Source organism: Anolis carolinensis, chromosome 2 (assembly GCF_035594765.1).
Source record: "Anolis carolinensis isolate JA03-04 chromosome 2, rAnoCar3.1.pri, whole genome shotgun sequence".
NCBI lineage: Eukaryota > Metazoa > Chordata > Lepidosauria > Squamata > Dactyloidae > Anolis > Anolis carolinensis.
The window spans coordinates 199,130,720-199,191,667 of NC_085842.1; the positions used below are offsets into that span (position 1 = coordinate 199,130,720).

General features: G+C 41.8%; 1 protein-coding gene and 2 long non-coding RNA genes across 5 annotated transcripts; 2 read left to right on the forward strand and 1 right to left on the reverse strand.

Moving 5' to 3' along the window:
• Positions 1-13,852: 13,852 nt before the first annotated feature.
• On the forward strand, positions 13,853-31,491 carry fdc-sp (follicular dendritic cell secreted peptide). The gene is given in 4 exon segments (NM_001293114.1): positions 13,853-13,897; positions 25,246-25,315; positions 28,196-28,466; positions 31,298-31,491. Coding segments are annotated over 2 exon segments (294 nt in total). The 5' UTR covers positions 13,853-13,897; positions 25,246-25,261; the 3' UTR covers positions 28,436-28,466; positions 31,298-31,491.
• Positions 31,492-37,883: 6,392 nt separating this feature from the next.
• LOC107982390 (uncharacterized) lies at positions 37,884-42,677 on the forward strand. Its single transcript, XR_010003218.1, has 3 exons — positions 37,884-38,087; positions 39,768-39,852; positions 42,537-42,677. It is a non-coding gene; the product is annotated as an uncharacterized LOC107982390 (long non-coding RNA).
• On the reverse strand, positions 42,641-58,812 carry LOC134296466 (uncharacterized). Of its 3 annotated transcripts, none has more exons than XR_010003216.1 (6): positions 58,208-58,396; positions 57,499-57,584; positions 56,821-56,889; positions 44,890-45,052; positions 43,493-43,625; positions 42,641-42,940 (listed from the first exon to the last, which is right to left on the reverse strand). It is a non-coding gene; the product is annotated as an uncharacterized LOC134296466 (long non-coding RNA). The 3 variants fall into 3 exon arrangements; XR_010003215.1 differs by lacking the exon at positions 58,208-58,396 and adding an exon at positions 58,537-58,812 and having other exon boundaries at positions 42,646-42,940; XR_010003217.1 differs by lacking the exons at positions 56,821-56,889; positions 58,208-58,396 and adding an exon at positions 58,537-58,812 and having other exon boundaries at positions 42,648-42,940.
• Between the last annotated feature and the right edge of the window lie 2,136 nt (positions 58,813-60,948).

A 60,948-nucleotide genomic window follows, 5' to 3' on the forward strand; every position in this document is an offset into this window, starting at 1 on the left:
TCAGATCTTTTTTACCCATATTAAATCTTGGTTCAGCTTTAGACCTCACAACCTTTGAGGATGCCTGCCATAGATGTGGGCAAAACGTCAGGAGAGAGTACTTCTGGAACATGGCCATACAGCCCGGAAAACATACAGCAACCCTTTAGACCAAATACTTTGCATTCTGAAATTCCTGGGTTCAATATGTGGCACTATCTCCAAGTTAGCCTGACATGGACTGTTGAGTAAAATGTGGGAGAGCTGCCTCCAGTCAGTAACAGAGAGACAATTGTTGTTGGATAGGCAAGAACAAAAAAGTTTACTTTTTTGCCAAGAATATTCACAGTTTGGGAGTTATTCTGCATGGAAGAATATATTGTTGGCACATCAGTATTTTCTGTACAGAAATGTTAGTTCCTGTCTAGAAAATGTTGTTTTCTGTACACAAAAATCCACCACATACAGTTTTGTGTGTGTGCAAAATAAGCCTCAAACTCTGAAAATTCCCATCCATCTTGTATGCTGCTGCTCACCAAATTTTCCAACACAGGAGAAAACTTTTTACCAAGATGTTCTCAATCATTCAATCAAACAACAATTCTCATTTTGGGAATTATTTATTGAAGTTTACTTCTAATTCATTTCAAGGTCAAGCTCCAGGAAGTTTCTTGACCGATTAGGGTTTTTTCCAAAGAGCTGCTTTCAAACAGGAAGGCATATTGTAAAAAAAAAAAAAAAGTTATAAGTGTGGAGGAAAAGTCTTGTTTTACACATTTATTTTACTATGAGTTTACCAAGATTTCTCTGAAGCATCCTCATCATTATACTGGAGGATCATTGACATAAGCAGTGCATTTCCATGTGGGTAAATGGTGCCAGTGGCCTCTTAATATACCTCCATTGTTTTCTGCAGGAAAACAATGTTGCCTGAGATGGAAACTCCACTTGCTGTAGCATGAAATCTTTTTGCGGCGTCTACCATGCCATGTTTTATAAAGTCTCTGATTTCTCTCCTGTTGTGCTGCTACCTTTTTAACCTGGCATTTTATTTTAATGCTTTTGCCTGATTGGAACCATGGTGTCACTGGGAGGACAATTAAGCCAAAGATGCCAGAAATGTGTGAATTGCAAAGCTACATACAAGACAGCTTAGTCTGGTAGGCAGTTAAATTAATATAATTGAGAAAAAGGTCTTTTATGGGATCACTAATTATGTTAATGCAGTTGTAAAAAAAGAAAACAATTCTGCAAATCAGAATACAGATCATAATGTCATCTGGAAAATAATTTAATTATGGAGCTTGGAAATTGCAGAAAGGTAAAGAAAAAAGGGCCAGTGCCAAGGGTTAAGGTAATGGAATTGGTACACGAAAAGGTTAAAGTTAGTTTCCAGGTTGAGGTTATATTCCAAATAAGTATTAATTTTAGAGTTAAGCTATTGCATCTGACTGTCGCTCCAACATCCAGCTTCAGTATCTGATACTACCCTCCAAACATAGCTCCAGAAGATGTCTTCAGCATCCTGATCAGGCTCTGGTATTCCAGCTCTGGTATACATAAGGTAAAAGGTAAAGGTTTCCCCTGATGTTAAGTCCAGTCGTGTCCAACTCTGGGGGTTGGTGCTCATCTCCATTTCTAAGCTGAAGAGCCGGCATTGTCCATAGACACCACCAAGGACATGTGGCCGGCATGACTGCATAGAGTGCCGTTACCTTCCCGCCGGAGGGTACCTATTGATCTCCTCACATTTGCATGTTTTTGAACTGCTAGATTGGCAGGAGCTGGGGCTAACAGTGGGCGCTCACTCCACTCCCTGGATTCAAACCTGCAAGTTCAGCAGCTCAGCGTTTTAACCAACTGCACCACCGGGGGATCTCCGGTATACATACCAAGCTCAATTGTCTGAATCAGGTTGCATATCGGGAACTAGATCGTGTATCCCAGAATTGATGCTGGCAGGTGGCTCCAGCCCTTGCATCCATGGACCTAAATACCCTTCTGTGTTCAAAAAGCCAGGCTTGGGATCTGGGCCAGGGGGTCAAGATCAGGGTTTAGGTCTAGAGGCAAGGGTTTGGATCAGTGGTACTCAACCTGGGATCCCTGGAATGTTTTTGGCTAGAAATCTCAGCCAGTTTACCAGGTTGCGAATCTGTTACAATTTCTTGGAGTTGAAGGCCAAAAACATCTGGGGACACCAGGTTGAGAACCACTGGTTTAGATTAAGATTATTGCAAGGACATTATTGTATGACATTGCTGTTGCTATATCGGGTTGCTGTGAGTTTTCCAGGCTGTATGGCCATGTTCCAGCAGCATTCTCTCCTGACGTTTCACCCATATCTATGGCAGGCATCCTCAGAAGTTGTGAAGTCTGTTGGGAACTAGGCAAGTGGGGTTTATATATCTGTGGAACGTCCAGAGTGAGAAAAAGAACTCTTTGTCTGTTTGAGGCAAGTGTGAATGTTGTAATTGGCCACCTTGGTTATCACTGTGGTAAGTGATAAAACCTGGCTGCTTCCTGCCTGGGGGAATCCTTTGTTGGGAGGTGTTAGCTGGCCCTGATTGTTTCCTGTCTGGATTGTTTCCTGTTTATAAACAGATATATAAACAACAACAGACTTCACAACCTCTGAGGATGCCTGCCATAGATGTGGGTGAAATGCCAGGAGATAATGATTCTGGAATATAGGCATACAGCCCAGAAAACGCACAGCAACCCAGTGATTCCAGCCATGAAAGTCTTCAAGCACAAATTGCAATATCATTGATAGCAAATGTATACTGGGTTTAGTACCTTTGATATCACTCCGGTGGCCTAGGGGATAAAAGCCTCATGACTTGAAGGTTGGGTTGCTGACCTGAAAGCTGCCAGGTTCGAATCCCACCCGGGGAGAGTGTGGATGAGCTCCCTCTATCAGCTCTAGCTCCATGCGAGGACATGAGAGAAGCCTCCCACAGGGATGGTAAAACATCAAAACATCCGGGCGTCCCCTGGGCAACATCCTTGCAGATGGCCAATTCTCTCACTCCAGAAGCAACTCCAGTTGCTCCTGACACGAAAAAAAAAAGAAAAGAAAAAAGTTCAGTTGTACCATTTTGGCTCATCTCCACAGTCCTATAACCATACTTCCACATACCCCTGGAACCTCACCTTCCTGGGCTACTGCTGGTCCTTAATCCAATAAAATCTAGAAAGTATGAATTATTTCCAAGCAACCAGGAAGGGAATTAAGATGGAAGTTAGTTTCAGCAATGACCAAGTGGGCAGGTGGACTAGTATATTTTGAGTGCTTGTTTTTGGAGATGTAGTACTACTCCTGAAGCAGCACTCTAGCAATGTTTCACACTGAAGAGCCATTCTTTCCAAGACAGCACTCAAGAATGAACACCTGTTCTAGTTATAATTTATTTTGGTTCTTCTAAATGTTAGCGATGAGTAGGCTAGACGAATCACTAACTGTTGTGAACGGAATGCTTTGAATGTGATTTTTCTGCTTCTTGGCAGGGGGTTGGACTGGGTGGCCGGTGAGGTCTCTTCCAACTCTACGTTTCTATGATTCTACTACTGACAACACTCAATTGTGGTGGAGGAAAATTCTGAGAGGGCCTTGGACTACAAGAAGATCCAACCAGTCCATACTCCAGGAAATAATGCCCAATTGCTCACTGTAGGGAAGGATATTAGAGGCAAAGATGAAGTACTTTGGTCATAGAATCATAGAATTATAGAGTTGGAAGAGACCTCACGGGCCATCCAGTCCAACCCCCTGCCAAGAAGCAGGAAAATCGCATTTAAAGCACACCCAACAGATGGCCATCCAGCCTCTGCTTAAAAACCTCTAAAGAAGGAGGTTCCACCATGCTCCGTGGCAGAAGAGTCGGAAGCAACTGAACGAATAAACAACAACAACTCCAGGACTTACTCATTTTTCTTGATGTTTTGACTGATGAAAGGATTGGCTGTTGTCCTTTTGCTTCTTTTCCCTGAAATTATTTCACTCATTTTAGCCTGATTGTATTTGTAGCTGGCGGACATGGTACATATCATATTAATTATATACACAAATGCCTTTATAAGCAGGGCAGAATGAGGTGGGAATCTTAGGCAATAAATTTTGAGTGTTATGAAATGACAGAATCTTGTTCCATTTTGAATATTCTTGATACAGTAGAGTCTCACTTATCCAACATAAACGGGCCGGCAGAACGTTGGATAAGCGAATATGTTGGATAATAAGGAGAGATTAAGAAAAAGCCTATTAAACATCAAAATAGGTTATGATTTTACAAATTAAGCACCAAAACATCATGTTATACAACAAATTTGACAGAACAAGTAGTTCATTACACATTAATGCTATGTAGTAATTACTGTATTTATGAATTTAGCACCAAAATATCACAAAGCATTGAAAACATTGACTACAAAAATGCGTTGGATAACCAGAAGGTTGGATAACTGAGTGTTGGATAAATGAGACTCTACTGTATATCTGTCTGATGTATCCCAGTGCCCTGTCAGTGATTAGTTAAGTTTGAAGAAATCTAGAACAAAGCAAGAAAAAAGGCCAGGGGGATAATTAAATAAATGTGGGTTGTTAAAACTGTAAGAATCCTTTTCTCTTACATTTCCAGGTGTATGTGAGTGCATGTATGAATGAAAGAATAAGAGAGAAAGATACTCCAAAATGGGATTGGAAAAGGGCCGAGGCAGTGAGTATCGCTGACAAATCCCATTGGTAGACAAGCTCCTTGCTTCCAGCATAGCAAACTCATTTTTCAGGTGCTAGTCATGCATCCTCTCCCCTATTTTTGATGTTCCATTGCTCAGGATGGCCTTCTTAGTCAGGACATTAGATGAGTTCAAGGAAAGGAGAATAAATGGGTGGTGTGATAATGAATCCATATAACAAAGATGACATAATAATAATAATAATAATAATAATAATAATAATAATAATACCTGCAAAGGTAATGGAAAATGAACACGCAAAGATACTGTGGGACTTTCGAATCCAGACTGGCAAAGTTCTTGAACACAACACACCAGACATCACAGTCATGGAAAAGAAAAAGGTTTGGATTATTGATGTCGCCATACCAGGTGACAGTCGCATTGACGAAAAACAACAGGAAAAACTCAGCCGCTATCAGGACCTCAAGATCAAACTTCAAAGACTCTGGCAGAAACCAGTACAGGTGGTCCCGGTGGTGATCGGCACACTGGGTGCTGTGCCAAAAGATCTCAGCCGGCATTTGGAAACAATAGACATTGACAAAATTACAATCTGCCAACTGCAAAAGGCCACCTTACTGGGATCTGGGCGCATCATCCGAAAATACATCACACAGCCCTAAACACTTGGGAAGTGTTCGACTTGTGATTTTGTGATATGAAATCCAGCATATCTATCTTGTTTGCTGTGTCATACAGTGTCGTTTGTGTCAATAATAATAATAATGCATTTGTATTCTGCCCTGTCTCCCTGAGGGGACTCAGGGCAGATTCCAGCATACACAAACACAAAGGCAAACACAAAGACTCCTTCTTTGGAGGCTTTCAAGGGTGCTTTGAATGCAATTTCCTTCTTCTTGGCAGGGGGTTGGACTGGATGGCCCAACTCTATGATTCTATGATTCAATGCCTAGAAACAATGAAACACAGATAAAGGTAAAGGCTTACACTTCTGGCTCTGGGGGGATGGTACTCATATCCATTTCTAAGCCGAAGAGTCTGCATTGTCCATTGACACCTCCTAGGCCATGTGACTGGTATAACTGCATGGAGTGCCGTTTACCTTCCCATTGTGGTGGTACCTATTGATCTACTCACATTTGCATGTTTTCAAACTGCTAGGTTGGCAGAAGCTGGAGCTAACATTGGGAGCTCACCTCCGTCCTATGGATTCAAACTGCCAACCTTCCGGTCAGCAAGTTCAGGAGCTCAGCAATTTAACCCGTTGTGCCACCCCATGTACTGATTTACATTATTAATATAGCTGTTGATCAACATACTTCTTTTGGGTGGCTTCCAAAATAAAGATGAACAGGACATCAGAAGGTACAGAGAAAGAATACTAAGCAGGCAAAAGTAAATTGGTTTCAATGAATTAAGAATTTACCATTGCTTATAAGAGAGCTAGCATTTTGTATGGGTTTGAGCATTGTACAACAACCCTGGCGACCAGGGTTAAAATCCCCACTTAGCTATGAAACACATTGTGTTACCTTAACCTCTCTCTGTGCCAGAGGAATGTAAGTCTCTTCTGAACAAATCTTGGCAAGAAAGCCCTGTGATAGGTTTACCTTAGGTTCGTCATAGGTCAGAATCAACTTTAAGATGCACAATCCCTACAACAACATTGCTTATATTCCTCTCATTGAACTCAACTAGGACAAAAATACTGGAGATTTTATTAACTAATACTAGAACTTAGAAAAGTTGCTTTTTCAAATCACATAGCTTGTGATGTTCCAGCTAGCATGGACAGAGATCATGATGCATGACTTTTCAAAAATCTGCTCTTTCTGCATAGGCATGCCTATCAGAAATTTAGAAAATTTGGAACATCTTGGAATTAATAAATCTTACCAGTGTGGCCACTGACCATTCTAGTTGGAGAGTTCTGGGAGTTATAGAAAAATATTTTCCAAGTTCTAGTTACTATCCTCATAGAATAATGCTGGCTCAGTATTTAGCTACACCCATCCAATCGTCTCATAATTCTAGAATGGTATGCAACACCCACAGGGGAACAGTTGTATTTCTCTTTTGTAATGTAACAGCCCTTATTTTTTTTCCCTTGAGAAATGAGAAGAGGAACACATGTCTTTGTTAAAGGCTGTCCATAAAATTTAGCTGATGGTGAAGAGGAAATCCAAGACAAAATCCTTCCTTTCTACAGAATGGGTTTTGTGGCTTTCTGGGCAGTTTCTGAGCAAATTCTTGTGGCGAGAAGCAATCTGCATTGTTTTGTTTTGCTTCTAATTTGGACCACATACGGCTCACTTTGGTGGGACAGAATGCCACAGCATTCTAGGGCTCACTGATTCAGTATTCAAGCCATTTGTGGGTATTACAACCCAAGCAGTGGGAGAACATGTTTGTCACCAACAGGATTTGGGCTGGTGGTCGTTATCCTTTAAGAGGTACCTAAGCCACATGTATTTTCTGGCTTCAAGAATATATGAAAGACTGAGTAATGCTTTATCTTCTTGATGGGATTGACCAAAATATAGGTGCTTTGCGATACTCACACACATATATATACATACATACATATATATGAGTGTGGAGCCCCCAGTGGTGCAGTGGATTAAACCGCTGAGCTGCTGAACTTGCTGACCAAAAGGTCAGGAGTTCGAATCTGAAAAGCAAGGTGAGCTCCCACTGTTAGCCCCAGCTTCTGCCAACCTAGCAGTTTGAAAACATGCAAATGTGAGTAGATCAATAAGTACCACTCCGGCGAGAAGTAGCGGTGCTCCATGCAGTCCTGTCGGCCACATGACCTTGGAGATGTTTACAGACAATGCCGGCTCTTTGGCTTAGAAATGGAGATGAGCACCAAGCCATAGAGTCAGATACAACTAGACAATGTTAAAGGGAAAGCCTTTACCTTTACCTATATATGGGTGTGGCATATGAAATATGCAAAATACATGTGAACAAGGACCTGATTTGTCCTCAAGAGCCAATTCTGTGATTTTTTAATAATAATAATAATAATAATAATAATTATTATTATTATTATTAACTGGCAGAAACCAGTGCAGGTGGTCCCGGTGGTGATGGGCACACTGGGTGCCGTGCCAAAAGATCTCAGCCGGCATTTGGAAACAATAGACATTGACAAAATCACCATCTGCCAACTGCAAAAGGCCACCCTACTGGGATCTGCACACATCATCAGAAAATACATCACACAGTCCTAGACACTTGGGAAGTGTTCGACTTGTGGTTTTGCTAAACGAAATCCAGCATATCTATCTTGTTTGCTGTGCCATACAACGTCGTTGTGTTGATAATAATAATAATAATAATAATAATAATAAGAAGAAGAAGAAGAAGAAGAAGAAGCCATTCAAATATGCAAAAATATCCATGAAATGTATTGGTCGACATGATACTTTAGACACACAGAGTTTATACATGTTCAGATGAAGAGTCTTCTATTCACTGTTCTGGGAAAAGTAGTAAATGAAATGGGTAAAGTTTAAATTGTTTTGTTACTTGCAGTAGAAAGAAAATGCATTTTTCCTTGTCCTGTGTTTTCATAAACATCCATCACGAGGTATCTTGGATATGGGACACAAATCTTAATACAAATTTCATTTGTTTCATATACACTTTATATAAATAGCCTAAAGGCAATTTCGTTCAGTATTTTTAAATTAATTTTGTGCATGAAATAAAGTCTAAGTACCTTGAACTACTAGAAAGCAAACGTGTCACTATCTCAGGATGTTATCCCACTGGGAGGGTGGCGGGAAGTGTCATATATCCATGGCATCATGTCCTATTGCATTAGAAAGCAAATTGTGTCATTTCTCAGATCGCCTCACATGCTGTTCTTGTTTGCCTTTTCTCCTGAAACCATACTACTTTCCCTTCCAGTCCCACTACTCTTGAGGAGACGTGAGGCATTGATCCTGGAAGCAGAGCCAGCCCAAGGTAATTTTAAGTGTTAAGCAAAAAAAAAAAAAGATTTACGCCCCCCCCCCCCCCCCCCCGTGCTGTGGTAGGCTTAGCCATGCACCGCGGGAGGTGGGTTGTGGCCAGACCTGGCCCCGCCTCCCGCGCCCTGACCCTGCCTCTCGTGCAGTGTGGGAGGCAGGGTGTGGCCATGTGACACGGAAGGCGGGGTCCCGCCCAGATGGGGCCCTGCCTCCCACCCCGCGCGCCCTGGCCCAGCCAGCCAGGAAGCGGAGGGAAAGTCCTTCCAGGCCATGGTGAAGGCCCAGCCAGGCTGGCTGGGCCTTCACCGCAGCCTGGAAGGACTCCCGCTGCAGCCTGGCTGGCTGGGCAAGGCCAGCCGGACCAGGGCAAGCAGCGTGGGAGGCGGGGCCAACCCTGGCCCCGCCTCCCACATAGCTTGCCCTGACCCCGCCTCTCATGCAGCATGGGAGGCGGGGCCAGGGCACATGGGGCAGGACGTGGGGCACCACCCAGACATGGCCCCACCCCCCCGCCGTACGCCCTGGCCCAGCCGACCAGGCCGCGGCAGGAAAGTCCTTCCAGGCTGCAGACTGGAAGGACTCCCACTGCAGCCTGGCTGGCTGGGCAAGGCCAGCCGGGCCAGGGCAAGCGGCGCGGGAGGTGGGGCCAACCCTGGCCCCTCCTCCCGCGCTGCTCTCCCTGACCCCGCCTCTCACGCAGCACCCAGACCTGGCCCCACCTCCCGCACCATGCGCCCTGGCCCAGCCGACCAGGACTCCCACTGCAGCCTGGCCAGCTGGGCAAGGCCAGCCGGGCCAGGGCGAGTGGTGCAAGAGGCGGGGCCAACCCTGACAACCTGTTGGGCTGGCCCTGCCTGGAAGGCAAACACTACTTTGGGGATATAGACTTTCCCTTCCAATCCTGCTACTCCAGAGAAGAGAGGCAATATTGATGTAGGAAGAGAGACACCACTTTGGGGATATAGACGTTCCCTTCCAATCCTGCTACTCCAGAGGAGACTGGAGGCATTGATCTAGGAAGGCAAACAGCACTTTGGGGATTTAGACTTTCTTTTCCAATCCTGCTACTCCCAAGGAGAGAGGAGACTTTGATCTAGGAAGATAGACATCACTTTGGGCATATAGACTTTCCCTTCCAATCCTGCTATTCCAGAGGGGAGAGGAGGCATTGATCTGCACACACACCCTTCCCTGGGCTCCTCTCCTTCCTCCCAATTTCATAAACTAGCTGTAGCGCAATTTCAAAAGTCAAGATTACTATGAAGGAGAAATGACAGGAAAAACAAAGTGGTGATATTTTGAAATTTCAGTATTTTAATAACTAAATTATTTTTTAAAAAAATTATCACGCCAGCCTCACAAAGCAGGATATTGAGAGAGAAATGTCAATACTTGATAGGAGATCGCCCATAGGAACACCCCTTAATCCACATCACTAAAGTAATTCAACATGGGCAACTTTGAGAGATACCACCCCACATGTTTCCTACCATTTCCTCCAGTTGTATAGCAATTCCTGAGCTCAGAAGACAGTCTCTGCCCACCTCCCGCATCCCCATTTCTAGGCACTTCAGAAACACTTCCCCGATGAGCAGGGGTGGCCCTAGGTAATTTCGCCTTGTGGCCGAAACTAGGATTTTGAAATAACTCAGAACACCAATGGCTTGTTTTAATGATCTTGCTTCACTAAGATAGATGGTATCTAGCATAGGTATTCCAAAAGCTTGCAAATAATTCCTCTCACTAAGGAAAGTCCTTATGAGAGTGACCTTTCAGTGCTCTCAGCCTTTCATTTCCACTCTGGGAATGCTGCCAAACCTATGCCTGTAGGGATGAAGCCAAACACTAATGCTGATATAGTCAATCCATTACCCCTTCTGCTGCCAATTATATGATCCCTTGGAGTCTGTATCTTCTCAGGATTTAGTAATAATCTCCCGGTTTTTACATTTTCTCAAATGACCTGCTACATTTTTCTTGTCTGATGATTTAGGATATACTTCAGCAAACTTGAGGTTGAACTGCTTTACTGATTATATACTGGCAAACACACATTTTGGTGCATCAATTGTTAACCCTATTTCTGAGTATATCTGACTTGCTGATTACAAAAAAGGCACATGTTCTCCCTTATCGTTTCTAGTTTTTGAAATACAGAACATATGCCATATACCGGTCTTCATTTGCTTGCCCACAGAAAATCATGACAACCACACCTTAGAAACTAGAGCTGATGCGATCTATCCAATACAATTTTCTGAATCACTGCCCTAAATAACTCCAGGAACAGGCCTAAAAACCAAGGTAACAATATGTTTTTATTGGGCTGTGTTACCTTTCTTCATTGGCCATCCTGTTTAGTGATGTTGAAAGTTGCAGTCCAACATGACCTGAAGAGCCCCATATTGATACAGATCTTGGCAAATCTGTCACACACAGAATGTTATTTGCAGTACTAGCTAGGTAAGTTGGAAAAAAGCATGGAAAATTATATTGACCATGCTAACTGCTACTTGTATACCTCCCTTGATTTCACATGGTTTTGTAGTGGCTTGATTAAGATATATTATTTAGACAATGTATGCATAAAAACAAAAAAATGCTACAGTGGGGCCTTGGTAGCCACTGAGGTCCTTGGAAATACAGATGCCAAAATCCATGGATGCAAAGTACATATATACAATAGGGTAAGAAAATGGTGTGCCTTAGCAAAATTAAGATTTGCCTTTTGGATTTTTGTTTTGTTTTGAATATTTTCAAGTCATGGAAGGTTGAATTCATGGATGCAGAATCTTTGGATAAAGGAGCTGACTATATGGGTTCTGCATCCATGAATTCAGTCATCCATATTTTAATGCCACACATTTTGCCTAATTTCTTCCTGGCAACAGGATTCAAGAATGATGGGGATCATTTTTATCTTTTTAACCCTCTATTTAAATTAAAGGCATAATACTCTCTCTCTTCTTTCTCCATAGAATCTGTATGTTTATATGTCTAATGTATGTCTAAATGTTGTTCTGTAAAAGTTCTGCTGTGCCCTCTCATACTGAAAGCTATGCTTTAAATTTATTGAAAAGTCATTCATAACAGTGGTGGTAGTTGGATTCGCCATGATGCATGATGATTTTAGGGCCTGTTAGAAGAGGTCGTAAGTGTTCAGTGAACGCTCGATAATGAAGTGTCACTGTACATATGTGTTATGTGCATGGAGCAGCTCTACTGGATCAGAGTTCCCCAGATTGATCAGAGTTCTCAACTGCACTGGAGATAGTAAAGGACACAGTGGAAGGAGTAGGACCAGCAATGTGGCCTTCTTAGATTTAGTTGCCTAGATATGGAAGATGTAATCCTCCATAGCTACATATGGAAAACTATGGATCACTCTAAAACACCTTGGTATGCCACAATGCTTGATTCTTCTGAAGTATCAGGACATAATAAGGAGAAACAGAACTGGATTGTTGTGTGAAGTCTGTTGGAATCTAGTCCAGTTCACAACCTCTGAGGATGCCTGCCACAGATGTGGGCAAAATGCCAGGAGAGAACGCTTCTGGAACATGGCCATACAGCCCGGAAAACACACAACAACCTTGTGATTCCAGCCATGAAAGCCTTTGACAACACAAGAAACAGAACTGCTTCCCATTGGCAAGGGAATCAAAGAAGGCTGCATTTTATTACTATCTATGTTTTATCAACTATCTGTTTTAATTTACTCTATTTCAGTTAATTCAAGGTGCCCTTTCTCCTCCAGATAAACATCTCAAAAGTGGGGTGTGTCTTAGAATATGAGATAGATAGATAACCAGACAGACAAACAGACAGATGATACATATGAGAGAGAGAGGGGGGGGAGAGAGAGAAAGAGCTTTTTTTTTGGTAGTACAGTAGAGTCTCACTTATCCAACACTCGCTTATCCAACGTTCTGGATTATCCAACGCATTTTTGTAGTCAGTGTTTTCAATACATCGTGATATTTTGGTGCTAAATTCGTAAATACAGTAATTACTACATAGCATTACTGTGTATTAAACTACTTTTTCTGTCAAATTTGTTGTATAACATGATGTTTTGGTGCTTAATTTGTAAAATTATAACCTAATTTGATGTCTTCCTTAATGTCTCCTTATTATCCAACATATTCGCTTATCCAACATTCTGCCAGCCCGTTTATGTTGGATAAGTGAGACTCTACTGTACTAAAATAAGTGTGCATCTCAGATTTGATGAAATACGGTAGATGCATGAAAAGTGGATGAAGGAGCATCAGCAGCTGAAGATATACAGATGACACCATACTACTAACAGAAAATAGATTTGGAATGATAATCAGAACTAACCAGCAGTCAAGGTTAGAAATTCATTCCTTATGATCACCATATCTAGTTGCCATAATTTCCAGGGCCAAAGTCTTGTTGGTAACATACCTGATATGAATATTTTTAAAAATTGTAGTGAAGGGAGGTATCTAGTAGCTCAACATTGCCCACTCAAAGGGCAGGTATCTGCTGCTTTAGGTATTGAGTGACTAGGAGAGGACATGAGGCAACTGGGCAACTGGCAGAAGAACACTCATTGTCCTCTTCAATCTCCAGATATTTTATGTGAGATCTGGAAGTCCATCAGAGAGCTGTAGTCAAATGCCACAGAGACACTTCACACCTTCCTTGGCCATTATATGGCAATGTGAGCTAGCCGCACTGCTGGGAAGCTTCATTCAGACAAGGCAGAAAAGGCAGACCGGACTATGAGGAAAAAGGGACTTATGCTATAGTTCAGCCACAATCTGAATTAAGTCTTCTAGTGGAAGAAGAAGGAAGGAGGGGTCACCAAACCCGCAAATGACACCTGTTTGCTTTACACCTTTCATCTGCACTCCTTGCAAAACAAAGGCTCTTCTGGAGAATGCATACTGAAGGAAGAGGACTTCATAAGATGAGCTTCTGGGAACACACCCACCCAAATAGGGTGGGGTGGGGGATCCTAGTTTCACAATCTGAAAAGAGACAACACAGTGCTCCCTTGTAGTCCCAAACTATTTCAAAACAGGTGATTCCAAAAGCAATTATCTGTGTATTTAGAAACGATTAGGGCAACATTTCATAATCCCAGAAGATGCTTTGTGGGTCTCTCCACCCAATTCCAGGGAGTTTCAGAGCATATTTATACCCAAAGTCTGTGAATACATCTCATGGTGCCATTTCCACTGGAGTGAAAACTATCAAGAAGGAAAAAGGTAAACAAGAACATTTATACTGATATGTTTTACCTTGTCATTGATAATGGGTAAACTGAATTGGTGTCATCTGGGGAAAGTTTCAATGCCTTTTATGCTGAATGGGAAAGATAGCCGTCTCTGAGTATGTTTATTGTTGCTCTTGTTATAAATCTTCATTTTGACTCTGCCTGAAGGAGATCCTACTCCAAGGTTTTGGTAAGATTTCTACAGAGAGGGATTTACTATTGCTTTCCTCTGAGGCTGAAGAGGGTGAGTTTATTTTCATGGTCAAATGAGGATTCAAAACATAGTCTTCCAAAAATCCTAGTCCAAAATTCAATTCATTACACCATGCTGGTTGTCTCTTACTGAAACTGAGTTCTATGTTGTTCTATGGCACTCTGATTCAGAATATTGCAAAAAATTATTCTAATATCCTATCTAAATCTGTTTTGGCAGTCAGCCCACCAGAGAACATATGTTCATGGGCAGCGATATAAATATGATAAATGACAGTGCTTTAATTAGCATTTTTATTTTAAATGTGTATTCAAATTATTGAAAATGTTACTGATAGTTCAATTATATTTTAACGATAAACCTTTTTATGTATTTATTACATTATATATCTTTTAAGATGTAAGTCCGAGTTTTTTTTGGGGGGGGGGGGGGAAGTTGAGATGAATGCAAAGTACATGAATTAATGAAATGTATATTGTTATATTTTATTAATCCTCATATTCAAGTATGGGTTTTATTGAGGGGGGGAATCTATTTGCTTTCATTTTCCTTTCTTCCGGGTCCTGGACAAACAGACTCAAACAGACTTATATGAATTGTTGTTTTTACATTGTTTTTAGGCATTGAAATTTTTGCCTATTTACTGTAAGCTGCTTTGAGTCTGCTAGGAGAGAAAGGCGGGGTAAAAGTAATGTAAATAAATAAAAATAAATATGTCAAGAGTCAGACGCCAGTTAACAAACAAACAGAGTTTATTCCGAAGATAAGCCAAAAAATAACAAACACAGAAAGTATCCTTGAAACACTTCACTTATCAGTGTAGAGTAGTTTGGACAAAAATAACTCAAAAACAAGCCACGCTATTTTCCCATGCTGGCATTCAATAAAAAAACTAAAAGACGCTTCAATTCAGCTTTGGAGAACAAATAGAGTTGACTGCTAGAAAATATGCAAAATAAACGAAGGCTAGAAACCTTCCAGAAACTGCAGAGTATAACTGAAAGTGCAAAAGCCTCTCTTGGCTTCAAACCGTTTCTGAAAACAGACAGCCGGCTCTGCGGATTTAAAGGGACAGTTCCCAAAAGAAAAACAGCAAACTGGCTAGAAAACAAACAAACTAGAAGAGCAGTAAAACTGCTTCCACGGTGCAGATAAAGCCGAGAACTTCAAAGGGATGATGAATAGCCGTCGTCAGAAGAATCCAGTCAGGTCAGGAGGCAGCAGCAAATTCCGAAAGGCAAACCAGTAGTCAGAAGCAGGGAGTAGTCATCAGTCAGAGGGCGTAGACAGAAGCCAGGTCAAATTCAATCCAAAGTCCGAAGAGGGTGCAGTCATCCAAACCAGGTCCACGATAAGACACAGCGAGAGCCAAGCCAGATGATATCAGCAGCTAGAAATAGTAATCAGAATGCAGTCCAGGGAAACCCACACAGTTCCATCCCTCTGCTGCAGAGCAGTCCCAGATAACTTACATCCGAATCACAGTCCAACTCCAGTCTTCACGGAAACACAGATCCCAATGGCGCCTCAGCAACACCTTGCCACATGCAAAGTGCAGTGGCCAAACATTCCCATTTTATTCCCCTTCCTCCTGGGTGACCAAACACTCACACCCAAACACCAGGTGTCCCAAATCTACTCAGAGTCTGAACTCCACACAGCTAGAGCTCGTGGATCTGGAGTACCTAGCAATTCGTCGGAGTCCCAATCATCCTGCCCACACTTAGCCCCATGAACACTTAAAGAACCATCCTCCCTTCTCCAAGCATCCCAAGTGGGATCAGCTCCTGTAGAAACCCCAGGTTCAGTAGTATCCATAGGCCCCAAATCCCCAGACATCTCCGGTGGCTGTGCCCATTCAGTGCCCACTTCCCCAGCCACCACCTGTTCTTCAGCATCCATTTTCCCAAACTCCCCATTTGAATCTTCCTCAGAAGATCCCCCATATAGCACTCTAAGTCGCTTCCTGCGCAACTCCTCCAGTGAACCCTCATCACGAGGGTTTTTTCTTCCTCTACGAATCCCATCACCATCAACCATAATCCCCGAAGGCGCAGTCACAACAAAATAAGAACAAATGTACATCTCTTTTTCTTTTCACCTCCGGCCTTCCTTCTTTCCTTCCTTGAGTTGACCAGTCTAATTCAGCATTAATGAAATGTCTGAAAACTGAAGAGTCATGTACTCAAGCCCCTTGAACAGAATAGGTCAATCATTTGGCTTTGGTTTCTGCATTAATCTCAAATTTATTGCATCCTAAATATGAAGATTGCAATGAATTTGTAGTTAATGCTTGTCAAAAGGAAACTGAATCAAAATTTATCACTCCTGCAGATCAAACTTGTTACTTTATGAATCTAGCAATTTCTCCTTTGAATGCCAAAATTTCTCAGACTTTTCTTGGTAGATATATAATAATATATTATATAACACTTTATTTATATTCCGCTCTGTCTCCCCGAAGGGACTCAGTGCGGATTACAACATACACTGATACAGTGAAATAACAATGGCATACAAATACAAAGAACAAAGGAAAAGGCTTCTCCTTTCATCTCCTGCTTTCTGATGGCAGTGCTCAACTCTGGCTATGGGGAGGTGCTCTTATCTTGTTTCCAAGCTGAGAAGCCTGTTATCCATAGACACCTCCTGGTCGTGTTTGCCGGCATGGTTGCATGGGCGCCTTTATTACCTTCCCGCTGAAGGAGCACCTATTGATCTACTCATATTTGCATGTTTTCAAATTGCTAGATTGGCAGAAGCTAGGGCTAATAATGGGAGCTTACCCCAACCCACGGCTTCAAACTGCCAACCTTTAGTCAGCAGATTCAATAGTTCAATGGTTTAGCCCGTTGCACCATCACAGTCTTCATGCTGATGCTACGGTATCTAGAATTGAAGCTGAAGCTATCTGCATGTAAAAACACATGCTCTAACCAAGCACAGCCTCCTACTTCTTGATTAAATCTTCAAGTTAAATGTTGCCTTTGGGTCCATTTTAGATAAACATTATGCTAGTATGCTGAAAACAGTGCTCATCTCAAGGTGAAAGCATAATCAGCATTCTATTATCTAGATCCCTTTGGGTACAACTGCCACCTACTGATATGTCATTTCAGGGTGACTGTGCCGTCCGCCGGACAATAAAAAACTATAAAACTGAAACGTGCTGTCCTTTATCCGGGCGAACTGCAAATCCCTATAAGCTGTCCTATAGATATTGAACGACTGAGTCTGGATAACTTCAAAAAAGGATGTTTATTCATACAAGGTTGTAAACCTGGCACAGATCTTAAAGTTGCAGAAAATGAAACAAATTTCCATAGGTTTTAGTTGCAGAATTATCCCTGGTTCCAGAAGGCAAAGGTGATTATAAAACCACTATACCCTAATCACGCTGTCTATATTAGAAGGAGAAACTCTTTCCTTCCCTATCTTTACAGCAAAGATTAGTTCTAGAAGCGATGGAATAACCCTGCTCCTCTAACTAGAATTCCTATTCCAGATCAGTATAATTCAATACTTATCTAATTTGGATAGGCTTAGATTGGCCTGGTTTTGAGGATGATTTGTCCCAGTTAGCCTTGCACAGCTCCAGCACGTTGGAAGACTATAGCCAGAATGAAGCTCCAAAATGGAGACTAGACCCTGGTAAAAAGGGCGGTCCTAAGATGTTGCACTCTTTGACCAATCACTGCAAAGAAAACTGCAGCCAGCTCTTGCAGATTCCAAGCCACTTTTCCTAGGCTTTTGCAGCCAGAGGCTAAAACAAAATGTAAAGGAGGGAAAACAAACAAACGACCAATAGGTAAGGCAAACCATCGTCCTGGGGGACGGAACACTCCCCGCTAAATTCCCAGGATGTGGGAATTTACCAATCAAAAACATACAAACACCTTTGTATACACAACAATACAAACACTAGAACTTTAAACATCTCCAATAAGCAACACGAGGTCACTAACTGGTCTGTCCAAAATGGACACTTTGCCTCTGTTGCAAGTCTTTAATTGAACTTTCCTGACCTTACCGTCCGGGCAAGGAAAGGTCTTTAATACAATGCCCATGGGCCACGCATGGCGGGGCAAGTCTTTGTCCTTTAACAACACAACGTTGTTAACCTCAATGTTGTCCTGTGGGCTTTGCCAGATTCTTCTAGCTTGAAGCTGGCTTAAGTACTCAGCTTTCCACCTTTTCCAAAAGTGGTTGGCCAAGGACTGCACCTGTTTCCACAGGGCACGGTGAGTTCCGTCCGGAACTGGCAACATGACGTCCTTCCATCCTGGCACCTTTTGTGTCAAAATAAGTGCAGGAGTCAGTGGTTGTAAGTTCTCAGGGTCACTGGTAAGGGGAACCAGCGGCCGGTTGTTGATAATTGCGGTAACTTCCGCCATAAGTGTCACCAAAACATCATGCGTCAATGACCTATGACTCAAAAGCATGGCATTAAGGATTTTGCGACTAATACCAATCATCCTCTCCCAAACACCACCCATGTGGGAGGCGTGAGGAACATTGAAAGTCCACATAATTTGTTCAGTATTCGTAAAGTTCTGAACCTTTGGGTCTCTCCCAAACCTAGACACACAATTGAGTTCTTTGGTCGCACCTACAAAATTGGTGCCACAGTCCGACCGAATTGACTTAATTGGCCCTCTGAGGGCTATGAACCTTTTCAATGCGTTCAAAAATGATGAAGTGTCCATCCCTTCTATGACTTCTATATGGACAGCTCGTATTACTAAACAAGTAAACAAAACTGCCCACCTCTTGTTATTTACAACACCACCCCTGGTTTTCCTAGTGACAACCTCCCAAGGACCAAACACATCGATTCCCACATGGGAAAAGGGTGGGTCTGTCAAAGTCCTATCCTGAGGTAGTTCTGCCATCAACTGACTTTGACAGTTTCGTCTGAGTCGCCGACATTTGACACATTTGAAAATACAACTGTTGACCAACCTTTTGGCATTAACTACCCACAGACCTTCATTTCTAAGGGCTGCCTCAGTTAGAGTTCTACCCTGATGATGGATCCTTTCATGGTGATGCCGAACGAGCAGCAATGCAGTGTGACTATTAGGGGGTATGATGATGGGGTTTTTTATGCACGCCTTGAGTTTAGCTTTGGCTAACCTTCCTCCAACTCTCAAAATACCCTCCTTGTCTAGAAATGGGTTTAACTCACGCAAGAAACTCCGGCTGGGGGTGTCAAGCCCTTGTTCTAACCTGGCTATTTCTAGACTAAACTCATGCCTCTGAACTGACCTGAATATTACTCCCTTAGCCTTCAACATGTCCTGAACTTGCAAAGGCTGTCTATCTTTGCAGACTAAGCGATGTATAAGCCTAGCAACTGCTCTAAGAAGACTGTGCCACTCCGAAAAACGTTCAAAACGGTGTGGTTCCAGGCAAGATCTTTGGCCCATCTTGATTTCTGTGGTTGATTTGCAGGCTTTCACCTCTGCACTTCGTGAGACTTGAGCATTCATAATGTCCGAAAACCTTTGCTCATCTTTCGAGAGCGCTGTGGCTTCGTCTCTCTCAGAGACTTTGAAAATGGAGGAATACTCTGGAGTTATTGCTTGGCAGTAGACTGAGATGTGACTTAGGCAACTGCGCACAAGTGTAGGACGTCCACCTTTAAGCACCTGTGCTTGATTGGAGTCCAACGACGATGGTGGGTGCATCTTGTTTATGCACACTGGGCCTGTAACTGTCCAGCCTAGTGGTAGCAGCTGAGCAATGGGCGCCCCTGGAGGTCCCTTAACTTGGTCGTTCACATAGAACAAGTTCGGACAGTCCGCACCAAGCAGAAGGGCAATGTCCACATCTGGACGGAAAGCAGGTATGGCATTCTTTAATCGTCGCAAATGTGGATGAGCCTCCACAACTTCTCTAGTTACAATTTGTTTTTTGTTCCGAGGGATGGAGGAACACTCAATCAGGTCTGGCAACTTGAACTGCCTCTTCTGGTCGCAAGAGGAGACAACAAAGCCAGATGCTATGCGACCCTGCAACTTCTTTTTTCCTGCACACGTAGTCATAGTGTAGTCAACCATCTTGGTTTTAAGGTCAAACATGCGGAAGAACTCTGGAGTAGCCAGGGAGGCGTCGCTCTGTGAATCCAGGGCCACATAGAGTCTCTTTCTAAGCCAAGGGCTCTTGGCTGGATATACATCCGCTAGGCAGATAGGATGACAAACTCTGTACTGGTGCGAGTCAGAACACAGCTCTGTACAGGCGACTGCTGAAACCTCCACCTGCATCTCTGGTGCGGCTGGCTTGTCGGTGTCTTCGACTGCTGACTTTTCTTTTGGTGAAGCGTTCTCTTTGGGGTGGGAGATGATATTGGAGTTGTGCATTGCGGTGCAATGCTTGAGGCTGTTGCATTTCTCACACTTGATGTTTTCTTTGCAGTTGGATGCAAAGTGTGGAGTTGCTCCACAGCATCTAAAGCAGATTCCCTGCTTTTGAACTAGCTGTTGCCTTTCTTTGTATGTCTTTCTACTAAACTCCCTGCAGTTGGCCAAGCTGTGAGGCTTTTGGTGGATAGGGCAAAGCAACTCTTTTACCTCCGACCTGGGTTCATCAGTCTTGTGTTGAGTTTCGACTGCCTTTACGCTGACAGGTCTATTGGCCTCTCTAGGTGGTTTCTTGTCCACTTCAGATGCCTTCCCTGGATGGGTCCCTTGGTATAAGGTGGGGAGGCCCGTCTGCGGATCATTCCTTTCTCTGGCCGCCCTGGTGATGAACTGGATCAAATGAGAAAATGGAGGGTATGCCTGGGAGTGGGCCTCCTTGTAGTTGAAGACCTCCTGTCCCCAGCGTTCTTGCAAAGTGAAGGGCAGCTTGGTCAAGATCTGCCTCTGGGACAGGTGCTGATCGAGGCACTTCAAACCGGGCAGTTCTGGATTCTCCTTGGCCGACTCTAATTCCGTAAGGAGATCGCTAAGGTCCCACAAGAGTTTGAAGTCTTTGAGTTTTAAAGCTGGGAACCTTTGGAGCTTGTCCATAAGAGATGCTTCAATCTCTGTGCTGGCCCCATACCTCTGCTGCAACCTGGCCCAGGCCTTTTCCAGGGCTTTGTCGGGATCGGCTACGTGGGCTGCGTAGATCTTCTTAACTTGTGAGGATGAGGCTGGGCCCAACCATGCAGCCAAAAGAGTCAGTTCTTCCTCAGGCAATAACTTTAAGTCTCTGATTGCTCTCTGGAAGGTGGCCTTCCAGAGAAGAAATTCCTCAGGCTTGTCCGAAAACTTTTCGACACCCTTGTCCTTAAGATCTCTTCTGGGGCTTCTGATGATGGAGACAAGCTGGGACTCTGGCGTCGAAGGGAACAATTGAGGAGTTTGCTGTTGTGGAGTGGACTCCCACCGTGTACCTTGCGTCAACCTTTGGCCTCTTGGAGGGATGACATCGACCACTGACGAATCGATGGTTCCCTGTGCAGCTGTCTGTAGGGGCCAACTAGCACTCGGCCTTGAGGCCCTGATTGACTGACCTAGGGTTTTAGCAGGAGGCACAGGTAGCTCGAGCAAGGGTGAGCTCCCCGCTATGACGCTCTGCTCTGCAGGAAACTCAAAAGTGACTTTGGGGCCCTGCTCTGGGTAAGGAGAGAAGTCTCCCTGTTCCTCATCCGAAAACTGGCTGTTCATGCTGCCAAGGTGCGCAAACACTTTGGCAGAAGGATCCTGTATTGGTAACTGGCTTACATTTTCTTCTGTGAGTGGCTCAATTAGGGCTTTGGCCAAAGTCTCAGCCCTTACCCTTTTGGCTGCGGCATCCATCTTTATTCTAAGCATTTCTATTTCACATTGCCTTTGGGCCTGTTCTATTTGCATTTTGCTTTGCAGTCGTTGCTCTTCTTCTTTAAAGGGAAGGGTGAGATCAGCTGCCTTAGCATCAGCCTCCGCCCCCGCTACCTTGCTCTTTAGCTCCAGACGTGCAGCCTCCTTAATGTGCAAGGCAGCTAGGGAAGAGATGGCACTCCCAGCAGCAGAAGACTTGCTAGAGTGGCTATGTTTAGATGATGCACACTCCCTTAGTTTAGATACCTGGCTAGAGCGGTTGGACTTAAGACTAAGTGCCACAGCAGGTGATTTTAAAAGATTGGTCTCATGGCTGCATAAGGAAGACTGATTTCCTTTTGGCTCAGACCTTAGATTAACAGGTGGAGAACTAAATTCCAAGGCATCTAGAATTGCCCTCACCTTATTTTCTTTCTCATTAGTGTCAGCTAAGACACTCACTATTTCTAACTCTGAATCCTTGGCGTTAATGCGCTCGAGGACCTGGACTATCTTAGACACCAAACCCCTCCAGAGACCGAAGGTCTCTTCAAGGTCGGTCTGTAATATGGATGGCACCCTTGTAATACCCAAGCTCTCAATTCTGTCCATCAATGTTACAATTCGCTCCCATGCCGAACCTAACCTCACATGGAGGAGCTCCTTTTCATCTATTAGATGGGCTAGCATCTTGGCTGAAGGGTGCTTTATCCTTTGGGGCCTTTCATTCCTACTTTCAGCCTCAGAAGGAGGTATACCATCTGTATCATCTTGAAATTGCATAGACATTATGTATTCTTAATAGCAAGTAAATTTACAACAAAAGCAAATACAACATACCAGCAAGTAAATTTACAATAAAAGCAAATGCAATATATAATACAATGCACAACACTTAACCATAGCAATATATATCACTAAGTAACTATACTTTACAAAGATTGTGACCTTTGGCGCCAGATTTTAGTGGGCAAGCTGCAAAATGCCAACTGACAGCAACTTGCCACTTGATACCTCCCTTGCCCGAGTGACGTAAACTGCCAAAATGGCGACTTCGCCAAATTTTCAAGCACCTCGTGCTCTGCGGCTCGAGGCCTGCCGCCGAAGGAGCACCGAGGCTGGCTTTGGAAAGGAGGAGAGAAAAGACGCCTCCTCCCCGCTGTGAAGGGAGGTCACCACCGCAGGACGATGAAGCAGGTCACCACCGCAGGACGATGAGGCAGGTCACCACCGCAGGACGATGAGGCAGGTCACCACCGCAGGACGATGAGGCAGGTCACCACTGCCAGGCGATGAGGCAGGTCACCACCGCAGGACGATGAGGCAGGTCACCACCGCAGGACGATGAGGCAGGTCGAAGCCGGCCGAGTGCTCCGGCCGAACTCGCAGCAGCGTTGCCAGGCCTGTCCAGGTTCTAGCCTGGTTCTGGTGGGCTTCACGCCTCAGAGCCAGCCAAAGAACTGTCGCTGGTGCTCCGCGGCTCGAGGTCTACCGCCGAGGGAGCCCTGGACGTTGCTGGGAACTGCACAGCCTGTGCAAACCCAGAAAGCCACTGGGCCACGTGCGCACACGCGAGCCAAATAGCAAGGAAATAGAGCCCCACTATTTGACTCCTTCAGGTCTGAGAGCGGGCTCCACTGCCTCAGACGCTGGTAGAGTCTTTAGGTATGCAGACTGAGCTCAGGCGGAAAAGCCGCGGCCTAAACTAAACTTCCTAAACTATAAAAAACTATAAGCCGTGCAAGCTAGCTCAAGCGGAAAAACCGCTGATCTACCTCAAAACTGTGCCGTCCGCCGGACAATAAAAAACTATAAAACTGAAACGTGCTGTCCTTTATCCGGGCGAACTGCAAATCCCTATAAGCTGTCCTATAGATATTGAACGACTGAGTCTGGATAACTTCAAAAAAGGATGTTTATTCATACAAGGTTGTAAACCTGGCACAGATCTTAAAGTTGCAGAAAATGAAACAAATTTCCATAGGTTTTAGTTGCAGAATTATCCCTGGTTCCAGAAGGCAAAGGTGATTATAAAACCACTATACCCTAATCACGCTGTCTATATTAGAAGGAGAAACTCTTTCCTTCCCTATCTTTACAGCAAAGATTAGTTCTAGAAGCGATGGAATAACCCTGCTCCTCTAACTAGAATTCCTATTCCAGATCAGTATAATTCAATACTTATCTAATTTGGATAGGCTTAGATTGGCCTGGTTTTGAGGATGATTTGTCCCAGTTAGCCTTGCACAGCTCCAGCACGTTGGAAGACTATAGCCAGAATGAAGCTCCAAAATGGAGACTAGACCCTGGTAAAAAGGGCGGTCCTAAGATGTTGCACTCTTTGACCAATCACTGCAAAGAAAACTGCAGCCAGCTCTTGCAGATTCCAAGCCACTTTTCCTAGGCTTTTGCAGCCAGAGGCTCAAACAAAATGTAAAGGAGGGAAAACAAACAAACGACCAATAGGTAAGGCAAACCATCGTCCTGGGGGACGGAACAGTGACAGACAGTGTAGTTCAATAGATTAGGAGAGTGTGGGACAGGGTAAAACTGCAACTGGAAAAAGCTTGATCAAATATTTGCTAGGATCACATACGGTTCTAAATTCTATTTATGTTTGTTTTTCAAAGTATTCAGGTATCCCCCTTCCACTGAAAATGTACTCCTCAAGAGTAAAGTCTAAAAATGCAATGCTATAGAAGGACAAGAAAATAGCCAATAAAGCTGATGAATCCAACAATTTAAACTCATAGGAGGCTGATTGTTGTGCAACTAGAATGGAAAGAAAAGGAATAAAAAGATATTAGATAATGAGAAAATGAATTGGGAGTGGGAAGCCAAAGCACTAGATTTCATTGAAGAATGCATTTTATCATCTGGAGCCACTGTCAAGCTGTTTCAAATTTGCATTTTTCTTGTCTACCCGGGTAATTTCTTCACCTAGATGTTCTGCTGCTTGTCCACTTTTAATGCCTTCAGGTATGTGTGTGTGCATGTACCAATATGCATCACCAATATGCATCAGTTCAGCTCTAATCTATATAAAGAAAAATGTAATGTCCGTCAGTGAGGGACCTCATATCTCCCAAACTACTCCACTGAATGCTATCAAATTTTGGCACAACATAGCATTCAAACTGCCACGTGTTTTAAGCCTACTCTCAAAAACCTGACACACCTGAGAAAGGTAAAATCTTACCCACAAGCAACCACCAATCAGTCTCCTTCTCCCTCAGCTACTGTCCTAACAGTGGCTGGGTACAGCTAGTTAATGATAAAATTCAGTTTTTACTTAACAGTAGTTTTGATTTTTTTTCTCTCTCTCAGTTTCCTTAGAGTTTTCTCAAACAGAATGAAGGCTCTACTTGTGCTTGCCTGCCTTTTGGTTCTCACTGTGCCTTTTGAGGTAAGTCCAAAGAGTTGAACCCTGCACCTCTATTTTGGGTCAACAGCAAGAATGGCCAAACTACTGATTCTGTGGTAGGCTGCCATCCATAGCTACTACCCAGTATATGATGTCGAGAAGTGCAGGCCCAGTTCAACAGTATTGCTGATAGGCTACATTTTATGTTTACTTTCATAGTATCTTAGATTGATAGAGATGGAAGGAACCCTCAAGAATCCAAACCCCTGCCATGTAATGACCTCTTTTTAAAGGAAGGGTGGACAACTGTGGGAGGCTACAGGCTGCATTATCCCCCACACACCCCAAGATGTGCATTCAGTGCATATCTGTCACTGCACTGAATGCAAAAAAAAAAAAGTCTCCAAATGCCTTCTATGGGCATGGGAGCATTGTCACTATGTTCCTCCCACTGGAACGTTTTAGGTGCCAGTGGGAGGAACACTCACTTCCTTTCCATCTACTTTTTTTTTTTTAAGAAATGTCATTTCCTGTGCCTGAAATTATACAGAGGGGACAAAACTATGGAAAAATATCACCCATGACACCACTGGGAGGGATCTGAAGGCATTTTTGAACCCTGTCCCTGGGGCTGTATGTAGCTCAGGACCACATATTGTCCATACAAGGCTGAAAGAACTCCTGTGAAGATCTCTCTCTAGGGCTATTTATCACACTCTTTTTCTCTGAAAGTTTTTCCTAAAGCTAGGTTGAATCCTTTTTCTTGTGAATTTGAATCCATTGTTTCCTGGTCTTTGGAACATCAAAATCAAGCTTGCACCACATTTAATATCATATCACTTCAGTTATTTAAAGATGGTTATTATATCTCACATACGTGTGTGTATGTATGTGTGTGTGTGTGTGTGTGTGTGTGTATTTACACAAACACATATCCAAACATAAACCTGGAGCGTTGTGTGATTTCCAGGTTATAAGGCTTTGTGGCTGTGTTTTAGCAGCATTTTCTCCTGATGTTTTACCTGCATCTGCAGATGCCAGCCACAAATGCAGGTGAAACATCAGGAAAAGTGCTGCTAGAACATGGCCATACAGCCTGGAAACCACACAACACTCCTGTGATTCCAACCATGAAAGCCTTAGACAGTACAAAGATTTATCATTGAATACTAAAAGTTAGGATTGTTCAAGCCATCATACAGTAGAGTCTCACTTATCCAACACTTGCTTATCCAATGTTCTGGATTATCCAACGTATTTTTGTAGTCAATGTTTTCAATACATCATGATATTTTTTGTGTCCAGAGGAGGGCAACTAAAATGATCAAAGGTCTGGAGAACAAGCCCTATGAGGAGAGGCTTAAAGAACTGGGCATGTTTAGCCTGCAGAAGAGAAGGCTAAGAGTAGACATTATAGCCATGTATAAATATTTGAGGGGAAGTCATAGGGAGGAGGGAGCAAGCTTGTTTTCTGCTGCCCTGCAGACTAGGACAAGGAACAATGGCTTCAAACTACAGGAAAGGAGATTCCACCTGAACATCAGGAAGAACTTCCTCACTGTGAGATCTGTTAGGCAGTGGAACTCTCTCCCCCAGACTGTGGTGGAGGCTCCTTCTTTGGAGGCTTTTAAACAGAGGCTGGATGGCCATCTGTCGGGGGCGCTTTGAATGCGATTTCCTGCTTCTTGGCAGGGGGTTGGACTGGATGCCCCATGAGGTCTCTTCCAACTCTACTATTCTATGATTCTATGATTTTATGTTGGATAAGTGAGACTCTACTGTATTTCCAATTTCTAATTATGATTGTGAAAGCTGGACAGTGAACATAGTTGACAGGAAGAAAATAAATTCAGACTTGTTTTGCTGGAGAAGAGTTTTGCAGATGCCATTGATTGGTAAACAGACAGATAAATGGGTCCTAAAGCAAATTAATTCTGAATACTTCCTAGAGGCCAAGATGACTAAGCAAAGACTGTTGTAATTTGGCCATATCAAGAGAGGAAATGACTCATCAGAAAAGACAGCAATGCTTTCTGTAAGGAATAGTAGGGGAAAAAGGAAGACTGCAATCCAGATGAATTGGCTCAAGCAAGAAAGCTGAGTCTGCAAGAACTGAGCAGAGCTTTTGATGATGAGGTGACTTGGAGGTATCTAATTTCTACCTCCTCATCACATGGAGAGAAGGAAGCATCTTAGCACGCTGCCAGGACACTTCCTCCTCAGAGCTCACCGGTTGCCATCACATGACATGTGGCAACTTCTGATGGGGCTCCATAGAGGAGGTGTCCTGGCAATGTGCTGCATTCTTCCCTGGGAAGATGGGAGGCTTGTTGTGTTCCATAGAGAAGAATGGGGGGAGGCTGGGTGGTGACGCTTCCCCTGTGGGATAAAGTAAGGGATGCCGGAGGAAATGTGGGGTGTGGGACAACGGTTTTCCCCTGCTGCCCCATAGATTTGCCATGCTGCATGACGAATTGCCCCAATTCCCCATGGATTCAGATCTCAGTGTGATGAAGTCCCTGGTATCACCAGAAACCTAAGTCCACTTGACAGCAATCAGCAAAACAATTGGCTCTCATCCTAATAATCTCTTCTCCAAGCTAGTAATATCCAAATCCCTTATCTGTTCTCTACAGGTCTTTTATTTTATATTCCAGTAGTCTTTAAAAGATAGTGTGGAAAGTGACCAAGCATAATAGAATACTGATGCAGAATGAAATTCATCCCCTCCAAATAAATCTACTAATGCAATAAGAACAAAACAATTAAAAGTGAAATAAGGTATATTGACCGAAACTGTTTCTTGCAAACTTGATATTATCAGAGAAAGAGTGTATTTTTTGAGCCTTGACAATGATGGCAAGCTAAAGATGCAAGTATGTTTATCAATTTCTCTCCTGTCTTCTCTCTCTACCATCTCAGGCCAGTGGCAGCAGAAGTGGAAGCAAGGAAAGAAGGGGGTACCGTCCACGGCCTTTCTATCGCCCAAACTCCTACTATCCCCCAAACCCCTACAATCCTTACCAAGGGCAACCACCTTTCCCAGGCCCTATGAGATATCCTTACCCTCCAATGTATTATTATTATGTCCCTGTCCCAATACCAGCTACAACAACTGCAGCTACAACAACTACAACAGCTACTACTGCTACTACTAAATAAGTAGTGTCTAATAAAATCCATCTGCCAACTGGTAAGTGCCTACTTAAATATCTCAGCAATAGAAAAGACAAGGGTACATAGCTGTAAGCTGCCATTTAGATGTGTTGCCATGAATGATCCAAAACTGGGAAAATGCTACCTGTTTTTCTATAACTCTCAACGCCACCCAATCATCATAGCTAGTTGGTGGATTCTAGGGCAGATATAATCCCCTCCTGTCAACTTTTTTAAAAGTTCCAGCTAGATCCCAATGCTTTAATGCAGTTCCTTAAGTTGTGGTGACCCCTAACCAAAAAAAAAGAAAAAAAGATTTTCATTGCAACTTCATAACTGTTTTGCTACTGTAACATAATTTTGCTACTGTTATGAATTGTAATATAAATATCTGATATGCAAGATATATTTTCTTTCACTGATCCAAATTTGGCACAAATACCCGATATACCCAAATTTGAATACTGGTGGGGTTGAGGGATTGATTTTGTCATTTGGGAGTTGTAATTGTTGGGATTTATAGTTCGCCCAATATCAAAGAGCATTCTGAACGCCATCAGTGATGGAATTGAACCAAACGTGGCATGCAGAACTCCCATGACTAACAGAAAATACGGGAAGGCTTTGGTGGGCATTGACCTTGAGTCTTGAAGTTGTGGTTCACCTACATCAAGAGAGCACTGTAGACTCAAACAATGATTGATATGGACCAAATTTGGCACAAATACTGAACACCCAATGTGAACACTGGTGGAGTTTGGGGAAAATAGACCTTGACATTTGGGAGTTGTAGTTGTTGGGATTTTTAGTTCACCTACAATCAAAGAGCCCCTTGAACTCCTCCAAGAGATAGAATTGGGCCAAACTTCCTACACAGAACCCAAATGACTAGCAGAAAATACTGGAGGGATTTGAGTTCCTAAGACCATCAGAAATATGGGTTTTTGGATGGTCTTTGTCGACCCCTCTGAAACCTCCCTCGTGACCTCCCCCAGGGGTCCCGACCCCCAGGTTGCGAAACACTGTGCTAGACCCTTAGTCTATTAAAAAAAATAGTTCGCACTAACCAGTAATAAATTTAAGAAGTAAATAGCAAGGGAGAGTTTATAAAGCAGTGCAAAAATGTGTGTGTGTGTGTGGGGGGGGGGAACAATGCTGAACAGCACTAAGGGAAAATAATCTGCTTTTAAAATAATGCAGGGTGGTGCTGTATATATTACGGAGAGCTATCCTTGTATATCTCTCTGCTTTCCAAACTTTTCATGTTGGTGACACACTTTTGAGGCACACATCCTTTCGCGATACGGTAACTGACAATAGATTTTTTTATTACTTAGAAATGAATCCATTTCAGTGGTAATTACTGCAACTCAATCCACAAATTGGGCAAATTATAAAAGTTATAACAGTACCCACACTTGAACAGCACCAACACTCTGCTTCTATAGTGGTTAAACGTCTTTGGGAGTTTTAAGGCTAGATCATCCAGAGCTTCTTTGACTGTGTCTTCCTGCCTGGCTGGATGAGATTGGACTAGATGCCCTTTGGAATCTCTTCCAGTGAAATCTCCATCTCTGCAGGTTTTTGAACTGAGGCTGGATGGCTGTTTGATGGGAGGGCTTTGACTGACTTCCTGCCTGATTAAAGGGTGTTGTGTTGGACTAGATCAGGCATGGGTAAATTTTTGCCCTCCAGGTGTTTTGGACTTCAACCTCCACAATTTGTAACAGCCTACTGTTAGGAATTGTGAGAGTTGAAATCCAAAAAAACACCTGGAGAGCCCAAGTTTGCCCATGCCTGGACCATATGCTCTTTGGGGGTCCCTTCCTCCTCCGGCTCACTTTCCTCAGCATTGCCTTTGTTTGTGGGGACAGGAGTAGGCAGAGGAATATTTTTCAGGTGACACACCTAGGATCTATAGGCAATGCACTAGTGTGTCCTGACACAGTTTGGAAAGCTCTGCTCTTTGGAAGCACATTGATTCCAAAATGGTATTATTTGTATGCAGTACAAACAGCTGTGGTCCTAAAATGGCTTCGTAAGTATGGACATTGTTGCACTGCAATTCCCAACAGTAGTAGAGCCAATGGTGAGGGATGCCGGGAGTTCGACTCCAACAATACCCAGGCTGTTTCCATGGCTGAGCCGGGATTTGAACTCTGGCCCCTTCTACACTGCCATACAATCCAGATTGTTAAAGCTTTGAACTGGATTACAGAGTCCCCGGAGGCACAGTGGGTTAAACCGCTGAGCTGCTGAACTTGCTGACCGAAAGGTTTGTGGTTCAAATTTGGGGAGAGGGGTGAATTCCCGTTATTTAGCCCTAGCTTCTGCCAACCTAGCAGTTCGAAAACATGCCAATGTGAGTATATCAATAGGTACCACTTTGGCAGGAAGGTAACAGTGCTCCATGCAGTCATGCTGGGCACATGACATAGGCGGTGTCTATAGACAATGCCGGCTCTTCAGCTTAGAAATGGAGATGAGCACCAACCCCCAGAATCGGACACGACCAGACTTAATGTCAGGGGAAACCTTTACCTTTACTTATGTGAGTCTACACTGCTATATAATCCAGTTTTAAGCAGATTATCTGGATTTTATATGGCAGGGTAGAAGGAGCCTCCGTTTTCCAGAATCATCGTCCAATGCTTAGACCACTATATCAAACTGGCTCTTGGAACCCTATCCTCACATCCCAAATTAGAGAGGTCCTTTAAAGTTTAGACTAAAACCCAGAACATATCCCCTGCCTCACTTATATTGGAAGCAACAATTGTGATTGACACAGACTTTTTATCATTAAGGAAACAAAGACAAATATTTACTTTTTCGGTGCTAATACGTTTTTTTTCTATTGTGTTACAGGTCTTGCAGAGATGTCTTTCATAATCACCTCTACAAGGTCCTAAGAAACAGTCTTGTTTCTGGTTCTTTATAATTAATATAACCCGAATAATCTTGATCTTGAATTTCTTAGTGGTGTTTTCCACATCTTCATTTAAACTTCAAAATGTAAAGCTTTGCAATATATTATTTTCAATAAACATGACCAAGCATCACTAGTGTTTCTTCACTTTGCATTTTTATTTGATGTTGGCTTATAAATGAAAAAAGAAAGTGTTTCTAGGTGTTTATCTTTGGAAACAATGGCAACATGTTATCATGCCATTTGAAAGAAATTATAAAACAGCAGGTTAAACCGTTGAGCTGCTGAACTTGCTGACCGAAAGGTCGGCAGTTCGAATCCGGGGAGCAAGGTGAGCTCCCGCTGTTAGCCCCAGCTTCTGACAACCTAGCAGTTTGAAAACATGCAAATGTGAGTAGATCAATAGGTACCACTTGGGCAGGAAGGTAATGGCGCTCCATGCAGTCATGCCGGCCACATTACCTTGGAGGTGTCTACAGAACATGCTGGCTCTTTGGCTTAGAAATGGAGATGAGCACCAACCCCCAGAGTTGGACCCGACTAGACTCAATGTGAGGGGATAACCTTCACCCATAAAACACAAACCAAGTAAATGGGGAAGAATAGAAACTCCAGTTTTAAAAGTGTAACAAAGATGTGCTGAAGGGCTTCTATTCTGCAAAAGGATCTTCTGAGACTACACATCACTTTTGGTGATTTCCAGAAGAGGCAATTCACTTTTTTTTTTCACCAGAAGAAGGAGAGTTTGGGGCAGTCTGGAGAGGTTTTAGGGGCCATAAAAAGCCCCAAGTTTGCCCAGGGTGTACCCTTGTTGTCATTTAGCACAGGATTTGATGCAATCGCTATAGAATAAAGCCATTAATGTAAAAGCACTTCAACTTGAAATAGTAATGACATAGCATATTGAGTTCAATTAAACCCCCTGGAAAGTCCCAGATTTTGTCCCTTTTCTTTCCAATTTTATTCTGGAGATCCATACACACTTTATCTACATGAGCATTTTTTCTTTCACCTACCAGTATAACCAGAGTATTTTTATACCAGACTTTTGGTTGGTTTATTTTAACCCAGTATAAAATTGGAAAGAACAGGGACAAATCTGGGATGTTTCATTCAGTCTAGATGTGCCCAATAGAAGAGTTTCCTAGAGTAGCTGAATGGCAATAAATTCTACAACTCCACACACTCCAAAATTCAAAACCGTTCACATAGGTTTTTTAAAATATCCATATGGACCAACCCCCAGAGTCGAACACGACTGGACTTAATGTCAGGGAAAACCTTTGCCTTTACCTTATAAATGAAACATAAGTGAATTTTGTGTACACAAGGAAGTTTCAGATGTGGATGTTTACAGTGTGATCCCTATGGAGGATACATTTCCAAGACATTCAACAGGTCTCCCATTTCTTAAAATTCAGCTGTGGTGGAAAAGTGCAAGGGGATCTCTAACACTTCAACAGTGGTAGGCATCATTTGAGCAATTGTGGCATAATAATAAATTATATTAAACTTTATTTGTATTCCGCCCCATCTCTCCGAGAGGATTCGGAACGGCTCACAACAATAAGTGGCACAGTGTTTTGAATGTTTGACTATGAGTGCATCTATATGTGTCCTAAAATCTGAGGCCAGTCCAGAGATACTTCTGGGATGGGTTGGGGTGGAAGGTGGATACAGTACGCTACCTCTATTTTGAGTGACAGCAAGTGGATTCCAGACTATTCAAGTGATTCAGTCCTTTGCTGTTGCCCTGGCCCCTGGGTGGCCATGGAGCTCCAATAAAGCACCTGGTAATTGATGGGTGCTTTGATTGACATCAGTAAGGATGACTGGCAATACCCAGAAGCTCTTCAGAAGTCAATGGCCATCTGCTGCAGCAATGGGAGGACAAGACAGGCCTGAGCTGTCCCATTTTCTCTGATGGGAGGGTGATACCAGCCTATATGGATGGTGGACCAGTTTGGATTTGAGATGATCCAACTGTTCACACTCACCCCAAAGTGTAAGTATGTCCCAGAGTTTCAGGACCTTATCAGACTCGTAGTGATAAAGCAAGGGACAGAGGAGGGAACCGTATGGCTCTGTTCTCTGCTGTCGGGGCCCATCTTCTTTTTCCCATGTCATTTCCCTGTCTTTCCCTACATCCTTTACACTTCCTCTTACCTTCTTCAATGAGGAATCAAGAAAAATGCATGTGGTACCCCGTCGCTTCCTTCACCAGATGAGGGGAAACATCAAATTAGCACAAAAATGTAGAAAATAGCGCTAAACTTACCTATATTACTGGCACTGCCCATGATGTAAAATTTTGTCAAAATTTGTGGTGGCCAATGTGAGATGCTGCAAAAAAGGGGCATGGCCAGCTCTGTGTTGTGTGAAGAACTGCATTGGTGGCTATACAATTGCCTAAAATATGAGGAGACCAGTATGAAATTGGTTGAAAACCCCCACATCTAATGAAATCATAACACCAGTTTTCTCTGTTTTGGCACTGATATCAAGAAGATCAGTGGCATGTCAAGGGAGCCTCTTTTGACTTCAGTATGGTTGCCAATTTGGACAAATACCAAGAAAGAACAGTTGAAATTCATGATCCACAGAAAGTGGCTATTGCAAAGTTGTGTTCTATCTAAATAAGCCTAATAGGCTCATACTAATAATGCCATTGATTTCAGTTAACTTGCAGATCATTCACAATTCAGAATTAAAGAAATTTGATACAACTGTAACTACCATAGTTCTAGTCTATCAGAACATGGGATTTGCAGCTTGTTGTCCCAGATCTCTTTGACAAGAGTAAATATATTCAGGATTCTGTAACATTGACCAATGGTGATTAATGTGCTGTCAAATTGCCATAATTCTGCAGTGTGGATACAGCTTTAGCCATGAAGTTCTATGCAAAATTAATACATTGTCCACATTCTTAAAATTTAAGCTACTTGAAGGTGTATTTTATGAAAATTTCTGTTTAGTTATATCAATCCTGACTTTATTTTAGTGATATTATAAAAATGCTTGATAGCTATGGTTGAAATTAAAAGTAACATAAATCTCAACATAAAAATGTTTGATGAACATTTGTTCTTCTCATCTCTCCCATACTTGCAAATATGTGGTTTGGGAAATGTTCAATCCATGTAAAGACAAGCTTCTAGGACTCAAATAAATGAAATCCCTTACAATAAGATATACCTGGTAAACATAGGCCCCTTCTACACTGCCCTATATCCCAGATCTGGTCCCAGATTATTTGCTTTGAACTGGATTATATGAGTCTCCACTGCCAGATAATTTGGAATAAGCAGGCCTAGGATCAGATTATGGGATATAGGGCAGTGTAGATCCAGCCTTGGATATCAATGATAGGACTCCAGTTGAAGTGGGGGACTTGGTAGGAACTCAACGATGTTGAACTCTCATGTGAATTCTGGATCTATTTAGAATTCAACCTAAACAGGAGTGAAGAACCAGGGATTGTTGAATTCCAACCATTAGGGAATCTGGGGATTTTAATTCAACAGTCTCTGAGGGGACACAGCTTGATCATGGGACAAAGTGGGATGATCTTTTCAATGAAACTGGGAAAATGACTTTTTCCATAAAAGAAACTTGAGCAATCTCACTATCAATTTTGAAAGAACAGTAGTAGTGGGAAACAGAGAGGTTGACATCCACATGAGTAACCAAAATGTTTGTACATATGTTATGGCAAGGATTATATGTGGTGATCTTACAATGTACATTCATTCTCTTGTGATGTTTTGTCACACTATGTTAATGAATTAGGAAAATCCCAAAGTCTATTTCCTTATCTTACATCGATATTACAGGTAGCATGGGATTCTAGAGATTATGCAGATAATAAGTCATTGTTTACATTTTGGATGGCATGCCTATATATGGTATCAAAAGGCAAAAGTACATGTAGACTTTAATCAACATTTTATAAGACGAGCCACACTAAGGATATGGAACAAATATAAAATTAAATGATGTCCAAAAACCCCATTATTGATTTTAATGGAAGGAGTATTTTATAAATTAGATAAGAAGAAAGGAAAACAACGGATTAGATACAGAGATTTAATAACACATGAAGATGATAAATACAGATTTAAAACTCAAGAGGAATTGATCGATGTAGGACTTCACCTACAGTGGTACAGCTGTTGCAACTGAAATAAAGATTTACACTAGACAGTAAAAAAAATACTGGATTGGAAAGAGAGCAATCGGAATTTGAAAAGGAATTATGTACAGTAGAGTCTCACTTATCCAACGTTCTGGATTATCCAATGCATTTTTGTAGTCAATGTTTTCAATATATCGTGATGTCTAACATGTTGTCTAACATGATGTTTTGGTGCTTAATTTGTAAAACCATAACCTAATTTGATATTTAATAGGCTTTTCCTTAATGCCTCCTTATTATCCAACATATTCACTTATCCAACATTCTGCCGGCCCATTTATGTTGGATAAGTGAGACTCTACTGTATTAATGAAGAACACCTTTTTGGAAAAATATAAAAAGTATTGCTGAAGATGGAAATGGAACCAGAACTAATAGGTTCCCCCTGACGTTAAGTCCAGTCGTGACCAACTATGGGGGTTGGTGCTCATCTCAATTTCTAAGCCGAAGAGCCGGTGTTGTCCGTAGACACCTCCAAGGTCATGTGGCCGGCATGACTGCATGGAGCGCCGTTACCTTCCCACAGGAGCACTACCTATTGATCTACTCACATTTGCATGTTTTCGAACTGCTAGGTTGGCAGGAGCTGGGGCTAACAGAGGGCGCTCATTCCGCTCCCGGGATTTGAACCTGGGACCTTTTGGTCTGCAAGTTCAGCAGCTCAGCGCTTTAACACACTGTGCTAATATAGGGCACAAATGGGCACAAAATCACAAGCAACATAGCATTAAATAAATGGGGGGAAATGTGGACTATTGGCTTAAAGGAAATTCTGTGCTATGACCTTTTTAATAAAATGATGAACAGGTGGCACCTGATTTCAGCAAAACTTGCTAAAATGTATAAGGAAAGAAACAATAAGTGTTGGAAATGTAAAGAACAAGAAGGATTTTCTTCTAGACGTGGTGGCCTTGTAAAAAAGCAAGGGAATTCTGGGGCAAGGTACAAAAAACACTGCAAGAATTTTTAAAAACAAAACTACAATTAGAGCCTGAATCATTTTTATTGAGAATGCCAAACGAATAAGCAAAACTACAAAATATTGCACTACATGATAATAGCAGCACAGACAGTATATGCACAACATTGAAAGAAAGCAGATGTCATTGCACTATTCTGTTTTCACTTATTACACTGAACAATGACTAAGGAAAGGCTTGGTCCGACATCCACATTTTAAATTTTTTTCTGAAGGTCAGGAGGGAGGGAGTTGATCTGATTCCACCGCTGAGGGGCCACCACTGAGAAGCCCCTGTCTCTCATCCCCACCAACTGAACCTACAAAGGAGAAAAGGACCGAGAGCAGGTCCTCCCCAAAAGTGGTTCATAGATGGAGATATGTTCAGACAGGTAAGCTGCATTATTAAGATATAATGCAGCTATGTACTAGATCTTGGTGTGAATGATGCGGTTTCTTGATGCAGTTGGATGGCTTCTCTTAGCATTCCTCACTATTGGTTATGTTGACTAGAGAAGCTAGGAGTTCAACAACACCTGCAGATCTCCATGATTCCTACTCTTGTACTAGATCATGTGCCTAGATTTATGTGTGGGCTCTCTTACAGTCAAGGTAAATGAGTAGAAGTATCTCATGACCACAGGGGAGCCTCCGATGGCCTAGGGGATTAAAGCCTTGTGACTTGAAGGTTGGGGTGCTGACCTGAAGGCTGCCAGGTTCAAATCCCACCCAGGGAGAGCACGGATGAGCTCCCTCTATCAGCTCCAGCTCCATGCGGGGACATGAGAGAAGCCTCCCACAAGGATGGTAAAACATCAAAAACATCCGGCCGTCCCCTGGGCAACGTCCTTGCAGAGGGCCAATTCTCTCATTCCAGAAGCAACTCCGGTTGCTCCTGACATGGAAAAAAAAATGACCACAGGAACCTTGCTTCCACAATATAGAGAATATCTCATTTTTCATTCTCTGATTAACTCTTTGTCTATCCAAACAAATGAGCAACTGAAGCAAACTAAAGGATTAGCATGAATCCCTGGTATGTCGACCTCATCACACTAGAACATACATCCATTTTAAATCCACTTTCTGCCTCCTGCAGAATTCTGGACCTTGTAATTTGGAGAGAGGCTTTTAAATTACTCAGCCAGGCAGGCACTGGGCCTCACAAACTACAAACTCCAGAATTCTACAGAAGGCAGAAACTGGATTTAAAGTGGATCCATGCTCTAGTGTGATGAGGTCATAGACACCATAACCTCATCTTGATGAGGAATCCTGTCCTTACTCTTCCCAGACTATTAAGAAAATACATTAACAGATTTGCCTTTACAGCTCTGAATAAGGTTATTAGCTGAATGGGACTGGTTGTGTGAATCAGACATGTGGTTTTGGGTTCATGCCAGTGTAGGGGCTCGGCATTGAGATCACTGATGTCACCTGACACTGATTCATGCAACAATGGACAAGCCAATAGGCTGAAGGAGAAGGACTGTCAGGTACAAATAATGACTGGTGTGAGACATCAAAACCAAGGTGCCACACTCAGTTTTGCTAGAAGGGCAGCTAATGAAAGGTAAGTTGTATGTTTCCCTGATCAGAGTTACTTTGCACTTTCTCTTGGCATATATAGTAAAAATATCTGCCACTACAGTGGAGAAGCTAATGGTCGTTAGGGCTTGGGTTAGCCACTAGATATATTTGGAGTGATGTATATCCTAAAATGTATACAATTGAGACCTCTGATGGGGTCCTTCTATGACTCTCAGCAGTTGGAGCAATATATTGTGGGAAGATTTGGTGAAAGGCCTCCTTTGCCTTGGTTCCTGTCTTCTGGCATAGAGGACCCTTTGGAGGTTCATTTGGTACCTACATCACTTTTATTCTGGTGCTAAATCAAAACATGGCTTTTTATAAGTACAGTAGAGTCTCACTTATCCAACATAAACGGGCCGGCAGAAAGTTGGATAAGTGAATATGTTGGATAATAAGGAGGGATTAAGGAAACATCAAATTAGGTTATGATTTTACAAATTAAGCACCAAAACAACACGTTATACAACAAATTTGACAGAAAACGTAGTTCAATACCCAGTAATGCTATGTAGTAATACTGTGTTTACAAATTTAGCACCAAAATATCATGATGTTTTGAAAACATCGACTACAAAAATGCGTTGGATAATTCAGAATGTTGGATAAGTTAGACTCTACTGTAAAACCTTTCAGGCATCATTTCATATTCCTTAAAAAAACACTTGGTTTTAGGTATTTTTACCCTGTTAAGTTGTTTGATACATTTTATTGTTGTTACTATTGAGTATCTTCATGCTGATTCTAACATACAGCAATTCTTCAGACCTCTTCTACATTGCCATATGATCCAGATTATCAGATCAGATATTCCACATTATCTGCTTTGAACTGGATTATATATCTAGGTAAAGGTTCCCCTCTGACATTAATTCTAGTTGTGCCCGACTTTGGGCGTTGGTGTTCATCTCCATTTCTAAGCTGGGGAGCCGGCATTGTCCGTAGACACCTCCTAGGGCATGTGGCCAGCATGACTGCATGGAGCCCCATTACCTTCCTGGTACCTATTGATCTACTCACATTTGCATGTTTTCAAACTACTAGGTTGGCAGAAGCTGGGGCTAATACCGGAAGCTCACTGCGCTCCCCGAATTTGAACCACCAACCTTTTGGTCAGCAAGGTCAGCAGCTCAGTGGTTTAACCTGCTATGCCACCAGGGGGCTCCTTATATGAGTCTACACAGCCATATAATCTAGTTCAAAGCAGATATTCTGGATTTTATATGGCAGTGTGGAAGGGGGCCAAGGCAAATCCATCATTTTTTTCTTGGTAGGATTTGTTCTGAGTGGGACTGTTTTTTCCTTTCTCTGAGGCTGAGAGAATATACTGTAACTCAGGCTCCTTCTACATAGCCACATAAAATCCAGATTATCTGATTTGAACTGGTTTATATGGCACTGTAGACTCATACTGTATAATCCAGTTCAAATCAGACAATCTGAATTATCTGATTTGATCATCTGGATTATATGGCAGCGTAGATCCAGCCCTATTCCAATGTTCAAGACACTATGCCACACTGGTTCTCTTTGATAAGTTTTTAGTCTGTTCAAACTATTTAAATTGTTTTCACTTGTACAGCACTCTGAAATCCCATGATATAGGATAAGATAAAATGTAAATATTTTAATTAATAAACACTTTCTTTTGGTCCCTCATCAGAAATACTAGCTACACGATGAAGACCATTGGAATATTGTTGCTCTTGTTATTTTTCACCATGAGTTTCTCTTGGCAAGTGCAAAGTGTAAGTACAATTGTTGCTCAATGATCACAGACTAACAGCTTGATCTTTCCATTTAAGACATGGATTCTTCATCCATCTGTAAGCTTTTCTTCTTTCTCAATTCAATGACTGGAGATATTTGGCTGGAATCCTGTTGCTTAGTTGAAAGTAGAGTTTACCCATTGAATACTTGATTGCCAATACATAGGTCTCAATCAGGGCTGTAGCCAACGGGGGGGGGGGGGGGTTGTTAGGGGTTCAACACCCCCCCCCCCCAAATTTTTCAGGTTTTAAAAAACCTGGTTTACTCATGAATTTTAACTGGCTAACCAAATCCTCATGAGTGTCCACTAAAGTTTATCTGTTTTGAGTGTCCACTGAAGTTTATCGATGGAGCCTGATTTCTAAATTATTTTGTATTATGGAACTATTCTTCATGATTTGCTAAAAAAAAAAAAAGTCCCCCCCCCCCCATTTTTTTCTGGCTACGGCCCTGGTCTCAATACATTGAGCTGTCATTTGTGGGGTTGCCATAAATCGAAGTTGACTCCCTGGCAGTTAAAAACAAACATGGACATCCTATTGATTTAGTGGATATGCCAGTCAGAACTAAAAACAAATATTATTTAGCCCCCTTGGATGTACTTGCAGGAAGAACATCCAAATTGACAAGAATGCATAGTACTCACCTTCATTTTACGTTGGCCTTTCTTTGTGCCTTTCAATCGTTTCAATGCTGGAATACCCCTCTGAGACCCTTTTCAAATTAGAATTGGATCCAAAGGACACAGATAGTTTTCCCACCCTAACCTTGATCTAATAGCCTGAACTTTGGATTGCTGTGAGTTTTCTGGGCTGTTTTCCAAGAACCTCACAACCTCTGAGGATGCTTGTCATAGATGTGGGTAAAACGTCAGGAGAGAGTGCTTCTGGAGCATGGCCATACAGCCTGGAAAACTCAGCAACCCAGTGATTCTGGCCATGAAAGCCTTTGACAACACAGTCTGAATTTTGTTTATGTGGTAATAATAGTCCATAGTTTTAACAACAAAGATACCTGCACAAGCAGAAATTCCTGCCTGATGCTTTTTGGTTTGGTACTGTAATATGGCCTAAGGGCTAATCCATAAATTTACTACTACCTGATGCCCATATTCAGCAGCAAGTTGCTTTTCCTATTGTTATGTAGAGATGCATGGTGTTTGACAGAACAAAAAGGATTTTAGAATGGTTGGTGCATATTAGTATGTGAAGCAACTACATCAGCCAGGAGAGTCACAACCAAAGTGGCACATATTGATCATTTTAAACATTTTCATAGGCCTGGGCTGTGGCGCAGGCTGGTGAGCAGCCGGCTGCAGCCAGCTGCAACAAATCATTCTGACCAAGAGGTCATGGGTTCGAGGCCAGCTCGGAGCCTGCGTTTGTCTCTGTCTCGGTTCGATGTGTTTATGGGCATTGAATGTTTGCCCTATATGTACATAATGTGATCCTCCCTGAGTCCCCTTCGGGGTGAGAAGAGTGGAATATAAATACTGTAAATAAATAATAATGATCAGTTGGGGCAAAGTTTTTGGGATGTGGAGATGGAAAGTTCACCTTTAGTGTTGCCAGTGGCAGGGAATGATTTCCCCCTTCCCTTCAGAATGGTATCTGTCTCTTTTCCCCAAATTGTTCAGTAGTTTTATGCATTTAGGGAAACTCCTGAAAACTGAAATAACTCTATCTGTTTTTATAAACTATATTTTGTTCTGTCTTCACAGCGCTATGTTCCAAGAAAAGGCTATGGCTACAAGCCATTTTATAACGGAAGATATACATATTGCTTTGGGAGACCAAAATATTGCTTTGTGTATTATTTTGTTCCTGTCCACAAGCCCCCACTAAGCACCACAACAAAGAAACCTGTGACAGTGACAAGGGTCCCAGATGGGAACAAACCTACGAAGATTCCCACATTTCCTTATATTCCCACACCTAAGCCAGAGATAACGATACTGAATGGTGAAACATCTGGAGACCCTAACAGTGGGCGAGGAGATAGTGACCCAAGAATTAATAACTAGGTAAACTACTTTGCCACACAACTCTACAAGAATGACACATCCATGGCCATACATATTTAAAGAATGAATGAAGCTGAGGTATAAAGATTGAGATTGTGGTTCAAAGGAGGGTGATTTATCTACTCCCTTTTCCTCATTACAGATGTCTTCCAGGAGCTGCTATGTATATCTGGGGTTCTGCTATATTTTTTCCAGAGGTGGGGTGGGGCAATTGCAGAATGGTATGTGATGTCAATAAATGTGCATAGTGTGTGACACAACTACACACTGGCAAACATTCTCCATGTGTGCGCTTTATTGGTGAGCATCATATACCTTGGGCAACGAAGCCTAAACAGAACAGCAGAAACTCCTGGCAATGGCTCCTTGAGCATGCCAAAGGGGATTGTTTGCAGTGAATGATCATACTTGCTTGGCTGCACAAATAGATTTTCCATGGTCTTGCAGTGATTGCATATGGGCAGTTTTCAGGACACTGTGGGCTAGATCCAACTTTTGCAAGCCTTGTGATTCTCATGAGATTTGGAAATCTCTTGAGATGACCTACTCTTACTACAATGGGTGAGAATGTGGAGAGGGATGCAGTCTTGGGGGAATGCCTTCCAGATATTGACTCTCACCCCCTTTCTACTTCCACAGCAAGACAGAATGTAGCTCATACTTGAAACAAGAGCAGATGGATACACCATGGATTTGAATTATGCAAAGGGAGTTTCATCAACCCTGCTGTACCGATCTTCATCTCAAATAATTGATACTGTTATTAATAAAAGCCATGACCTGTTTTTACTCCCACACAGTTGTCTGGGTTTTTTTCAACACAAATGTGACAGGATTACATTAGGCTCACATAAGAAGCATCACATAAGTTCACACAAGAAATGTCATGCACCCCAAGCAAACAGAGGCACTTTGCAGGTATGGCACCATTCCCAGTCTCAGCCATTTTCATTTCTTTTGCAAAGTGAGTAGGCAGTTATTTTTTTTTCAGAAGAGTGTTTGTGTCAGTCATTTTTATAACTTCTTCCGTTGGTTTAAGACTCCTAGGGGGAGCAGAAAATTAATTTATTCCAAAAGCCATGGGCAAAACAGAGGCTGAACATATGGCTCATTTCACAGGTTCTACTAGAGTTGGAGAAAAATATTTTTTTGGAATCAAAGCTAGGAATTAGTGGTGTGACTGATTACGGGCCAACAGCAACTGTCATCCCACACTTTCCCTATGGATATAGGTAATATATTGTTGCATACCTTCTACCCATTTCCATTGTATGGCGAACCTACGATGAGGTCTGAAAGTATGTGACTCATCCAAGGTAACCAAGAAGGTTTCTATGGGCAAGTAAAGAATCAAATTCTGGTCTGAAAATCATAACCTAATGCTCAGTGTGCAACATCTTGATGGCTCTCTTATACGCATGTCTTTTGCAAGTACTTTTAAAACAAAAAGGAAGGGTTAACTTAATTTTGACAGCTACATTCTGAATTGTGTCACTGCTGTGGCCGTATCCTTTAAAAATATCTGAGGGCTCTTTCAGACAGCAGCAGGTTTTAGGGAGGGGCAAAAAATCCTGGGACTTCAGAAGAAAACTTACATACAGAAGAAAACTCCACATACAGACTTGTTGGTCCTGGGATTTCTGCCTCTGTCATCCACATTTGCTGCTTTGTTGCAAGATTTAGAGGCCTCCAAGATGGCCATCGCAGGATGTCCGCCAGAAACATCAGCTTAAAAAAAAAAAAAAAACAAGATGCGGATATGCGGATATGTAAATCTCTGGGAAAGTTCTGTTCTTTGTCCTGGCCAAAGAAATTTTGCCCTCCAGACATTTCATGAAGTATCTGCCACACAAACACACTTAATGGGGTAGGACCACTTCTGCCCAAGTCAACACTGCCCAATCAAACAGGAACACACACTTTCAAGCCAGGAACAAAGTTTTGTTATTATTGGCACTTTTTACAGCCTGGCTGCCTGGCCATCTGTCCTGACAGATTTGGTTGTGTACTTTTGTTGTTTTAATAAGGTCAGCTGGCTGATCAATAAAATCGTTTTGCATCAGTTATGCACTTGTAGCATTGAAAAACAGGGTGCTGTTCCTGGGTTATACATATCTGTTTCTGATTGCTCTTTTTGTGAAAAGATGTACAACTTTAACCCCAGGGTGACAACTTTGTCCTGGCTAGAGAAACTTTGTGATCCACATGTTTCATGATGTTTCTGCCACACAACTAAAGCTTGTGGGGTAGACCACTTCTACCCAAGTCTGCACTGTACAATCAAACAGGAACACACACTTTCAACCAGGAACAGAACTTGGTCATTGTTGCAACTTTTTAGAGGCTGCTTGGCCATCTGCCCAGACAGATTTAGAGGTGTACTTGTGGCATGGGATAACAGGGTTATACATGTCTGTTCCTATTACCTCCTGCATGACCCTGGTTCTAGATATTTACATTCCTCTCCAGCATGTCCATGTCCCAGCAGCCAGTAGTAAGTTTTTGCCATTTGCTTAACAGTACCCATGTTGTCAGCATAAACACAACAAGAAACTGACATGTATAGCCCAACAACATCATCCTGTTGGCACAAGTACACCATGAAACCTGTCTGCACAGATGGCCATACAACAATGTCTGAGTAATTATAGTAATGATGACATTCTGTTCCTGGGTTGAAAGTGTCTGTTTCTGTTTCGTTGTGTACTACTTACTGTGAAAGTACTTGTCTCACCCTAGGAACTTCGTTTTTCTGCCACAAACTTCATTAAATAGGTGAAGAATGAAGTTCCTCTTCCCAGGACAAAGTTTTTGCCTTCTACTCAAGTGCCACCTTCTTTTTAAGAACCGACCAATCAGGAACAAACATCTAAAACCCGGGAACAAACCCAGATAAAAAATTCCTTGCTTTCCGATTGCAGGGACATACAGACATGCAAAGATCCTCATATTCAGCTCAAAACCACAATATTCCTGCACCTGGAAATCTTACGTTTTTTGCCTTTCGTAGCAATTGCTTTTGTGTTTACAGGGAACCACGTCTGGCCACTCTCCTGTTTGCTGCAGAAGCTCCTGGGATAAAGGTACTGTCTGGATGGGCCCCGAGATCTCAACATGGATCATCCATTCATCACATCTTCTTAAGCTCTAAGATTCTGCAAAGAATTAACAGTAAAAGGAATTCTTGAAATCGAGTTAGTAATTATATAGACATAAGGCTACTATCTGCTTTATGGAAAGGTAGAAAGTGAAAATATTGACCTTTAGTGAATCACCTTTTTGTTCCGTTTTCCTTCTATGTTTTTTCAAGGAAAAAAAAATCCATGTTCTTTCAATTGTTCTTCATTCTTTTTATGTGATTGAAAAACATTAGCTTTCCCAGCAATTCAAAATTATATAAATGTTTCTATAAAATCTAAGGCTGGCATCCTATTCGATTATTACAATGTTGTACACTGAACTTATGACATCACAGTTATTCCAATTCATGTTATTAGTGCTTGCACAATTACAATGATCAAACATGCTCCCCTAATCCTACATATTCCCAATTCGCTTCTGACATGATAAATAGAGAAAAAAATGTAGAAAATTTTAAAGAAGAATGGAGTTTTAACTATGACTAACTACACAAAGAAAAAAATGAGGCCTGGAATTTAACTTAAGGCTTTTGTTAAAATAAGTATCCTATGTAGAAGTAATATTTAAAGTAGAAACGTATATTACTGTTTTAAACCATGATGGGAGTTTCTTCCGCATTTGGTGGATGTGTAAAAAAGCCACCAAATATTGGAAAACCATACACAAAGAATGTCAAAAAATCTTCAAAATGAAATTTCTCTGAAAACTGGAATATTATCTTCTAGGAATAATTGACTCCGAGTTGATCTTAGGCCTGGATAAAGATATATTATATACGCATACGATCACCGCTGAAAGGATCTGCTACTTGAGGAAACCCCTGAGATGGACCAATGGAGAAACAAAATGATGGAGATCAAAGACATGGATAAACTAGCATTTTTATTAAAGAAAAACTGGGTAAATTCTGTGAAGCCAACAAATTGGGACCTCTACAAAGAATATATCAAGGACAGGGGAAAAGAAATGGCCAACAGACCAACAAAAAAAGTTGAAAAGGAAAGGGAATAGGAAAGTAAACATAGATCCACTGAAGGACTCATAAGGAAAACAAATAAGGACTCGCAATGGATTAGAAGGGAAGTCATACCAATCGGTGTGTGTGCACCTGTTTTTCTTGGGTTTTGTTTTATTTTGTTGTGTTGTTTTTTTGTGTTTTGTTGTTTTTTGTGTTTTTTTCTTTTTTTCTTTTTTCTCCATTCTCTTCCTTTTTTTCTCCTTTCCCACCTTCTGTCTTCTTTTCTCCTCTCCCCTCCTCCCTCCGTCCCTCCCCTCCCTAAACCTTCTATCCTCATCTATGCTAGGTATTTTTCACCCAACAGTTTGCTTATTATGTTAAAAACTTCAATAAAATTAATTGAATGAGAAAAAAAATAAAAGTTTCTTTTTTATTAACTAGAAAAAGTGTATGATATCTATAATTGCAATCTGGCCAAATGACAGTGACATAGAAGCCTTTTTTAGAATTCCGTAGTTTTGTTTAATGTAGATTTAGTATGTTACTTGTAGAATATGCATATGTGTGTACATTTTTATAGGTTGTGACATTTGTTATACCTTTTCTTCTTTTTTGTGGTCTTATTTCATTTGATATTTGCGGTATTTATATACCGCCCTTCTCAACTCCGAAGGGGACTCAGGGTGGTTCACAGTGCTGGCAACAATTCAGTGTCCTCAATTTTTTTTAAAAAGCATAAAGGTAAAGGTTTCCCCTGACATTAAATCCAGTCATGTCTGACTCTGGGGGTTGGTGCTCATCTCCATTTCTAAGCTGAAGAGCCGGCGTTGTCCATAGACACCTCCAAGGTCATGTGGCCGGCATGAAGCATAAAACATCAAAATTGACCCTCCCCTAATAAAACATTAAACATTATTAAACACATCACATAAAATATCATATATCACACAAAGACAGAGCCGTTGTCCGTAAACAGTCCTGGGTCATTGCACTTTCAACTATACCCATAATGTAGCTTTATGTAGGTAAACTTTGTATATTATTCAACATTATTTGCATTGGGTTTATCACTTCTACTGCCCAGATAAAATGTTCCCTTCTCCCCAGTTGCAGAAGTACAGGAATCTACAATCTGGTATAAATGATATATGTTTACATTTCTCTCACAAGAACATTGTATAATAAAGGGACACTTTAGTCAAAAATGAAATGTTCCCAGAATAAGTCACATTCCATTTATTGTTATAATGACTTTCATTGAGTAATATAGAACAGAACAAGAGGAAATTGATGCATTTGCCTCAGCACCACACTAGAGTATTTGCCTTTATTTCCTGTTAGTCTATTGCCCATGATATCCTGAAGACTGCAGACAACATGAATACCAGCTTAGGAAATCAGAAGCGATCAAGAACTTTCCAACAGGAACAATATCTGCTCTTCCTAACATAGCCCACCAGAGGGAGGGAAAACACAAGATACAGGATAATCTCAGACTTCTTTCTGGTTCTGTTAATGCAAATAAAAGAAAAATCTTGTTACTTTTGCTGTAACTAAGAGGAATTGTTCCAAGAGCAGTACTTGTAGCACATTAATTTAAGATATCAGTGCAAACATCAAGAAAAACTTTTCCAAAAGGATTTCAGAAGAAAGGCAAATAAAAGGCCTTGAGCTATTTTGATGCTTGAATTTACTTGGATGTTGTTGTGTCAAGAATCCAAAGATCATACTGGAATCCTGTCTCACCTAACAAGCAAGTCACACTCTCTGCCTGATTCAGATTGTCGAATTATGTCTGTTTTTCCTCCCAGCATGCAGAAACCTATCAACTAACAGCCTTTATCTGACAATCATACCACCTACTTTGCATGTTTATTGGATGCCTCTCCATTCCAGTCCACTTTCTTTCTTTGCATCCCAGGGCGTATCCAGACAGCCCCTTCAAAGCAGGTGTTCCTGCACATTAAAATGGGCCATCCAGATGACGTACTAGAGAAAAATGAATTCATTCGCTACAAACCCTGGCTTGCAGCAAATTAATTCGATAGCCCATTAAACACACACTTTTCTGAAAGGGCCGAGTCTAATGAGCTGTGATCCTATGTGGATAGCCCCATGGAAAGTCCGGGAACTTCCCTGTGACCTGTTCAAACACCCATACTGCACCTTTTGGGTTCTTGGGGCCCAGAAGGTGCAAGATTGCCCCCTCCCAGTCCCCAAACCCCTTTAAAATGGGGGGAAACAGTAAAAATAACTTACTGGCTTCCATTAGTTCTCACAGCACAGTCCCTTGGATGTACATTATGTGCAAAAAACCCCGGGGGGGGGGGGGGGGGGGAGAGTGATATGACCCTTGGTTTTTTGTGCATAATGGTACATCTCAGGGACTGTGCTGTGAAACCTAACGGAAGCCGGTAAGTTATTTTTTCTGCTTCCCCCTCTTTTTAAGGCGTTTTGGTAGGGGGTGGGGGCTTTCTCTATGTTCTCCCAGTAGGTACCAGGAAGACATGTAGACAACACGTGCGAAAAGTGTGGGCTTTTGGGGCGGTGTGCAGACTACAGTCCGCCCCAACCCGGGTTTTTTAAACCCGTATTGAAGTGGACTTTATTGCTGTCCGGAACTGCCCCCAGTGAGTGATCATGAGTAAGGAAGGGAACTATGAATGTCTCCCAACTCACACTAAATATTTAACAAAATGTGACAGGCACAAGCCTATAAACAGAGGCTCTCACATCTTAGTATATGGGAGGTGGGCAAATTTTATGGTGAGAACCCAAGGGGATCCCAAGGCTTTGCCGTGTGTACAGTTTCTATTACTTTAGTGAATGTTTGTAAGCAGATCCCTGCCTGAATCAGTAACTGAGCCAGCAAGAATGAAGGCTCTTCTGTCAGATCAGGTAAGGGAAGAAAGAGGGATGGTGTTCTGACTTGTTCACTGAAGTCAGAAGTCCTACCATGACCTTTAGCCACACAGGCCTATAGCCAGGATTTTGATTTGGGGGGAGGGGGGCTGAGTCTGAGTGAGAGATGATCTACCCTAGCAGACCTTTTGTATTGTTACCCAATACCCCCATGCGTATGGGATATATTGAGCATGGTGATCAGATTATGATATAAATAAATATAACAGTTTAAATAATAAATGTAAGGCCATGAGAATTTCGGGGGGAGGGGGGGGCTGAAGCCCCTCAAGTCGTCCCCCCCCCCTCGGCTACATGCCTGCATGCATACATACATATGTTAGTTCTGAAAGGTATGCCTCCATTTGAAAAGTCTGTTAACCTTCAGTAATATGCACTGAACAAAATAAAAATGCGAAATGGTGACACACACCAAAATTATCAGATTGGATAATCATCCATCAATCTGTCTTACTCTCCAATTAACTTCATCGTCTCTGAATCTACCCCACCTAAAGGATGTGCTTCCACTTTGAAAATGGTTGAATGTCATGTGTTTCCACAACACTGGAAACAAGATGAGCACATTTTTTTAGCCATCTAGACAACCCCCAAGTCACTTATTTCTGAATGTCTAACCTACTAGACCCCAAGCAAAAACCAAGTAATTTAGAATCCTAGTTTTGTAGACTAACCATAAGCTACAAACAGAAACAGAGATAATTTAAAACAAGCCAAAAGAAAGTATCACCTCAGATTATCCCTGCCAAATTCAGACAGTCTCTGCTTTGATAAGCTAACCATAAGCCACAAACAGACACCATTTGTGGCATACAAGATGAGAGCATAAAATACTTTCAAAGCTGTGTCTCCAAAAACATGTACAACAGGCCAAAGGTCATGGCAAACCCAAGTGCCAATGCTTATATATGAATGGAACATTTCTTGGGGGTTGTGATGGGAATCAAGGGGTGCAAAGTCGGAAAGAAGTTAGTTTTAAAATCATCAGTTGCAACTGGATTTCAAGCTCCCCAAAATAGCTATTTATCATCATAGCTGCAATTTCAAAAAAAACACAATTATTCACTATCTCATTTCTCAAAAATGCTTTTTGTTATTATAATATTATAATATATTATATTATATTATAATATATACAGGCATTCCCCAAGTTACGAACAAGATAGGTTCTGTAGGTTTGTTCTTGAATTTGTGTGTAAGCCAGAACAGATGCATTTTAAGTGTAACTCCAGCCAAATATCTCTTTCAATAGATATAGGTATATAGATATATAAGCTTTGGATAGCATAGGGAAGGGTTAACACCCCTGTGGTATTTATTTGGCTGTCTGTGCCCCTGTTCAGAATATTTCAACTCACTTTCTGTCTCTGTGAAAATTCGGTTTTGAAAAATTTGACTTGTTGTGGAAATAAGGACTGGTGTTAAAGCTTCAGTGGAGACACTTTTTCCCTATGATAACTCTTCCAAAAGTGAATTTCCCTTCCAAGGGGTAGATTTCTCTCACTTCTTGTTGTCTCACTCCTGTTCTTAGTCAATTGTATGTCAAATGTTTGTAACTAGGGGACTGCCTGCATATATATATATATATATATATATATATATATATATATTCTTAATTAGTCAACATTTATAGTCTAGCATCAAATCATTGATATTCCTCATCTACCATTTTGGTTGACATAACCCTATTTTAAAAATGTAACAAGAATTGACAATTGCCCTACAAAATGAGTGAAGTTATCACCCTGTAAGTTGCAGTCATAGCCATATCTTCTAGTTTGAAAGAAGATATTCCATATTGTCTAATATTTCTGAGATGAAAACTGGGACATATGACCAAGCAGCAACATCAATGGGAGTTCAAGAAGGAAAGGTTGTTAAGGAGAGGTATAAGGAGTTTTTTTTTTGCTTGAGCCTACTAAGAATGGTGGACTTCTACTTTCCTCTTCCCAACTGCTGAGTTAATAAAATACAAACTATGTTTATTCTTTGAACTCAGTCTGCAAAGTGATCTCAGAAGTGCCCCCCTCCCCTTTCCATCTCTATTCCCGGGCTGTCCTTTCATTTTAGATTTTATCTTTATCTTTTTTGTCTTTCAAATCTATAATTGCAACATTCCTCAGAAATATGAAATATCAGAAGTGCTGGAAGGTGCGTATGCAAAGGTGTGATCACAGGACTATGAATTGTCAAACTGGCGCAAGTACAACTAAAGAGTCTGATTCTATCCATAGTGTTCTCTTCTGCACCAACATAGAAATCGGTTTTCCAATGGCAGCCACGAATAAAGAATGAATGTGCATCTATATATATAAAAGAGTGATGGCATCACGGCGATTCACAAAACAACAAAAGTACAGGCCCCCCAACCTCAAAATTTGACAACACAACCCATCATCCACGCCTCAAGGTTGATACAACAAAAATAAAAGAAAAATAAAGTCCAATTAGAGGGAGAGCAATATTTTTTTTTATCCAATTGCTGCCAGTTTAGAGGGCTAATCTCTGCCCATTTGGTTGCCTAGCAACCAAGGGACAGCCAGGTTTCAGTTAGGGGACAGGCAGATTTAGGCCTCACTTAGACTTCTTCCACAGATTATCTAATTTGCACTGGATTATATGGCAGTGTAGACTCAAGGCCCTTCCACACAGCTATATAACCCATTTAGAATCTTATATTATCTGCTTTGCACTGGATTATCTTGACTCCACACTGCCATATAATCCACTTCAGTGTGCATTTTATACAGCTGTGAAGAAGGAGCCTCATATAATCCAGTTCTGAGCAGATAATATAAGATTAGAAATATACAGTACAGTCTCACTTATCCAACGTAAACAGGCCGGCAGGATAAGTGAATATGTTGGATAATAAGAAGGGATTCAGGAAAAGCCAATTAAACATCAAATTAGGTAATCGTTATACAAATTAAGCATCAAAACATCATATTATACAACAAATTTGACAGAAAATGTAGTTCCATGCGCAGTAATGCTATGTAGTATTTACAGTAGAGTCTCACTTATTCAACACTCGCTTATCCAACGTTCTAGATTATCCAACGCATTTTTGTAGTCAATGCTTTCAATATATCGTGATATTTTGGTGCTAAATTCATAAATACAGTAATTACTATATAGCATCACTGTGTACTGAACTACTTTTTCTGACAAATTTGTTGTCTAACATGATGTTTTGGTGCTTAATTTGTAAAATCATAACTTAATTTGATGTTTAATAGGGTTGTCCTTAATTCCTCATTATCCAACATATTCACTTATCCAACGTTCTGCCGGCCCGTTTATGTTGGATAAGTGAGACTCTACTGTACTGTATTTACAAATTTACCACTAAAATATCACAATGAATTTAAAACACTGACTACAAAAACATTGATTATGAAAAGGCAGACTGCGTTGGATAATCCAGAACATTGTATAAGCGAATGTTGGATAAGTGAGATTCTTCTTTAATATGAAATAATTACTGGGATAGAATAATGCAGAACAATATAATCTCTAAAACCAGGACAGTAAATAAACAGGGGAATTCCACACAGGAAACAATCAGGGCCAGCTAACACCTCCCAACAAAGTATTCCCATCATCAAAGTCTGGCAAATCCTGTTTTCTCAGGGCCACAGACAGTAGAAGCATATAAAATATCGCAAACAACACCACTCTGAAAACAAGGGAATTCCAGACAGGAAACAATCAGGGCCAGCTAACACCTCCCAACAAAAAATTCACTCAGGGAGGAAACAGCCAGGCTTTAAAGCTGCAAGGCCATTACATCCTAATCATTTTTCCTAATTGCAGCAATCATACTTGCCTCCAACAAACAAAAAAACCAATCAGAAATATTGTATATTCACAACCTTTAGGAAATAATATCCCCTGATGGCGCAGCATGTTAAAGCGCTGAGCTGTTGAACTTCTGGACCGAAAGGCCACAGGTTTGAATTGGGGGAGCGGAGAGAGCCCCCACTGTTAGCCCCAGCTTCTGCCAACCCAGAAGTTCGAAAACATGCAAATGTGAGTGCATCAATAGGTACTGCTCCGGCGGGAAGGTAACGCCGCTCCATGTAGTCATCCCACATGACCTTGGAGGAGTCTACGGACAACGCCGGCTCTTCGGCTTAGAAATGGAGATGAGCACCAACCTCCAGAGTAATACACGACTGGACTTAATGTCTGGGGAAAACCTTTACCCTTGACCTTAACTACCACCAATTCCTCAATACTTTATTTCCCATACCACCATACTTCGCCACAGCAACGCGTGGCCGGGCACAGCTAGTTATATTATAATACAAATACCAGCCCTACAATTTCTAAGTCATGAGTCAAAATGGGATTGGTGCTCCTTTTCTTGCCACCAGACAGAAAACCTTTAATTGACAACACAAATCCAATTGGCTTTAGGAGATTAGGAGTACCTTGCAAATCAAATGTATGGTTTGGGACTAGCTCTAAGTCTATCATGAATCATATTTTTGCTTACAACAGACTTTCAGTGGATTGCCCATTTATTACACGTAATTCCGAACCTATAGGGAAGGCTTTAGCTTCTTCATGCTGTGGAGATAAGTTGAAAAAGTGAAATTATACACCATCAGTCAGTCCATTATTTCCTGCTGTATTATCACAAACCAATTAAGCATGCTTTCTGCATTGCTGATGCAGCATTCATTTCCATTACACTTAAACATTCTGAAGGACATTGTAGTCATGCCTAGACCACTAATTATAGTGTATTAGCCAATGAACCAGTTCTAGGTATGAGCTTGGCACAAGACGTATCTTGTTAAAATATCCCCACTGCACCACTTTTAAAGTAAAGATTAATTAAGGGAGGAGATTGGGGGCAAGAAGTGCAACCATTGAACCACCCCTCAAGGTGTCAAGAGATGACCAGTGATGAAAAGAAATGAACTACAAAAAAAAAAAAATACAGAATGATATAATTCATAGTTAGGCATTTTCAAATCCTAGGGAACACTTCAGCACTTTGTACATTCACTTTACTAAATGGTGTTACAATACATATCTTTGTACTTTTGCCTAGGCTGCCCTCCCATTTTATCTATTTTGCCATTAAGTGGTGGTCTCTAGACAAGATGCATGTGGCCTACCCATGCTGTTCTAGTGAGAAACGCAGGACATTAGGCCCAGTTTTAAAGGAGTGCATAACAATATGACCCCCCTCCTCCCTATATACCTCTGAACTTACTGTGGGAAAAAAATTGTGGCTATTGGTGACGCCTATTGTAATGAACTACTTCCACCTGAAGTTAACATAGAGTCACCCTAGAGGATCTAGGGCAGTGGTTCCCAGCCTTTGGGCCTTCGGTGTTTTGGACTTCAACTTCCAGAAACACCAGCCAGCTTACCAGCTGTTAGGAACTGTGGAGTTGAAGTCCAAAACACCTGGAGGCCCAAGGTTGGGAACTACTGATCTAGAGTAGGGGCCGGGCTGTGGTGCAGGCTGGTAAACAGCTGCTGCGATAAATCACTCTGACCATGAGGTCATGAGTTCGAGGCCAGCCCGTGGCGGGGTGAGCACCCGTCAATTAAAAATAAAATATAACCCCTGCTCGTTGCTGACCTACCAACCCGAAAGATAGTTGCATCTAGGAAATAAGGTACCACTTATAAAATTGGGGAGGCAAGCTTAACTAATTTATAACGTTGGAATGAGGAAGTGAGGAAGTGCCATCAGAGTGGATGATAAAGCAGCTGCTCCCCCCGTGGCCAGAATCGAACATCCCCTCAGGAGAAGGTTAAATTGCCTCTGCGTCTGTCTGTCTGTTGTCTCTGTCTTGGTTCGATGTGTTAATGGGCATTGAATGTTTGCCCTATATGTACATAATGTGATCCGCCCTGAGTCCCCTTCGGAGTGAGAAGGGCGGAATATAAATACTGTAAATAAATAAATAAATAAATAAATAGAGTCACCCTTTTGAGTTTTCTAGGTCCTGTATGGCAGTGTTTCTCAAACTCTGTTCCTCTAGATGTTTTGGACTTCGGCTTCCACAATTCCTATACCATAGAATAATAGAGTTGGAAAAGACCACATGGGCTACCTAGTCCAACCTCTTGCCATGCCGGAAAACACAAAGTATCCCTGACATATGACCATCCAGCCTCGGTTTCAATGTTTTCAAGGAAGGAGCTGATAAACTGGCTGGGATTTCTGGGAGCTCAAATCCAAAACACCTGAGCAGAGTTTGAGAAACATTGCTCTATGGTAATGTCTAGCAGAAGCATATCACAGAATCACCTAGATGTAGTAGAAAATTCTAATTTGCATACGGAGTTGTGTACCATATTCCCGAACAGATCTCCTTGAATTCACATTGATTTCTTGTATTCTAAACTGTAAGGATCAGGACATGATCAGGAATCTTGGAGATGTGACTTTGATAATGTACATTTTGACTTTGGACTATCCAGACTAAACTAGTGGTGCAATCGAACAGGTGAACTGAAAAACTGCTTAGTTTTATAAATGCTTCTTCACAGGATAGCAAGGTGGGATATTAAAAAATGATGAGATGACTACTGAAAGCGCTTTCCTTAGCCTTCAAAATTTTATCCAGGAGCTTGTGCCTGTTCTAGGCATTCTAATTTTTGTCTGATACTTAAAACAACATGTTGTGAGAAACCAACTCCAGGTACTCTTGAATGTTTTTCAGTCTGGCTTCTGGCCTAAATTCAGGAACAAAATTATCCATGCTATGAATTGGCCTCTATGGGGCAAAGGTTTGTGTGGTTTCTTCCCTAACTAAAGAACAAGTCTTACAACCTCATCAGATGGGGCTTTTTCCAGTGGCATAAACTGGTTGAGTCCTAGATGATCCACAGAGCTCACTGGCGGGGCTCTGTGGGTCATCTAGAATGGAGCCAGCAAAAGTTGCCACGGCGGCAACATGGAAGGCTTTCCGTGTTGCACAGGAAGTAATGTGGGGAAGCCCCAAGACTGATGCTTCCTCCAATGGGATTAGCTTCCTATCAAGTCAGGCAATGCGGGATGTGGGGCAAAAGGCTCCCCATGATCCCCAATGATGCGTGGCAATTCCAGTGGCCCTTGTGATGAGTTAGTGGGCAGTGCAGTGGATCTGCTCTTCAGATCCTTGGACATTAGAATTTGTTTAAAAGGTCATGACTTTCTGCCTACATTTGAGAGCAGGTTTCAAATATTACAGACTCTGTGACCTCAGGTTTATATTCTCACTTTGAGCTTATCTAAAAAGTAATATTTCTAGGTTTTGGGATTGTTCTTTCACACTGATTCAGATTCCAATGCTCATTGGAGACCATCTCTTTCAGACCTGCTTTGATAAACATTTCCCCTCTGATTGATTTTCCCCTTTTTGCAATATTTCAAAGTGGGGAGGTAGGGGTAGATTTTAAAATTAAAGCCTTTCATCTCTAGGGGTTAAATGAGAATCCTGACCTCCACCCACGCATATAAATTTCCTCTGAATTCTCCAACCATCATCTTCTGCTTCAGCCCAGTTATGTCAAAATGCCCTTGATTGTTATCTAATAATTATTTTTTCCCTGATCATCTGCTGACATCAATACATTTTATTTTTAACCTGTAATCTCTCCCTTTAGCCTTTGCTCTTCTGTTTTTTATTTTTGTCAAGTAAAAGGTATGGGAGTTTCAGATCCACAAATTCCTGAAGTAAAATTTCAAATAGGTACCTACAAGTTATAGGCAGAATACAAATACAGTAACTAATGTATTGTTCTATTATGTATGAATTATATACATGTACATTAGCTCTTTTAATAATTTTCTATAGCCTCTGAAGGAGCTCTTAGACAGCATATATATAGATCAAAATAGGATGGGCTGTTCTTTACCAATAAAATTATCCATCACTTTAGTACCTAGAGTTGCATCTTGTGGTTTCTTCCTTAGTCCTCAAACTATTGCAAAATCACACTCTTCATGGTAACCTTGAGAAAGGATAAACGGAAAGACCTGGTAGCATCATGCAAAAAAATATATGTAAAGTTAGATGCCTCTTTTTGTTTTTCATCAAAAGGCAGCCTTTGATGTTGCAAAGAGTGAAACAATAGAGTGACAACAGCTGCTTAATCTCTCTGTTCATCATATCGAAACCATGTTTCCTCCCACAAGCTGCTTTTCCATGCACAAAGGAAAAAGAAAGGTACTTTCTCTAAAGATAAGGAATTGTATTTGAGAGTGAAGACAAAATGCAAGAAGGGTAAATGTTAAGTAGTAGAAGTGTGCAATTCAGCCAAAAGCCATGCAATTTCGGGGTCCATTGACGGCTAACCTCTCATTCTGTTTACTAGAAAGTTATTAAAATTGGGAGAGGTGTTGCCATTTTCATTTGGCAAAGATTCGGTCCATTGGTTACAATAGGAAATTTTAAAGGCTCAGTTCTCAGTCATTTTAAGGCCTATCTGCATGAAACCTACCTCAGTTTTAGACCCCATATGCAACTACAGGCCTGCCAAGTTTCAAAACAATTCACCAATCTGATTTTTTAAAGAATTATTTTATGTTTTTACCATAACATTTTTTAAAATAAGACATACCGTAAGGGAGGGTTCTGGAAATTGTAGTCACTGGTTGTGTCCATTCTCAGCCAATTAGAGCATGAACACCACTGGGCTTTTTTTGGCTGAGAAACAGAGAGAGAAAAAAACTTCAAGTCTCATCATACTTTGAGAGGAACTCAGAGACTTTTCAATTCCCGCCCCATGTAAGTGCTGCTGGGTAAGGGAGTTCCCAGCAGAGTCCTCTCTGGAGGAGGAGCCTAGGAAACTTTCCAAAAAGAAATGGATGGACGCTGCTGTTGCCAGGGGAGGGAGAAAAAGACATTGCAATAATTCCATCTTCTCCAGGAGCCCCGCAGCAGCCCCTGCCTCAGGTATATTGCAGACTTTATCTCCTCCAGTAGCCAATAAAATCTGGCTCTCTTAATCTGTTTTCCTGGGCTTTTCGGCTCCTTCCTCCCCATTCTGTTTTCAGAGATTATATAAAATGGACCACCGAATATTACAAATAATTTTCATTCAAACTGATTTGGGCCCAAGCCTATTAAGTAGGGGCTCTACACTGAGCAGATTAAAAAAGGTAAAGGTTTCTGCTGATGTTAAGTCCAGTCATGTCTGACTCTGGGGGTTGGTGCTCATCAATATTTCTAAGCTGAAGAGCCGGCATTGTCCGTAGACACCTCCAAGGTCATGTGGCCGGCATGACTGCATGAAGCGCTGTTACCTTCCCCCCTATTGATCTACTCACATTGGCATGTTTTCGAACAGCTAGGTTGGCAGAAGCTGAAGCAACAGCGGGCGCTCACTCCACTCCTGGGATTTGAAGCTGGGACCTTTCGGTCTGCAAGTTCAGCAGCTCAGTGCTTTAACACACTTTGCCACCAGGGCTCTAATAATCAAAAACAGATTCAAAAAACAGTTATACAAAATTCAGATAAAACCATATCTGAATATTTATAGCCTGCTGTAAATATGCCCTGGAGAAGCCCTGGATCTGGCATGTTCATGTCAAATCCTGAGCTGTTGTTCAGGTGGCTCAGCAGTGCATCTGACTCACTGAAGTGGACCACATCTTACCTTCTCCATGTTGCTGCCACTGCTACTTCTAGTCAGCTATTGAGCTTGGTCTGTTCTGGCTCTTATAGGTTCCTCTGTTGACATCAGAACAGAGCAAAAAGAAAGAAGGGAGATGGCATCGTCTTCTTGTTGGTTACGTGTGTGCCCTGTTCTAACAGCAGAGGCACTTGTGCAAACAGAAAGAAGGAGGACAGTTCACTTAGTCATGCTGGCTCCTCTGTCAATATCAGAATGAGGTGCCTCTGTGACCAAGGAGAAGAAAGGGATTTCGCCCCTCCTTGCTAGTCTCATCAGAGGCCCATTGTGATGTCAACAGAGATGACTGCAGTGTCCAGGAGCTTGCACAAAACTTTGTAACTCGCTAGGAGTAGCAATGGAGACACAACCATGATCTTATCCATGATTAGTGGATTACAGAGAAAGGGTGAGGGCACTGGTGTCTAGTCTGGAAAGTCAGTCAGTCCAAATCCCATTATCCAGATTACTCTGAAATTCTGGAGTATTCCCCAACTTTGTCCAGGGAAATCAGGGCAAAGTTGGTTTAAAGCAAAGCAAGCAACAAGAATAACAAAAGAACCAACCTTTGATGTTCACTGGAAATTGATTTGCGTCATAGGGATAGCCATCCTCCTATTCAGGGTCAGTCTGGGGTTTTTTGCAAGTACAGACAAGCCATAAACGTTCTTCCAACATCACACTCTTCAGCTCATGTTAGTGATGAGCAAGTCCATTTGGGCTAACTTTGCAAAAGAGTAAACATATATCCTGCAATTTAAATCAAGCTACTCCAAACCATCATTCTGGTGACTATTATTATTGTTATTCATTTTGTTTATATTGCTAATTTCCCCTTGAAATTGGGATTCAAGAGCACTTAGAAAGTTAATTAAAACATTATATTGGTAAAAGTGCTATTCCACTATAGTTGAACAAACCAAGATGAGCACCTATGTTCATTTGCACAATTGGTGGCATATTTATCTTTCATTTTAAAAACATCTGAAGAAACAATTTCTACTTTGGTCCTTTCTGTAGAGAAGGATAATGTTTTAATGTAGCTCAGCCTTGCTAATCTGTTTCCACCTATGACATGGTGCAACATAGAAAAATGCTGCATAAAGTCTACCATATCACCCAGGACTTTGACTTTACAAAAACTGTCCAGACCCTCCTGGAAAACCGCAGCTTCTATGTGGAGTTTCAGGGCTGGAAAAGTAGATGGAGGAGGCAAAAGAATGGTTTACCCCAAGGCAGCGTTCTTGCACTGACCTTATTTAATATCTTCACGAAAGATCAGCCACAACCACCACTCACAAAGAGCTTTATATATGCTGATGACCTTGGCCTAACAACACAAGCAAAATATTTTGAAACAGTCGAAAACCAACTCACTAATGCCTTGAAAGACCTCTCCAGCTACTACAAAGATAACCACTTGAAGTCTAACCCTGCCAAGACACAAGTGTGTGCTTTCCACCTACGTAACCGTGAAGCCAACAGGAAACTGAAAGTTACTTGGGAAGGCCAAGAGCTTGAACACTGTTTCCATCTTAAATACCTTGGTGTCACCTTAGATCGAACACTAACATATAGGAAACACTGCATGAACATCAAGCACAAAGTAGCTGCATGCAATAACATCCTGCGGAAACTGACTGGCAGTGCATGGGGTGCAGACCCACAAGTAGTAAGAACATCAGCCCTGGCCTTGTCTTACTCAACTGCAGAGTATGCCTGTCCTGTCTGACACAAGTCTGCCCATGCGAAGCAGGTGGACATAGCACTGAACGAAACATGCAGAATAATAACAGGATGCCTTAAACCTACACCTGTTGATAAACTCTACAAGTTAGTTGGCATTGCCCCTCCTGACGTGCGATGGGAAGTTGCTGCTAACCGTGAGAAAAATAAGGTCGAACATTATGAAAGCCACCCACTGCATGACATCTCCCACCAGACTCAAATCAAGGAAGGGCTTCATGAGAACCACCACTCCTCTTGATGTTCCTCCAGCAGCAGCAAGGGTGTCCCTCTGGGCAGCTAAACCTAGCAATTCTAACTGGATGGCCCCCCATGAGGGTCTTCCTCCTGGGGCAAACCAAGAATGGGCAACTTGGAAGTCCCTGAACAGACTCAGAAGCGGAGTGGGCAGATCTAAAGACAACTTGGCGAGGTGGCACTACCTGGGGGAATTCTCCACCTTGTGTGACTGTGGAGCAGAACAAACAACTCCGCATATGTATGCTTGCCCACAATGTCCTGCCTCATGTACGGAGGAGTAGTTGTTTAAAACTACGGACAATGCGGTCGCTGTTGCCCGCTTTTGGTCTAAAACTATTTAGCTGCTTGTGATTTCCTTTATTTCATCACTTTAAAATTTATTTCTTATGCAGTGCTTTTGACATGAAATAA